The sequence below is a fragment of the Patella vulgata genome, chromosome 7, assembly GCF_932274485.2.
Source record: "Patella vulgata chromosome 7, xgPatVulg1.2, whole genome shotgun sequence".
Taxonomy (NCBI): domain Eukaryota; kingdom Metazoa; phylum Mollusca; class Gastropoda; family Patellidae; genus Patella; species Patella vulgata.
The window spans coordinates 24309624-24381712 of record NC_065885.2 but is presented as its reverse complement, the minus strand read 5'-3'; the positions used below and the strand labels follow the sequence as shown (position 1 = coordinate 24381712).

Genomic DNA, 72089 nt, shown 5'->3' with positions numbered 1-72089 from the left:
GGAATGGTTCCTTACATAGTAGAGAATTGTCAGATTATCAGATTATTTCACCAGTCTGTATATTAGTTCAATAGACTTGTAGGAAACTAATTTAGTAGGTAATAATGTTTGATTATACATTTAGGTAGTTATATTATTGATGTATATTAACAAGGATGTATTGCTTCACTAAGCAATCACATTTCATAAAAAATACTAAGTACAAAGAGAGGTATATCAGGTTTTCGCCAAGGGGTAAGCATATAGTACACCATACATAACATCCATTACGTATCGTTACGTTTATAACTTGGATTTTGTTACAAATGGTGACGTGATAATGGCCACCCGCGGGAGAACCAGTCAAGTTATTTTTATACGAATATAATATTCAAAAATAAACAATTTTAATATAAAAGTAATTTCAAACCCGGAAAAAAGTCTGATCTAATTGCAGATTGTATACGAAGGGACCAATTGAATAAGATCAACGCGGACACTATGACTCTACGCTTTCAGCTTTATATTTAATACCATGTGAAATGCTTCCGTATTTAAATCAATGATAAAACCTTTTATGATACTGAATTTGATAACAAAAAACAAAACAAAATATGTTGTTTAAATATTTTCCTTTGGTCGTTTATGCGTGGGACACAATATGGACGTATTAGACCTGTTTCCGAATAGAATTGCACATATATTCATTTTGTTTTTATTCAGGCCTGCATACCGCACATAATTATTTCGGCTGATAGTAAAATTTCTCGTCGACGGTGGTCTATGTTTATTTGCAAAACGGGAGTCGCGGCGGCTCAGTGAATAAGACGTTGGCTCGCTAACCTGGAGGTCCCGTGTCGATCCCGATGTTGGCCGAGAAAGTTTATTTAGGTTATCCGGCGTGGCTCCCCCTTGTCGGTGGTGCAGGACAGGGGTTCTGGTAAGAGAAAACGTATAGTTGTTCAGATGGGACGAAAAACCAAGGTCCCGTGTACACACTGGCGTACATGTACACGTAAAATAACGCTTAGCAGTCGTAATTCGATATAAGATGTGGCCAAAGCGCCGCTGTCTGGGTAATTGTTCTCATAGCACACTGTGTGGCGTATGCCCGTCTTCATTAGCGCAGTCGGAGGAGAACAGTAGGACATTAAACCCCATTACATTTATTTGCAAACCATTCAGCCGATATGAACTGATTTCACGACGTTTGTCGGCGATGGTATATCTCGGACAATGTCTAATAAAATAAAAATTGATTATTTAACGTTAAATTAAGAAACAAAAAATAAATATCAAGGGTAGATAATCCTCTGCGTTCGATTCAATCAAATTAAAAAGATGACAATCAAATGTTTTTACCTAACTCTTATAAGTAATGCCGGATTGTTTAGCAAAGAATGACGAATGCTGCGAAATTTTAAATTCACCATACTGAACTTCAGTATTCACAAAGATATGGTGAATTGAACGGAATCGAACCATTTTTGGACTGGGGTCCACCTTTCATGATACTTCACTTTGTTAGGGGTTCCTAAAATGACGATCAGTAGTTTCAATTCACCCATATTGTAGCAATATAGTCGTGGCGACATTGTTTTTAAATTTATAGACAAAGAATAGAGAAATAAGATGACTTTATATTTCATTAATTAATATATTTGGCAAATTAATAGTTTCACACATAGTCACATATATATTATATATAGTGTGTACTTAAATCAACTTAGGGTATAAATGACATATTTTTATATAAAAAAGAGTTATTTAGCCAAAACATGTGTCTATAAAATACCACAGAGAGCACATGTGCAAGGAAAAGTACTATTGCGTCATTGGGTTTAATTTCACCACTCATTTTGTTAATTACACAAGTTCGGGGCCATGAACACGCTCTGTTATGCGTGATATACGTGAGTGCTATATAAGATATTTATTTGAAACTTTCAAGCAGACTTCCATTAGATTCCAGAGAGGTTCCATCTGATTCCCTAGACAGCCCGCGAGGCCGGCTAGGGTGGGGAAATGGTTTTAGCTAGTATTGTTATCTATTATGCTTGTATCCATTTAAGCAGCTATATATATAAAATGTAGAATCGAACTGTTGCATTGTTATTCCTGGTAAGACAAACGTCTTAAGAAAATTGTAAGAAGTAAATACACAACGTGAAGCAGAAGTAAGGACAGCTAGAGACAAATTCTAGACGATCACAAGGCTACAGAAATATGTAGTAAGAAAAGATGCATGGGTCGTAGGTAAGATGTGGCGACCGGTTTTCCCACGTCCACTCTCCACGTCAGACAGAAGGCCCATGGTGCTACAATATAACGATTGCTTGACACAAAAAATAAATACATAGTCGCGTCCGTAAATTTGAAAATAGATTTTACCAGGCCCGGTAGTTTTTCTGTGACAATAATATTGTCGGGCTGTATAACTTATTTTTCGTCGGTGATTGAAAATGAAACATGTTGTGTGTTGACTTTAAAACAAAATTCATTTATTTCAAAAATCTAAAGATCAGGGTTAAGCCTGTCGTCCGTTAACTATAGAATTCCAATTAATTTCCTAATCCGATTGGATGATTTGAACAAATTTAATGTACGCATCTTTCATGGGTAGAATAATTCGGATTATAGCTCCACCAATACATGTAGTTTGAAAACAACCCTGAATATTGAACCATACACAGAAACGAATTGGACGCGATGCACGACTCATTCCCAACTGTCCAAATAAATCTAAGATGAGAATACAAATATACTTGAAGTAAACTTCCTCCCTATGTTAGGTACCATGGCCCAAACAACTAAGAAATGAAGTGTAGTATAAAAGTTAGGATTAAGTTGTGACCATCAGTTAATTGGTTTATTCTTGTGTATGAATACAAATGTAATAGTAATATGAACTTTTCACCCTTGATTCAGTCCTTTACGTTTATTAAAGGAATAACTCGGTTAGTTTATAAACAAGTTATGTTGGGCCAAGCTAGAAAGTCCATTATCTCGTTATTCATGTACGTATAGTAAAGAATATTCCGTGCTTTGATTCAGTAAGATATTGGTAGTGATCTTTAACTAACTATAAATGGACACATTTAATGAGGTGTTGATTTCCCAAGTTTCATTTTTGAATGAATTGTTTTTGGTGGTCATATCATCGGTTTACGCTTAGGACGCCGACATTGGTTTTATAGTTCATCACAGATTAAAGGCCCCGTCAGACCAAAGCACGATGGGATTCAGATCTAAAAGGTTTGGCGATCCGACGAAGTAGACCTTAATACGACCAATAACTATGCAGCACAGTTTGAGCTCCCATCACACCAAAAGCACGACCTAACGCGACTCATTATTTTGCGTCGCGTTGTAAAGCTGGATAAGGTCTTTTTGGATCGCGAAGGTCGCCGTCAGATCTTGGTGAATCGGTCACAGGTCTTGTTGAAAGGGTATCAACCCGACCTCTTCCCGACGAGTGACCGTTACGGTCCAGGTCGAGCTTGGGTCGCGTTGGGAGCCTGGGAAAGCCAGATCTGTTCCAAGTCTAACGAGAAGCGTGTTAAGGTTGAGCTGATCGTGTTGGGGTCGTGCACACCGTGTTCAGATCGTGTTCAGGTCGAGATGGATCGTGAGAGAAGTGTATCATCCCCGGGTACATGTCAACTCGATTTACATTCAAACTCAACACGACTTGAACACGATCCCAATACGGTTAACGTGACCTGGATACGACCAACTCGCTCCAGTCAGAAATAATTTCATAACATGCATATGAACCTTATCAATCATTTTCTTTAGTCTTCCATGACATCTTCTGTATTGTTTAATGGTCGAGAGTGAGACATTAAGTAATATATTGTAACAACAAGAGGGACGTAGGCCACTACACGACTTAAAATAGAGGCACTCCGCACGTGCTTTTACAGTGAAATATGTAACGCGAGTCCAATATTTCACTGGTATAAATAATGTACGATTGACAAGTTGCCCGTATGATTATTTGAAATAATGGTACGCCAACATCAAAGTGTGACGTCACATCTGCATTTTAAAAATAGCTATTGGTGCTTGGGCCGGATGTTGTTTTTCAAAATTCATGTTATAATCAAGATCCATTTTGGGGAATTTTGTTCAGGTTTCAAATGATAGGAACTCTTCTAATGATAAGAACGTATTTTTGTTCAGGTGACAGTAAAGTGACACGATGAACACAGATCAGGAAAAATGCCAGTTTGTCAATGAGGTGTTCTACACTATCCATTCGTGTATATTAACATTATATATCTAAACTGTAACCTATTTTACCTATTAGGGAGCCACTGTGGCGCATTAAGTAGGACGCTGATCCGCTAACCAGGAGGTCTCGGGTATCGTTGGTCGACAAGTTCCCCGGGATATTCCGGCGTCTGTGGTGCAGGACGGAGGGCATGGCAAGGACAGTGTCTTGTCGTTTAGATGATACAAAAACCCGCGGTTTCGTGTACACCTTGGCGTGCACGTAAAAAAAAGTATTTAATGTAATTAGGCAGTTGCGCTGCTGAAAAGTAGGACGTTAAACTCCAATCCAAGTCCTAGTTCCACCAGACACATAGAAGCTTTAAATCCAGGGACAGTTGAGATAACTTATCGAAAATTAAAAAAAATATATTTCAAGATATTATGGATAAACCGAACCTAAAACATATGCACCCTCTTCTAGGCTGTATTAATATTCAATCGTTGGGTTATGTTTAAAGTGAGTTAAAGGGACAATTCCGATTTTAACAGAGTCTCAAAAAGAAAATTCCGTGTACATATGAAATTTAAGCGCGAAAATATAGAGGACTGGCGTATTTACCTTATCTGAAATTTTCAGCTGAAAATATTGAGTTGTTTTGACGTGAACGACAAAACCGCTTACCCTGACACGTAACCCTTTTAAGATTTCGGGTCAGTTTTTTCGTTGGGCGGCCTGATAATCTATTACCGTTCTGCATGTACTGTACTTGATAACGAACATTAACCAGAAACCGTATAATACAGCTTGGGACATTGGGCTCCATTTTCAGATGAAAACTGACGGGTTTAAGTTGTTTGAAAACGTATCTTGTATATTGAGTTTGTTGCTCGGCTCTAAGGCAGGGGTTTGTTTAATTCCGTTATCTCGAATCACAATAGGTCGACATAAAATATTCGAAATAAATAATGTTTGGAAAGATCCATATATCATAATTTAGTTTTGCATTCATAGCGCATAAATAAAGTATCCATTAATCAAAGTCTCAAATTCTGATTAAAATCAAACTTATTTCCCTGTTTCATATAGATCAAATATCCCTTGATTTTACATTAAGCGCACGTAAAAGAAAAATTGAAATGCAAACGGGTACCTAAAAAACTGGTTAATCGATTAAAGAAGAACGTGGTAATTAACGTTAATGGTCTGGGGCTTTTTTCTCATATTTACTAAATCATTTAAGAGACGGTATTTATCCCGAATGAAATAAACACCAATTAAAGTTGTTAGTTTAAATGAAGGTGCTCTATTTCTGTTCCATATTGACAAGCAGGTATACTTTCAAACTGTAATTTCCATCTAAATCTGAAATGAACAACACAACTACTAAATATCTATATAATCAGGAGACTGTGTTAGACGAAGATTACAAAAATATCGAGTGTGCTTTTGCATAACCCATTGGTGTGTACCGAATTGAAAACTGTATTTGCGTGCAGATGTGATAATAACGGTAACTGTACCTATAACGCCTTAAAGCCCCGTAAATTAAGACGAAATAGCCTTCATTTTAAATACGGAATAGCCAATCTATAACTATCTACTTAAATTGATATTCGCTACTGCACTTTATGTATTTTGTGTTTATAATTCATCTTTTAAAGGGCGCGTGGCCCTATTCTTTGGGGCCTTACAATAAACGAAATTGGTCTAAAAGCACAATGACATATTAAAGTAATATTGTTAAAGGGGGGTCAAGTGCTGGGGTTAAAATGACCACACAGTGGTTCTTTCTTTTGAAAATAGTTGAAGGGAGTCATAATACGAGTAAATAAATCACACAAGCAAGGGTTCAGGTTTATTACAGTTTATTAGAACATCCAACAAAACCCTGAAATTATACAATTTTGATATAAATAACATGTATAACCAGTAAGACATGTAAAATCAATGCATTTATATTCATTAAAATAATATATACATGTTAATAATAAAACCTCTAAATACTATCTTAAATCATCTATATGTATACGTAAATACGTTAAAGGGAAACTACCAGTATGAAATATACGGGTATAATATAATTAACCTTAATACTACTAACAATAATATTATGACTTCTTACTCTATAAGGATTTTATAATGAATTAGCCAGAGACGGTTGATTAAGGTGAAGTACCCTATGTTCTGTAGTAAAATATAAGGTATTATATAGAAAATGTTGTCTAGTAATTCGGATGATACAAAAAACCGAGGTCCCGTGTACACATTGGTGTGTACGTAAAAGATCCCTTGACAGTTGGAAATTGATATAAGAGTAGGCCGTAGTGCCACTGTCAGGACAAAAAATACCCTCATAGCTCACTGTATGGCGTATGCCCGTTTTCATTAGCCCAGTTCGGAGCAAAACAGTGGGACGTTAAACCCCATTTCATTTCATTTCCTTCATAGAACAACTCACTAGACATAAAATGTAGTGAAGATGTTGTGAGTGGACTCACTACAGGTATAGAGTGGACAGTATAGGATAGGTTTAAAGGGATAGTACAACAATTATTAGTTTATATTAAGCGCAGATTAAAATGACTAAAACCAACTGACTATTACATATATTAAATATATCACTCTGTCACAATATGAATCATTTTTATTCAATTTTTAACAAATTTATTGTAATACTAATGAATTATGTTCGGTGAAATACGTGAACAGTTCATTCTACACAATTTTAAAAATTATTATTGTGTCGTTTGTGAGTCATTACAGATTACTTCCGACTTATCTTGTAGGGTATGTCTTTCTTTGTTTATTACAAATGGCGCACGAAACCATACGATACACGACTTGTGTAGCTACACTGTTAAAAATATCATTTTTTGGTTATAGGCTTGTTTTTTTTTTGTAAGGGGGTATGTACATACCCCAAGAAAAAAATCCACCACAATCTACCGTGGGCAATTTTTTATGGATGATTTAGTTTTGGCATCCGAGCTCAAAATGGATGATCCTTGTAAAACCGCCTTATTTAATAAGTTATCCTCAACTTTACGCTCTCTAAATGAATAATCAAATTGTAAGTAACCGACCGCATGCACATTCAACATTATTATTTTTTAAAAAATAATATTATTAGCGCAACTATTAATATCCACCATACTCGCCTGATGAACTGCCACTGAATTGTATACTGACGAGGATGGGTGATGGCTCGGATTTTGTTGTCTTTGTTGTGTTGAGTGGCAGGTCTTTGGTTAAGTGTTGAATAAAATTGTTTGAGATTGCATTATGGAGTAGTTCATGGTCATAAATAATGAGGGACGCCTTGTGAGGGTCGTGATGGTGGCTTTCTTGGTCTGATATATGCTGTTGGGTTTGTAATGGAGATACTGATTGTTGTGGGCTGGTTTCCTATAAACTGAAGTTTGGAGCTATTTGTTGTTTCTTCTAATAATGACATCTAGTAAAGGAAGACTGTTGTCTCGCCCTGTGCCCACGATGAACTTAACTTCATTATGGCGTGTGTTGAGGTGGTCTAGTAAGCAGAGTGTGTCTGTGTGTGTGTGGGGGGGGGGGCATGACCAAGTCCACAACATCGTAGGAGACGAACCTACAATGCTGTTATTACCAACGTTTTTCGAGTAAAGTGAAAATAAAAATTTCGATAGGTATTGGGCCGTTTTGTAGAAGACAGAGTCTCGTGAGCAAACATGTAACCTGGCGTGTTTCGGGTCTTTGGTTTGATGGGCAGAAATGGGGGTCTTTCGGTAACCGTGTGATTGTTCTTGAAGAGTGTTGACAATGCTGACGTTGTCAGGCGTGTCCATTATTACAGCTACCGTTTCTATGTCCGCAGGTACTGTGGTGATGGCCCTGTCTTTCTGATAGCTTTGTTTGCTCTTTAGGTGTGGTTGTTGGGTTGCCACCTGTGAGGAGGCTTTAATAACATTAATAACAGTTTTGGTAATATATTAATCTGAGATGTTTTAGTAGGTGCTTGGGTTGAATTTTAGTTGGTGGATATTATTGGTATGGTGGCTTCAGTCTGTTGCGAAGAATGTTATGTGTATAAGGAGTAATGTGGAGCCGAGCTGGTGACGCTGAACTTCAGATAATTTGAACTGTTTTTCAAAATGTTCTGTATGAGGTAATTCAATAGTCAGTGAACAGCTAAAAAGACAAGTACACGCCCTCGTCTGGATCAGAATTGGATTCGCCTGTCAAGGTCATCAAGAGATGCGTTCGCTCTCGCGATAAAGAGTTACAGTGAGCGCTGGGAGTCAATTATTGTTGGGAATGGTGCGATTTACGGTTTGTACGTGGCAGGGATACTTAATCACTGAAAATGCTTCGGAGTGGCCATTTAAGATTCGCTGGAATATGTTGATGGTTTTCATATACATTTTATACGTTAGCCATGTAGAAATGTCGATGAGCTTTTGGGGTGGAGGAATTAGATTTCTGGGTAGGATACCCCATTATTGAAAAAATCTGGTCATTCTTGTGCGGAGCATTTTTAACAAGTTCCATGCGATAAGAAATGGGCTCATCTGGCTTAGCCTTTGGTGCGGGGAAATAGGAACGTCTGGTAGGGACGGTTGGACGTTTACCAAATACTACCCAATATAATTGAAGTATTCTGTTAGTTTTCCACAATAACGCTGTAGTATTTGGCAGTATTTAGTTAGTATTGGGTAGTAGTATTAAATCGCCCAACCCGGCATTGATACCCCACCACCGCAAATGTCTGGAGGTGGTCTTGTTTAATACATGTGAATTTGCTGAACATTTTGCAACATGTTTCGTGTGGTTAGTAAATGAGCTAGTGGCGTGGCGAGTTTACCCGACCACTGAAAATATCTGACAGTTGACACTTTTGATGCTGAACATTATGCAACAAATTTCATGCAGTTGGTAAATGCGCTTATATGGCTTAGCTTTGGGGTGGGTCAGGGATAGTTATGGACGTCTTTCAATTAGAATTTCCCAACATGGGAATTTACTGATTTTGCCGATGGTTTAACAACAGAAAAGCATTTGTGATGCACAAAAATATTCTCAGCATGCCGAAAAAAGTGACGAAAAATTGTAGATTTTGTAAGCCGAATGGGTACGAAAACCAGAATGACTGTAACTTTTTTGCCCAAGGCCGATTTGGGTGGATTTTTTTCCTGAAGTTGTGCTCATATACACCTTTCATAAAAGCTAGAATAATTTTTTCCCTAGCTCACGTAAATCCGAAGTTCTCCTACCAGCCTATTAAATGAATTATAGTAATTGACGCAAAGAAAACGTGATTTGAAGGTATAAACCCAGTTAAATTACGAAACGGTGGTGTTGATGTACGCAATATCCATTTTTTCACGTATTTCTACGCGATATCTGTGATAATTATGCGTACATGATCGTATTTCATTAAATAAACGCGTATGTCCCTTTATTGATAAATTAGTATATTGATCGAATGACTTGAAACTTTTCACTTCTGTGTATTGACAGATAATAAGGGTTGAAATCTGTAAAAATGTGAATTGATTCCAGAAAATGCAAGAAAATCCCTTTAATTAACCCAATGCGCATGCGTGTGAGATCTTGGCACCGTGCGATAGGAAAGGGAGTTCAAGTCAGAGGGATGAAGAGACTCGAGTTAAAATAGTATTGAAAATGTATGTTTATCCCAATCCAAGGTAGCAATCTATTAATTTTGTTGTAAAAGACTGTATAAGGCATTATGTATGTTTGCTCTTATAATGCTTTACGAACAAACATAACCTGATCTCATAAAGAAGATAGAAGTGAAAAGTCAAAGTTATCAGCTGCACCTGACGATAAGATTTTATTCTGAATGACAGGGTGTGACAAAAACTTTCATGCTCAAAATCTGTTGATTAAACATTTAAATGGCATATTTCTAAAGGGGACAAAATATTATTGTCCTGTACATGGATGTTTACGGAGTTTTAAATAGTCTTCGTTTACTGCTCATTGAAGTCACAAACATAGTGAATTTTTATACGCCCACATTTTCATGTGGACGTATATTGTCTTCGCCCCTGTCCATTCGTCCGTCCACAATTGTTTGTGAACACTCTACAGGTCACAATTTTTATCCGATTTCAACGAAACTTTAAATATAGGTTTATATCCCTACGATCTCGGTTCCTTTCGATATTGGCATGTATCGGACTGTAACCTTATGGATTATGACCTCGTTCGCAAATAGTGTCACAATATTTTGTATCAGGGTTGTGGACCCTCTGGAGGTCACAATTTTCATCTGATTTTGATGAAACTTGAAATGCATGTTTATAACCCACAGATCTCGGTCCCGTTTAATATTCGCGCATATCGGATCGTAACTTCCTGAATTATGGCCTCTGATTGTACGCAAAATCGCGTTTTTAGCTTGTGGTCCCTCTAGAGATCACAATTATTATCCGATTTAAAAAAAACGTTCGAATATATCACCGTTACACCCTAAGGATGGTTGAGTTTAATTTCATGAAAATAAGACCAAAACTGCCGGACAAAATGGCCGCCCCTCGTACGCAAATAGTTTAAACATCTGGTAAATCAATGTTGTGGACCCTTTAAAGGTAACAATTTTGATCCGATTTCGATGAAACTTAAAATACATGTTTATAACCCAAAGATATTGGTTCCTTTCGATATTTGCGCATATCCGATCGTAACTTCCTGAATTATGGTCCTTGATTGAACAAAAAATCACGTTTTTATCTTGTAGTCCCTGTAGAGGTCACAATTTTTATTCCATTTAAAAAAAAAACCGTCTGAATATATCACCATTACACACTTAGATCTTGGTTCCTTTTGATAATCGCGGATACCCGAACTTAACTTCCTGGATTATGGCCCTTGATTGATAAAAAAAAAGTCGCATTTTTAGCTTGCGGATTCTCTAGAGGTCACAATTTTTTTCCGATTTTAAAAACCGTTTTAAATACATCACCATTCCACCATAATGAAGGTTGAATTCGTATTTCGGGAAAATCGAAATGAAACTGCCCGACAAAATGGCCGCTCTTTGTATGCAAATTGTGTAGAAGTTTGAATTCGTATTTCGGGAAAATCGAAATGAAACTGCCCGATAAAATGGCCGCTCTTTGTACGCACATTGTGTAGAAGTGTGTGTTACGATGGTTGTGGACCCTCTAGAGATCACAATTTTTATCCGATTTTGATGAAATTTAAAACATATCTTTATATCCCAAACATCTCTGTCCTTTTTGATATTTCCAAATTTCAGGCCATAACTTTCTGGATTATTGCCCCTGATTATACAAAAAATCACGTTTGTTTTTAGCTTGTTCCCTATCCATCTCTTACAAAACGTGGGCGTATCCTGCCTGGCAGCCGCTGGTTTAATAAGACTTCTTGTCAGTCAAAACAATACAAGCCTAGTGTTGGACCTACAATACGAATTTTGTAATCATTTACACAGAAAATCTTCAGTGAAGAAACAGATTCATTTACAGAAATCCTGTAACAAAATGTAAAAATTCCGGCAGCAGATTTACACAGAAAAAAAATCAGTGAAAAAACAGATTTTGATTGATGAGATTTTTTTCTGTGTAAATCTGCTGCCGGAAAATTTTATGTTTATATACAGATTTATTTTATGCCGTGTACCATAAATATGAAATATTCATTGTGTTTTAAATATTGGATATCAGGATCCAGTATTTTCACGGCAAGATAACAACATTTAAATTGATTGAAATGGACCATTATTGAATTCTAATTCGATTTTTTTAGTTTCAAATGTTATGGAGATTATTGAGTTAGAGATTATTCCAGGACCGTAACTACCCCCACATCCCAAACCCACACCACCACCCCCATCCCCTGTGAAAAAAATGGCGACCATAATAACAATAGATATACATTGTCCGTCAATTTAACCCCCGAGAACACCCCCCCACCTTCCTTGCTCTAAGCTAGTTACGGCCCTGATTCAGCCCCTTTAAAATCATTTATCTTATTTTAAATAATTTTATCATTCAGATATATTTACAGGGGGGGGGGGGGGGCTGGTGATGTCCACATTTATGCTTTTGTTCGATTACTTCCGCTGATTTTACCTCTTGGCCCCTTCTTTCTTCTCTATAAATATTTTATGGAACAACTGGACATGCCACTCTCTACAGAGGGTTTTTTGAAAGGCATAAAATGAAAACATGGTGTCCAAGTCAAATCAAATGCCCCAAATACACCATAGGAATGTTATGGGAGTGTGCACCAGCTTAATTAATGTTCTCACTAGAAACTTGCAATATTTTTTAAAAAAAACTCTTCCGAACTGAAGAAATGGGTGTTTAAACTGGAAATTTCCATTTACTCAAAAGTCAGAAAACGTGAAATCGCTAGTTTTTCCCCTGGAGTCTTCAGAAGACCACAGGGGAAAAACTGGTGATGTCCACATTTATGCTTTTGTTCGATTACTTCCCCATGATTTTACCCCTTGGTCCCTTCTTTCTTTTCCATATTGTATGGAACAACTGGACATGTCACTCTCTACAGGTTTTTTTTTTGAAAGGCATAAAAGGGAAAAACTGGTGATGTCCAAACCATGATCAGTCAAATCAAATGCCCAAAATACACCATAGGAATGCTATGGGAGTGTGCACCAGCTTAAATGTTCTCACTAAATGCATGATTCTTCATAGAAACTTGCAATATTTAAAAAAAAACTCTTCCAAACTGAAGAAATGAGTGTTTAAACTGGAAATTTCCATTTACTCAAAAGTCAGAAAACGTGACATCACCACTTTTTCCCCTGGAGTCTTCAAATGAAATAGGGTTTAACGTACTTGATTTGTAATCGGTGGCGTTAAACCGCACTACCCACGTTTTTTCCGACTGACTGGCAGCCTTGGATTATAGAAAAATTATAGACAGCTCGAAAAAATCTGGATACAGAAGATCGTTAGTGCTGCAAGATGGATTTAAGAACTTTGGAGATTTATATTTTACTAAACCAAAAGATGCCACTACAATGGCATGTTTAATAAAATATTAGCTGAATGGAAATTAACGTGCTGACAAAGTACGTTCAGTGAAACGCTTACAGTATCGTCATTTAAGGTCGGTTTTTATTAGAGACCATTTCTGGCTGTGTTGGTCAACCAAACTATATGTTCCGTTTTGTCTTTTTTTGTCAGTGTTTATTGGACTTTATTCCGGGGAGTTGTCGTTCGTTACGCCTGGGTAATATCATAGGATTTAACGCCATAAATTACTTACCTGCACCAACCGGACAGTACAGACGTTACCACAAAAAACCAATGTTACTCCTCAAAATGACCGACATGTTGTGTTGACAGACTTTAACCCTTTAGCCTGTCCTTTGTTATGTGACACCAGTAGGAGGTTGGCTCCGTAACCACGCGGTTCCGGGTTCGAGCAATTTCCTCGAGATTTTTCATTCTGGGAGTAGGGCCTTGCAAGGAAAATTGACGTGTACTCGTTGGTGTGCACCTAACAAGAAACCTAGCCGGTTAGAATTCGACGGAGATTAGGCGGACACCCTACATACATGATATATGCCCATCTTCATTAGACGGGTTGGTGTAGAACGGTAGGTTGTTAATCATATTTCATTTCATTTTAGAAAAAATACAAATCAGATGACTCAGTCCAGTCATGCTCGAAGGAAAGGGAACACGTCTTTGGTGCAGTTAATAACGTTAAAGAAACAGACTGGATTTCAAAATTTGTTTAAGGCTTTCTTGAGTAGCCAACTATGGCTGCAATTTGCAAGATGGCCACGACTTGTTGGAATTCATTACAACCGTCTGCAAAACATTAGCAATCAGTTGGAAATATTTAACTCTGTTTCACTTCCTAGGTTATTTATTGATTTTTTTTATAGTTTTCGCAGCATTATTTTTAAAATTAATTTTCTCCCTATATTTTCCATTCGCACGTTTGTTTTTTTTCAAAAACAAAAATGGAAAAGGAAAAATCGATATAAAGTTAAAATTAATTGAATTTCAGGTTGAAAAAGTAAATAAAGCTACAATTTATCAAGTACCTCTTTTACCAGTCAATATGGAATCTTTAAAATTCTAATCTCGTATCTAGTAAATCAGATTACTGTGGGATTAGCTTTTTATAATTAGACAATTCAAACTTATTTAACGTAGTTTACTAGTTTCGCATGCAAATAAAATAGTTTGAATTTACATGTTTGGTCCAATTCCAATAAATTGAGAAATATTTGCATATTTTCAATCTTATTTTAAAAGGTTACCTACAATGAGGAGTCAACTGTTCTTCGATAGTTATATTAGACGTACATAAAATACGAGTCGGAAATTTTAATTCTAAGCCGTCGACTGTCTTTTACACCATGTTATCAACAGCTTCCCTTCTCTGGGGGTAGAGTATTATCAATATATCTTCATAAATATTTTTAAACAATATGTTAATAGCCATAGACAGCAGCTCAGCCTATCCAAAGACATTGATGTTGACATTTGTACCCTGAAGAAACTTGATCTTTATTGTATTCACAAACTTTTTCGTACACGTAATATAATTATATTTGGAACAAAAAGTCTTCGATCCCAATGCACCTAATAAACCAAATTTGAAAATAAATATATAGGATTAATCCTAATTCTGCAAATCAAATTTGAAAAAGAAAATGTATTACAAACTGTAGCCTCTATCAGTATAACGTTCACAATATTTTCGAAAATGGTGTCATAACTTCGGAACGGAAGGTCGCAAATTTGAAAAATGGGTTAAAAAATGTAGCCTCACAAGCCAACTGCTAACCATCTTCAATAGAAGGCTTGATCTCGCTTTAACTACGTACATCTTATCAATTGTGAAACTCGCAGTCGTTGCTTCAGGAACATGACTGCTAACTGACGTAATACTGGACCGACGGAAGAAGAGGAGCGACGATTTTATAACATTGAAATGTGAGTGTATAAAATTCTCCATTTTCCTTTTAAGAGTAATGAGAGGTTTTTTATATTTCCTGCTTTGAAATTCGCTTTTTCCAATAGACATTACTTTTATAATCGAAATGTGCGAAGCAATTCATTACCAGCGTCAGTCGTGTTTTGAAAGTCGCGAGTCGCATCAAGACAGTACAACGACAAAGTCCCGGATCGTTGCGTCATTTTGTTGTGCTGGCTTAACTGCGACTTTCACGTTACCATTGGAAACATAAAGATCTAAACGCACGCTTTTGGCCACCATGTTAAAGTGAGTACATTTGCAAAATATCACCTTGTTTAGTGATAAATGAATGAACTTTGGAGTATAGGAGAGACGACCTCAAATATTGCCAGGCAGTTCGACAGACCGCAGTCAGCGACGAACAGTGTAAGCACTGATGGACCCATCCAGACCCCACATAGCTACGGATGGGGTACTCATACCCTCTTGAATTAAGGAAATGCCGCATTCAGGTGTCAAAGTGCTGCGTTCTCATTGCGTCTCAGTATACTTTATTATTATCAATCACGCTGTATACATCTAATGTTATTGGATGAGAAAAGTGGCGTAAATTTTGCTTCAAGAAAACACAAATATTAACGTCAATTAGTGTCCAGACCGGACCCTTTTCCCCGAATAGCCATTACAAGATCAATTAAGAGCCAATCCTTGGAAATTAAATATTTCCTCTCACGTTGTCGACCGTGTATGAATAAAAAGTCCGACAAATAAGAAGAGATAATGGCCATTTAATACCCTTCCGGTCTTGTAATAAATTTCAACCCACCTTGTCCTTAACATCAGAGCTCTGTATGTATGAGTAAAGCCTGTCAATGAATGATAATAGTTTTTCCATTCTGAAAAACAACCGTTAGATATCAATACTACTCTACTCCCACGCAAAAGTATATTCGTAAACCCAAGTTAAATAACAATCTGCGATAAAAAAAATGTTGTAAAACACATTATCAATGATACATTTAAAAAGGTTTTTGTATTCTTTCTTCATTTGTTTTGAGGAGGCTTATCTTGATGTGAACGTATTCTAATAATATTACTTGAAATAAAACTTCAACCAAATTTATATCGTAAGCAGCGCTTGTAAAACTCGTCTACAAGAATTCTACTTCAAGAGTTAAACCTGCCTATTGCAGGTCTTTATTTAGGCCTGAAATGTTATATAAATTATTAATTAGACTTAAATTAACTTACCGAGACCATAATCGGATGCCTGCGATATTTAGTAGATTCAAATACGTTTCATTGGGACTTTGTTTATTATCGTAACAGCAGTAGTAATGATAACCGAGGCTAGCCTAAACTTCTATCGCTAATATTTAGGCTCAGAAAAAAGTAACTGGACTGAAATCCTTAGCAGTTTCTCGTCTCATTATCTATTTTTTAACTATTATAGCGAGAACTGTCAGCTCTTTATCGGATCTTCGAAGTTCATATAAGTTGCATATATACTCTATTAATACATTATGCAAGAGTTAAATCTGCCTATTGCAAGTTTTTATTTAGGCTTCAGATGTTATAGAAATTATTAATTAGATCATTATTTACACAAGCTCAAAATCAATTTTGTAGACACACGGATGGCTTGGATACAGCTTGGATTTAAACAGTCGTCCATTTAAAATTAAATCAATAAATGGCGGACCAAGCTGACGTTTACCATTAGTCGTCGATGTCACTACCGGAAACTGGTGATGAAATTCCTGCCAAGCGAGTCTACCATAGCCAATGAGCATGTTACTTGAAAATCGAGAATATGTGGGTGGGGTTATCGTCTGTCAATCAAACAATCGCCAATTCACATAGACGGTGCAGACACAATCGATGTCTATTTCTAGTCCAACAGTGACAATTCCGTTCAGAACAAAGTAATTTGTCTGAAATTTTCACCATTTTCTTTTTCTATCATCTATTTTTGAATTATTATAACAAGAATGGCCAACTCTTCATAAAACTCTTAACTAATGTATCTTTAATTATCTTACAGTGGTTGAACTGTTTCGAGTGCTTTCCGTCCTGTGAAGATATACGTTTTTAGTTGAAATTTTACAAGTATTTTCTATCTTATAGTTTACTTAATAAAATCTTCTAAGTCAATATAAGTTGCATATAAATAATTCTGTGTTAATTATTTTACAGTGGTTGAACTTTTTCGAGTGCTTTTCATCTTGTGAAGACATACTTTTTCACTGGGGAAACCTTATCATCTTATGTTGAATATAATTGAATACCTATTTTAGAATCACATGTAGATGGGTTAATGTGCAAATGTCTTACAGAAATTATATCAAATCTTAAAATGGAATTGAATTATAAAATAAAGAGGTGGTTTGCATGCATATGCTAGTAATACAATAATAAAAAAATAGACCGCAAAATTCCAGAATTGTTGCAGAAGCGTCTGTATTTCAGATCAGTGACCCTATTTGATTTAGGAAATGAATTAAAATGAATAAGCGCTTAACGTCCAACTTTTCTGCATGTATCGGGCTAATAAAGATGGGCAAATGCCATACAGAATGCTATGGAGAAATCCTTGCTGGGCGGCGGCTTTCTGTCCTTTCTTCATCGAATTCCAAGGGTTTTTTTACTTTCGTTCACGCCAACGGTTTCAAAGAGGACTCGTTTTTTTTTATTCCATACGAATAATATAAATGAACTCCTGTACCGGTGTCAGAAGGAATAAAAAGATAAAATAAAACCAAGTACAAAACTCAAAGCCCTAAAAAACATGTGGGGGTGGCCGCATGGTTAGCGCGTGCGCGCTGTATAATAAGGTCTGTCATTGAGTCAACTGGCGTGGTTTTTCTCGGTGGTACGTGACAAGGAATAGGGTTGCCTGTCAGACCTCGTGGGTTTTCTCCGGGTCCCCCGCCCCCCCCCCCACTGCTAAAGACCCCTACGCGCAAGCGAATTTTTGAAATAAAATTGAACCATAGTCCCGAAATGACCTAGTTTGTGTCGAGTGAACACCACTTATGGGAAGTGCAGACACCGCAAACAGATTTTTGCGATTAAATACTTTCCGAACAGCATTATTTGGATTTAGTCAGTACAATTGGTTGTGCTCCTGGCCACTCCACTGTATAGGTAGTTCGACACATTTCCTCGTCATACTATATCCCATCTGTTAGTGTACCAACCTGATTGGATGATATTGTAACTTACATATTACTGCGTCGCATTTGGGATAATTTTATTGTGCCAGGGCGCATACCATTGTCGTTGGGAAATTGTTTTTCTGTGTCCCACTCACAAGGTAGACTGGGGTCTAGTAATACCCCACATGGCAAAGGAAATTTCATACTGCTCACAGCAACAAAGGGGGGGGGGGGAGTGGTCAAGGGGTCTAACACATATTATCTATATGCATAACCAGGGTTTTATCCCGTTTTATTTTTACGTGACAGTGAGTATTTGCGTCTGCCCATAAGCTATGACTACTGGCTTCTTTCAAGTTCTAAAATTAAAATAGTCCTGCAATGCTCTGGTTAATGTTGATTGTGAGTAATACGTCACTTGAGCAAACAACAAGCTGACAACCTATCGGTTTGTAATATCCTTAAAATTTTGTCCTGTTTTTCCCCCAGAGGAATCCAGCATGTTTCAAGTTTCATCAAATTCGGTCAATGCCCCTTCCTTTTAAAGCGACTGGGCACATATATTAAGAAAGACGAGCATTTGTTACCCATAAATATACATCTTGAAGTTGCATCCAATTTGGTCAAAAACGTATGCCTGTTTGTACACAGAAATTGTTAACTAACGGATTGTTTGAATCAATGACAAAAATATTAATATTTATCGACATAACTCTTATAGTTAGTATATAAGACAGGCTTCATAAGACAACCCATTACCGGAAAACAGACAGAATGTGTGCGTAGCAAGAGCAAATTGAAAAAGACAAAAGCAAGAAAGACACTACATAAAACCTAAAAGGCCACGAAATCCTACACTCGTATATAATTCAATAACCGAGTGATATTTCTTCTGTTATTTTCAGTGTAAAATGTGATGAAGACAAGACGATAAAATGACAGTAAATTATTGAAACATAATGGAAACCGTAACGTGATATCGTCGGTGTTCTCTGTGGACAGAAAAATATCAACTATATAGACAGTTATAAAGTAGATTTTGAGATCCACGATATTTTGATGTCTGTATAAATTCATTTAAACCATAAGAAAAATTTAATGAATATAGAATCAACCCGAAAGGCATTCGCCAGTAATTCAATTTTTGTTATCCGCCGTTTCCGCTGATTAAATTCATGAAGGACAATGCGCAATGTAACATTGGCGGGATCATATTAGCTCTATTAGCAATTGACTATCAGACCCCAAAAAAAAGATTCCCAAGTGAAGTTCACCGGATCCTCCGATTCAAAAATAATGTAAATGAAAAACATGAAACAAAGTCGACTATTGGAAATCGTTAAAAGAGTTGGAGCCATTGGCAAATTTACTTCAGTTGGTTTAAATCTTAGGAAATTACACAGTTGTATCGGTTGTCAAATTGGATGCGTTATTTAACTACATTATTGTGAACGGCGAATCTCTAATAGGAATATCAGTCCAAAATGGTTGAATTACATTCAGTATTTATAGAATTATGATAAATTGAAATTTCAGCGATATTTTATAATGCTTCCTGAGCGTAACAAGATGCCACTATCTTTTATCGGTCGCGGAGAAACCAGATGAGTCTGGTTTAAATTCGATGGCATCCGAGTCGGGAGATTATCAAGGATTGGTATTTTGATTTTGTTTTCTTAATTAAATGTTAAATAATCCCTCTGAGTACATATTTAGCTTGAATTAAGCTATGAGATATTTGATAATTTAGCGAAAATGCAAAAATGGCGCATCGGGAATTTAATACAACGTTCATGGAAATCCATGGAAATAAAGCAAACGGAACCTTTTAAAAGCTCAATACTGATAATCCATGTCCCATCTTATTTTATTTTGTATCTATCATTGCCTGGCCTAGTCGAAACGCAGTAATTGTATATTCCACGCAGAATTGTGTGCTGGGTAGATAATCCGAAAGGGGCTGGTCTCAACCGGTTGTTAACGGTCACAAACGTATCAGGAAATGAGGACAAGCAAGGACTAAAACGCTGTATATCAGTTAGAATAAACATATAATTTGAATGTACTGACGTCGATGTAAGCTGGTATCAGTTCTGCCGGAGACATGCGCAGACATATTATTTCATATCACTATCTTTTTCCCGTCTCTACCAACTGATTTTAGATAGATGACATACCTAAATAGTTGAATTCAATTCTGCTTTTTGTGCCTGGTATCGTGATAAAATTGTCCGGAACTAACGATGCCCCGAAGACTATGGGTACAAGAAATGGTGATATGGTATTACTGATTAGTTGCCCGTGTCCAGTTCTTAATCCTAAAACAAACATTTATTAGAAGTAGTTGAGAGGGAGAGAGAGAGAGAGATAGAGAGAGAGAGGGAGAGAGATAGAGAGAGGATGGGGTTTAACGTCCACTCAGCACCAACTAGGTCATTTTAAGATTAGCGTATGGTACAATTTTAATTTCACAATTATATTGCGCGTATGGGTCTTTAGCAGTGGGTAGGAGGAAACCGGAGTAACCGAAAAAAAAACACCAAAAACACGAAGTTAAGCAGGCAACCCTGCACGTACATGTGTGGGATCAAAACCACGCCTTCACTTGACTTAATGACAGACCGTATGATCTAAAGTGCACGCGTTAGACCATTCGAGCCCCTCACACATACATTCATAAACTGACTTGTAGTAGACTTGTGAAAACAATCGCCAACAACTTTTCTCTGATATCGTAATGGTTAATAAACTGATAATTCTAGTTGCCATTGCTTCAAGAACATAGAGAATCACTTGATTGACTTCCAGTTCAAGCACGCCGAGCCGGTCTCTATCAAAAGCTGCTATCAACATTGACCATATTGTAAACATCAAAATACGATCAATAAAGTGGTGAAGGCATTAGATGGATGACTGGTCAAATGTCCAAGTCAATTTGAAACATAATGACAATGTAATTGAACGCCAGAAGAAAGAGATAAAACAAAATCCTTAATTACCAGTTCCCACTTGATATTAAGTCACTTTTATTATGAACTTTAGGTCGTTTTTACCATCTTTGTTGTCACCATTTTTGTTATCAATGTAAATCCACATCATTCAGAAAAGGCTTGCTTGAGAAAGTACTGGAGTAGGATACAGTTTTGATAAGATAGTTTTACTTCACGTACTATGTTTAAACATGTATCATGCCTGTCCAGATTACAGCACTGCTAACCTTTCTTAATCTTACGGCTAATACTACAACTATTTACTGTTATATTTTCGTTTATAATTTCAGACTTACAGCTGTCGACATAATTTTGATTTTTACGTATAACAATTCTGAAGTCCTTCAAAGAACTGTCGTATGCGCATCAATAACACAGCCACGTCTTTTGAAAACACTTCTCGGTTAGGGATTGTAATCTCACAATATTTCTATAATGTACATGCATAAATTAACACAATTTATGAAGCGTACATAAAATTTTACTTATATAACTAAACATTATACATTAATCCACCACAAACAACACGATCTGAAGATACTTCTCATGAATTATTCAAATCTATCCTAACCCTTGAGCATTATTTAACTTAAGGAATTAGCCGCTAAACGAACTCCCATTATAACAAATTACCGATACGTTATTTATACACAACTGCCATAGAACTAGTATCAAGCAGCTCTTTAGTAGATTTAAGTTGATTGCCTTGTTTTTTCGGAACCTTGAGCGAACATGTGTAAAGCCATGTAATTAAGTTAAGTGGAACTTGACTTTACAGTCAGTTTACAGAATGTATTAAAACGCTGGTAGATAAGTAAATATTTTTGTTTACCCAACAGTAAATAAAGAAGCCATTTGATCGGTTCAACCGGTGCGATTTCTAAACAAGCAATAGAAGCATATTAGGAGGGTTGCCAGGCAATGAAATATAAGCTCAATAGTAGCGCGAATTGTTTGTAGAACTTGTCAATATTTTGATATTTATATGTTTAATTTGATAATGTGTTTACGGCCTACCGTGTCAGTGTTGTTTGTCTTGTTCGCGCTTTTGTCTTCTGAGATTCCGACTATGGGGTCCCCCTGTCCCCTGCACTCTTTGTATATTTGATTAAGGGTTTCAGTTACAGAACAATTGCTCATCTGTATATCCAAACATTCCAAAGAAGTTCACAATACAATTTCAAAATAGGTTGCCAGTCAACACAACATACGTTCACTAACAGCTAAATGATCTGAAGAGCTATCTGCCTTTGAGACGTATATACTTGATGTAAGATTCTGAATATCAAACTATTCCAGCAAATCAAAACTCCAATTACGAGCGCTCGCTGTCAGTGGCAATAGATCTGTCAATAATTGTCGTGATACCCTTACTTTCAATATTAAAAACATCCTGGGTCCAACTATATGACTATAGTTTAAGAATGCCGGAACGTTTGAAAAAGAAATCTTTGTTTACAAGATTGGTGGCCATGGTAATTGAATTCCGATGGTTTTAATCTGTCTGAATAGTTGAACACAAGAAGTTAACTATGTGTTTCATCCTTCAAAGGGTATACGCCGATTTTCACATTTTATACCGCACAGGATCATTCGTTTGATGTTAATTGGATATAAAGAAATATAAACTTTTTAAAACTTTATTAGAACTACACATTACATGCATTACCAGTGTAACCTAATTGACATTTAGAAATAAAATGAGTTTAAGAAAGATATATGACCTTAACAAGACCAATTGTTCTCCGGCGGTGTAAAGAAGGAACTCGGATCCGTTTTATTTATTACGTATCACTAGTAACGATATACTGTATCAAAATACTGAGTAAAATGGAGACGTTCAATATAGATCATAGCTTATCTATAATCTTTTAATACCCGTTTTCTTAAAAAATAAATATCTAAAACAAATATTGACACTACGACTCCAATGGTATTTGGACTTAGATAATGATGAATATTTTGTTCTATTTCGGTTGTGTTGACTTTTAATTATGTGGTGGCGGTGCTTAGTGATGTTAATCAGCGGATAACAGAAAATAAAATACGAAAATCAAATTTAAACTACGAACTAGATGAAAAATATTTTTTTCTACCTGATTTGCCTTTAGGGGGTATGCTAAGAAATTCAATTTTGTTCTTGTTAGAATGGACTAGACTTGACTTAATCGTCTTTATTATTATATTTACATATTCTACAATGGTAACGATGTCTTGTCTACGTTAACACAATAGAATCCAATGACTACAGTAGTCAAGTTGTTCGCACTGTCCAGAAGGTCGCTTATCGTTATTCTGTATTTTATGTCAATCCATGCTAAAATATACTCAAATTGATCATTTTACATTTATTCAAAGCTACAATTTCATATTTTTAAGTTATATTTTTATAATGTATTAAAATAAAGTCTTAAAACCGATGCTATGTATAAACAGTCCTACCTTGATAAAGAATAATCCTATTAATCCTATAATTCACTATTGCCAGTTGAGAAATTGGCAAAAATATCATTTTCAACTTCATATTCAAACGTTGTTTGAAGATAGCTATTCCACAGTAGGGAATAGAAAAACAAGGGAGGTAATTAGGAGGTAATTGTGTTATTATTTCCGGTGTGAAACAGTTTTGAGTGTGAGAATGATAACTATGATCTCTATAATAGTGAAGTGACAACCTATTGAGCAAAAGACATAGATATAATTATCTTTTGACTTTCTTAGAATATATGAAATCCTCGCTTTAAGAAAAGAAAATCGAAAAATCAACAGTAGGTATTCTCCTGGGTCGTGTTCAATCGGACTTAAAAGAGGCCCATCAAAAGATTTCCGACAAAATTGTAAGTGGCGCTGACTTTTTTGACCATATTGTCTTTAGTGAATGCCGATGCCGACACAATCTTCGATTCATCACCTCTTTGTCAATTCTGAACAGAATTCAACCATTTTCTGACAGATATTCCTTTTAGAGCTTCAATATTGACAATATTGTCAAATGGCGACCATGACTTTAACTGAAAGCTAATGCTATAGATAATTTCTAAAACTAGATACCAGCATCTGACCAACAATGGTATTGCCTGTAATCTAGGTATATGAGTTAGAATTTAGTTCAGGTAATTCGTTGACATATTCTGAATACCCTTCTATACATATTAAAGGATCTCCTTTTCTGTTATTCCGGAGCATCTACTTGTAATACCTAAAGGTGGTTGGTGCAGGTGTCAAAGGATGGCACTTTCTGGTTTGCTGCACTGAAAAATAAAAGTTGCTTTTCATCCGGGACAGAAGGGGGTTATAATATCTGACACAATTTTATTTTTGTTTTTTCGCCATCTGAATTCGGGTGTATATCATTAGAGGGCGCCGAGAAATTTTGAGCTGTTTGAAACGTGCTTGAGCATATCTGAGCCACAGTATGTATTTGACACTGGTTGAGCATTATGATTATGGGGTGATTAAGCTCATAATCTAAACATGGCAGTTCTTATATTGAAGCCACGTGATAGTTTCCATTTGACAGGGGATGCAAAAGCTCAAAACCCTTGACACAAAGTGCGACATTGCGTCTCCCTGTTACCAGGGTTAGTGCATATAGTGGCAGACTTTAATTTAAATCTTCCTTTGAGAATAAAGACTTAATTACGCTACTCTTGTATGCAGCCCAATTAACAAGAAAATAATTTTATCGTAAGAAATTCCACACCATGATTTGAAATTTCGAATTAACTGTTTCAAAACATTCGCCAGTTTTGGAATGCATGCGCTTGACCACCTCTGATCTCGCATCTGTATTTACCGGTTGATATAAGGAAATGCTATTATTTCATTTCTTGCATGTTTCATGAATTAGTACGAGAATTCGCGCGAAATTCCTTAAAAAAACAACAAAAACGAACATTTCTCCCCCTTTCATCCATGTTAGATGTGGAATAACTCGGAAATGATCTCAATTGATACCAGTCCATACAGCATACAATAATAACATTTAATAAAGCGGAACTCCTTATTAACTTACGTCGTCTGGGGGAAATATCTAATTAAATTTTTCAGTACAATATAATATATATTGTCAAAGTCAACCATATATTCCCCTAAACAAATCTTTGTATAATAATCAATATAATTATGTAAAGGGCAATTAATAATTATTTATAGAGTTATGTCATTTGTGGCTAGATCAAATACGATAAATTATAAAATAACGGTGGTTTAGGTAATAGATCACCATGTCTCGATAACTGTAAATAATGCAGGTATGTAGCTATATGATTTACATATAGATACATATTTAACTGTTTAATGTTCACAAATAAATATATAGACGAGAATTGCCAGGAAATGAAAAAGGGGTTTATGTTTGATATTTTCTGATTAATATTAATACATAATTGTTATGCTTCTTATCTTAGATGGTAGTCATGGTGGTTCACTTCCAGAATGTAGCATCGCCGGTCGAATATGGAAGCTAAGCCACAAGCTTACCAAACCCGACATGCCACGCTATCCCTGCTACACATTCTTTGTTTTTGCCACTGATCGTCTAGATAGGACTGGCGTGTATACTATTGCAGCTCTCCAATTCTGGACTTTACGTTTCTGCAATCATTGACTAAGAAATAATACATTATGTTTCTCCTAAGAATTGAAATGACTATCTGATTCGCAGAGACTAGCTATAGTCTAGCTATAGACCACCTGTGTACTCATTGGTGTGTACGTAAAAGAACCAATTGAAGAATACCCCCCCCCCCCACCAATTACACACTGCATAGAGAATGTCCATCTTAAATTGCTTGGTTGGGGAAGAAAAGTATTTCATTTCAGTGATATGAGGGAATTTTGCCCGGACAGCAGGCATACGACTGCACTGTAAATCTGTACACGGAACCACGGTTTTCAAACGACCAGACTTTTGTATTTAATACACAAACTGCCGTGAATCACAGTCGAGTCCCATATTCGCCGAGACACCGTGACTCCCCGATTGCAAAACAAAAGCTTTTAGATGATACATAATACCCTATTTATCATATCTACTACATGTGAGACGATACAAATATAACCGGTGACACTATAATATTCAATATAACATGTATTGGATCTTAAAACTGTCTACATCCACCGATATATTCGTAAATTTACATATAATCTAATTGAAGCACTGCTGATGTATCTGTATAGCCCAATCCCAGCAAATTGAACACGGTTTATATTAACCGGGGCAGCTCCGCTAACATGACAGCTGTAAAGATACGAATTGACATGTATACTGTGTTGACAAAAAAATAAGGTTAATTACATAGTTTGTATAATAACTATTTACAAACTCAACCATTACACATTACATTGTACATGATAATTACACAGTTCCTTACTTTAATAACGACCCTGCTTTAAAGGGTCAATGCCGATAATATTTTGGAGAATAAAACTGCTTAATTTTGTGTTAAAATCCCTTAAAATTCTCTACCTAAGAGCCGAGCAACTAACTCAATATTTGTAATACGTTTTCAAACAACTTAAACCCGCCAGTCGTAATCTGGAAATGGAGACCGATGTCAAAACTGTATTATACGGTGTCTGGATAAAACCAGACTTTTATTTTATAAAAATAATGTGTAGGTGAAATTTACCCTTCGTTATGAAGTACAGCACACGGGCCATTCACTGTATAGTCCTCTAAATAAACAGGAATCGATTATCAGGTCGCCCAACGAAAAAACTGACCCGAAATCTTAAAAGGGTTACGTGTCCGGATAAGCATTTTTGACTTTCATGTCCAAACGGCTTAATATTTTGAGCTGATAATTTGAGACAAGGTAAATTCACAATTTCTCTATATTTGGGCGTTTAAATTTCATACGTACTCGGACTTTTATTTTTGAGACTCAATTCAAATCGGGATAGTCCCTTTAACCCTCCTGGAGTGTAAAAACATCTTTCTCTTACCAAGTTATTCTTGTAGCAATTTGAAAACACATACTACCTTTAAATGCATCTTATCCGTATTCAGTGAGCAGCCACAATGCAACCAGAAAACATATAGTGTGATTACATTAAGACAAAATCGGGAAATAATTCAAAACCTGGATCACAACACATGAGTCTTGTTAATATCCACGTAACGGACGGCAATCTACAAATAAATATTATAATAGGCTACAATTTTGTTCATAATTGTTTGTTTTTTTTAGCTACATATTAATCTGAACTTTTTATTTTCTATCACCCCAGATGAACAAGAACACTTTTTATATTAACGATTCTAACGCTAATGGTTACAACCGCAGATATATATTCATGTACTTTGATTGCTCTATAAGACTGATGATACTACATTTTATTTTACTTGTTAAACACAATGCAAAACAGTCTTCATATGGAGAAAACATATTTCAAAATCGACTCTTTATTTTTAGCTTTAAATAAATCTCTTTCAAAATATGTTTTCAGATTTGATCTATACTGAGCGCCATGGAAAACGCATCACTTAGTTTTTCGTATAACAAAATGATCCTGTAAACATATCTTATTTATTTTGCTTCTTATTGTGAACAATATTCCAATGGGAACACATCAATAACAACACATTTGTACACTTATGGATGTTTAATCTGTAATCAACGGTACAAAGTCAGAGGGGTCAAAACCAAAAGCACGACACAGATGTCAGTAGCGCGTGTGTCCTCCACGGGCTCTTACACACGCTGTGCAGCGACGTCACATGGAATTTACCAATGTTTGAAAGATAGCCTGGGGCAAATTGTTCCATTCTTGGACAAGAGCAGCTTCTAAAGCAGCAATGGTGTGCATCTGTGGTCTCCGATACAGACGGCGTCCAATCTCATCCCAGGCATGTTCTATCGGTGCCATGTCCGGAGACATGGCTGGCCAGTCCAAGACATTGATGTTGTTAGCAGCCAGGTAGTCCATACTAAACCGGGCGGTATGCGGACGTGCATTATCCTGTTGGAAGTGCTGAAGTTGTGGGTGCGCTCGAAACATCGGAACAACAATTGGTTGCAAGACATCATCACGGTAGGCTACAGCATTAACGCGACCCCTGCAAATGTGTAGGGCGGTCCGGTGATGAAATGTGAAGCCTCCCCACACCATTACACTTTCCCCACCCCATCGATTCGTTTCGAAGACGCAGCAGTCTGCAAGACGTTCCCCAAGACGTCTCCACACACGTTGACGGCCATCAGCGTGATAAAGATGAACGCGACTCTCATCACTGAAGAGCACACTTTGCCAGTCTACTCTTCTCCATGTCTGGTGTCCTTGAGCCCATATCAAACGCCGCTGACGGTGATGATCCCTGAGGATAGCTCCAACATAAGGTCGTCGTGCACGGAGTCCTACTTCTCTTAGACGACGTCTTACGGTGTTGGCACTTACTGGTCCTTGTCTTCCGACGACTGATGCACCTCTTCGAGTCGCTGGTCGGAATCTGTCACGCAGATGAGTGACCCGGATTTAGCGGTCTTGAGCCTGGGTTGTAACGCGTTGTGGACCAGGACGTTGACGGTCACGTGTTGATCCAGTAACTCGAACAGGTTCCACCAACCTTACAATAGTGGACTGATGACAATTGAAGTGTCTGGCAATAGCACGTGTAGACATGCCAGCCCTGGACATTCCCATGGCTTCATTCCGTTGATTTTCAGTAAGTCTCGGCATCTCTAGCTCGATTCCTTCACACGTCCAACAACAAATTACGACAGATTGACGTTTCACACTTCATGTACTGCACATTAAATGAAAACATGCTTTTAAAGGGCTCACACACAATGCTGCACGTGAATATTGGGTTTTTCATGTGCATCTCGTGCAATTTTTTTTGTGCACACGGGCCGATATTTTTTTGCGTTTGGGAGCATTGTGTGAAACAATAGTTCATAGTATTGCATAATATTATACATGTACATACAAAACCACCTAGTAATAAAATATTTGGGAAAAATATATATATAATATGTCCATTTATGCATATATGTTTTTCATTTTTTATCTTTTAAATACAACAAACCCCTCGCGGTCACTGCGAAAGTTGTACTGTATCAATTCACCTTAAAGTTTGTGTGCGTCATATGCATTCTTTGGTAAATATCCAATTATTCCCGGCATAATCCATAGAAGATGCCGAATGCTGTCAAGATTTTTGATGTCTGTGAAATAAAAGAAAGCATTTGAACCACATTGGGACTGGTATTCCTTTTAGAGATCCAAAGTTCTAAATATTGTAATTGGCAAGAGATTCCTCAATCCCTCAAATAACGATGAGAGATTTGGAAAATAATAACAATTTCCCCATAGTTGTTAACCCAGCGACTCGTTGACTCGTTATACGGTTTGGTTCGGTTCCTTATATTCTTTAGTCAAACCATGAGTAACATGGGGTAAGATGTTGGCCCGATAACCAGGCGGTCCCGTTTCGATCCCGTTGTTGACAGAGAAGGTTCTTCGAGATTTTCCTGCGTGGCTTCCCCCATGTCCGTGGTGCAGGACAGAGGGACTGGCAAGGGACAACGTATAATCATTCGGATGGGACGGAAAAACCTAGGTTCCCTGTAGACATTGGTGTGCATGTAAAAGAACCATTAAGTGTTACAAATAATCTACAAAAAGAAAATGTTGTGAATAAAAGAAAATTATAATACAAAATCAAAGGTTTACATAAATAATAAAATGTGCAATTGAATTATTTCAAGACAATTTAAAACAAATGAAGAAACGGTATAAATTCATTTTCGTACCAAGTGCCAGTTGAAAACCGGTAACCGAATCTAAAGCGCAAGGAACCGAATCAAACCGGTTACCAATACTGTCATTCTGTTGATGAACCAATTCACATTACCTGAACATTGTCATATTTCAATGGCGTACATTGCAGCATCAACAATAAAATTGTTAACATGGAAGAAAAAGAATTTCACTACATTGCAGTTTATTTATATTTCTAGAGTATGTGAAATATGTGATCTTGCCATTTACCATATGTTACATAATCTGGAAAACATAGCCCTGTGTGCAAACAGTTGTGCAAACGTTAATGTTTTTAAAGTTTTCGGTGATTCAGAATTTTTCCATTGTTTCAGATGTTTATCAAAACTACCAATGATTATTCGTGTTTTGTCTGCCAATAATGTTTTATTAAGAAAAAAGAAATGGCTTATAAGCTATAACTTGATATCATTTAATAGAAACATGCGGAACTTGTAATAAAAAATACCTCTGAAAGGAAATAGATGATTTTTATTGTTTAATAAGTTCATTGTGCAGTGAACCTTCTCTTGACTCGATGTATAATATTTATGATGATCACAGGGTAGATGTAACTTTCTAATACACTAGAAATCTTGGATAATGTCTTGTGGAAGACACGGCATTAACACGCCATTATCCAACTTAACGTTATAGCGGGGCGAACAATAATATGTTTAATTCTCTCCAGATATCTAATGCATACTAAACCTTATTGACATCGGGTCGCTCGAAGAAAAATAATCATTGATGCTTGATGTTGGAGCAAATAACATCATCTCAGGCGATATTCCGATCACGGTTAAACTTATTTAATATACTAGAGATAGAATTCCAGTGGTTTCTCAACAAAAGCGGTATCATCCATTTTGTCAATGTCTTGGACTGATATTCGTATTGATTGGTTGATTCCAAGCCTCCAGTTTCGGCTTTTGTCATGAATTCGCTACAAGATCCGGGCTTCATTCGATCGTTGTTATAGAAGCGTGGAAAGAGGTATTTAAACCTCGCCGCTGACTTTCTGAAGATCTCTGTATTAACTACTAAGTGTTGGTTTCATCACCACGTTTATGATTGACTGTTGATGACTTTAACACTCAACAAACAAATCTGACGGCTGATAATTTTTACAGACTATACAGAGAAACTTTCAGAGACTTTACAATCATCCGCTGCTGATTCCGTAACTTTAAAATTTATACTTCAAAATCATTGTTAGTGCTTTAAAAGTAAATAATAGAGCATTAACTCCCAGAAGGGTTCCTCATTGAAGATTGGAAATAACAGCTGTAAAGGGACGTATTATAAGGTTAGTATTTTTTTTTATTGAAAATTTTAATATGTAACTCTCAATGTATCTAAGATAGGGACTGTTCAGAGAAAGATTATGAAAAGAGTTTGGGATTTATATTTTGGGATCTCACAAGCTGTAACCGTTCTATATATTTTATGGCATAAGATTAGTTCCTTAAAATTAAACTCTTTCCGAGTAACATAGAGCAACATACATAATTTAAATTGACTGTTTGTTCAAGTTACATATGCGAGATTTAAATCTCCGAAAACATTAAGATTGCATTAAATGACGTGTTATGAGACGTCAGACAACGCTTGAAGGAAGCCATGGATCTGTCCTTATCAGGATACAATTACTCTTACTTGAATAAATGTCCCGTGGACAAATGTCTTATACAATATATTAAACCTTTTTTAAAGATTAATTATTCTAATCTCTGTAGAAAAACTCGGAAAAGCCAGACATCAAATTACCGATCGAAAAATCACTTAAATGGTAACTTTTCAAGTTTAATTTGCTTCTGAAAGTACGATGGAATTAATTTCTCTTCGGGGTGACAATGTCTTCCGTTTTTTTCTCTGTGAAAATGTGCGCTGTGTTACTTATGATTAATTGTCAATTGTTCATATAAGTAATATCTAGATAAATACTAAATCTTCGCCCACTTTACGAGCCATTTGGAGATAAAACAGAATACAATTTACAGTTTTAAAGAAATAATTTGTCTCCTTCCTAACATTTATAAAGTATGAAACTCGAATTTGTGAAATAAAGAATTAAGATGAACTATTTTTAAAAGTTGAGAGGAGAGGGGCGTGTGGCGGGGATGGTGTAGATTGAGGGGTGTGGCGGGGTTGGCGTAGATTAAGGGGTGGAGCAGGGATGGGAGAGATTGTGTCTGCAACGTAATATTTTCACTTTCGTCGAAACCGTTTTTTTTTGTAGATTCAACGAATTCTAATAATTTGTTTATTGTATTAAAATGCTGGTTTTGTTATTATCGACACAGTACGCGCTTTAAGTGTTTTTCAATGTCTTTTCTTTTTAACAGCGTTTTGGTTTAGTTGGCGTAAACATAATAAAGAAACCCATTTATACTGGAAATATGGCAAAGTAATTTGGCTTAACATCAGAGAGTTTCATTGTCCTTCGGCAGATCGAGGGACTTTTTGCTGTACCGAGTTGATCGGTGAACTGAACAATGCCTGAATTCAACTGTCAGAGATGGAAAGTCAGGGATTCGTTGGTTAATCGGTTATAGGGAAAAGACCGGAGTTAACAATGATTCAAACAGACTGACAAGAATACCCAACAGACCAAAATATAATCTAAAGGAAAACGAGAGTGTTTCCATGAGGGAATTCTGTGTTTTAACTGCTTGGTTTGACTCATGTAAGATTAGTCTGTTTTTTTTAAATACTAGTCCTAATCTGTGTTTAAAGCCTATATTCCTGATTTTCTTTTATGATTCTATTAATCAAATAGAGAATGCTTTTAGAGAAGCCGTTCGATTCGAGATTTTTTTTCAGGAAAAAGAAAATGTCCTTTCTAATTCTCAATGATTTCGCTCAACATCCTGAAAAAGTATTATACCCGATGAAACGCCATTTAAAGTACACTGGGTTTTTTTTTTAACTTTAAAAAAAAAATCCATCAAAATTCAGTTTTGTATCTTAACTTATATTTTAAAGAAGATTTTTTTTATATCTGTTGTTCTTATCTGTTTGTGACGTTGTCCAGACGCTAACGTATTTCACGTTTGACAGACTAATCGCCCAATTGACATTTAGTAGTTGGTCCAAGAAACATAAAGACATATTTACTTTTTGTTTAAGAACCAAAGTCATCCTACCCTGAAAAAATAGGAAACCAACACATATAAATTGTTCCCTAAAAAAACTACGAGGGGGTAATTTTATTCCTTCTAGGTAATCTCTGTAATTTGATTTATTTAGTAATTATATATTTATAATAAAAAAAAAATACCAGAAGTTCGTGTAATAATCAGCATTTTTTTATTCAGGATAAGGGAGGTCAAAAATAATTAATTGTTTTAACATAAAGTGATCACGAGGAAAGATCCTCGCTCGCGATGCATGTATGACAACGGCTTACCTAGTTCCTTTAGGATCGGGCTCTGATCTGACACTGTCCGCTGACGTTCTTATCCGTCGCTATATAGCTGCTAAATGAAAATACGACTCTTCCCCACCACTGTTCCAAGGCTATTCGGAATACTTACCTTCTTTTTTTCACCGTGATTCTTTATTGTTCGCCAAATTAATCATTTCGCGCCACAACTGACGCAAATAAATAATAAGTAAATTTTTGCTATTAAAAAAAACCCCTGCGGTTTGCACATGCCCGAGTCCCGTAATGGCTGATCAGTTCAAACGTATTTTGTGTATGTTTTTAATCGCAAAATGATGCTTGAAAATAGTGTTGAATTAATATGAATTTGCGTCAAATGTAGCGAGAAATGATTACGCCAAATTGACGCTAGAAACTAGTAGAAACCATGTATTTTTACTAGCGCGTGCGCATTAGATAATATTAAATGGTATAACGTCTTACTGTTCTGCTCTGACTGGGCTAATAAAGACGCGTAGACGCCATACACAGTGTGCGTTGAGGGGATTTTTGACCGGACAACGGCCTACTCTAATATCGAATTCCAAATGTCATGGGATCTTTTACGTGCACGCTCATGTGTACACGGGATCTTGTGTTTTTTGTCACTTCCGAAGGACTATACATACACTGTCCCTTGCCAGCCCCTCTGTCCTCCACCACTGACAAGGAGGAACAACGCCGGAAAATACCGATGAACTTTCTCGGCCAGCGCAGGGACCAAACACGGGACCTCCCGGTTAGCGAGTCAACGTCTTACTCACTGAACTATTGTCATTGAGTCAAATGATGTGGTTTCGATCCCAAGCTTCTCGGTGACAAGGGGTAGGGCCGCCATGCACTATAGATATAAATCGTATTTGATCCGTATACGAACTAATATAAATTATACTTGAGCATTATTTATTCCCTTCTTGCTGATCGACGTCAAGATGAGGGTCTAGCGCGTGCGCTTTAGGTCATAAGGTCTGTCGTTGAGTCAAATGGTGTGGTTTCCTTCCAAAGCTTGTACGTGACAAGGAGTAGGGTCGGCTGCCCATCCGCGTATGTTTTCTCCTGGTCCACTGGTTTCTCTCGAACTGTTAAAGATCCATACACGCAGGCAATTTATTGAGATGATATTGTACCATATGTTTGTGTGTGTATGTCTTAGGATCCAGTAATATCGTGAATATACAAAAAACAATTCAATAAATCAGAAGAAGCTTCACATTTAAAATTGAAAATATGCATTGCAAAAATCTGTTTACCACGGACTTGAAATCTTATCAATAGGGTGGACGTTTATTTTATGATAAACAAATGGAGACAATTTATAACTGGTTACATAGTCTCCCCTTGGGAGTATAAAATAACTTCAAAATTAACATAAATGCTTCTATTGATTTACCGTGAAAGACGCATAAAGAGTCATAATTATGTATTAGGTTCGGAGCCCTGGTTCGTCTCGAAAATACATCTAGATTAAGATTAAAAGCAATATGGGATTAACGGTCAGGTGCTTTTTTAACAGTCCTCGAAATTAAGAGTTTCTAATATGGCAACAACTACATCACGCATTTCTTCTTTTCATTATTAATTAATTCATTGATATGATAGAAAGTCGAAACTTCCAATGATTTTCAGTACCAATCCGTTATTAATATATGTATGTACAGCTATCCAAATTTGTTTTACTTGTTTCTTAGAATCATTTATAGTTTGTTCGCGATCCCAAATGCGCGCGAGTTCCGGTGATGGCCATATTGAAATCATACGTTCCTTTAGGAAGTTTAGGTCATTACTTCGTCTGCAATGTACGTGAGTTTTTGTGACAGACATAATAAAAAAATTTTCATGAATAAAACTCACTTATAAGGAAACACTTTTTAAAAATTGAACCCTTAATTGTTAGCATGTGCATGGCATTGTATTCATAATGGTAGATCCTGAATCACTATCTCGTTGGCCGAATTCCAATAGTACCCTAACGGCTACACAGAAGACATACATGTAAGGTGTAATTTTGTATAGCGGTTTGTGCTGGTAAAAATATTATCATTACTTATGGGAACATTCGGTGTTTTGTCAGAGATTTTTTTCAATGACTACGTTTAATTTTATTATAAATATCTACCTAGAATTCTAAGCATTTAAGGCCGCGAGATTCATTATTTCATGACGTTGACATGAAGTTTTGTTGCGTTAAATTTTACTGCAACATTTTCAGCATTTGTTTGTCTAGATAACCATTTGGTATGGCAGTTCTATTATAGGAAACGTGGGTACATATACGGCAAATAAAATTTAATTTAGTAATAACATTTCAGTACTAGCCTATATAATGGCTTCAACTTCTTGTGGTGAATTAGATATGGTATTTGTTCGCCTTTCCACTCTTTCATTTCCGACCATTTGCCGCCACCAATTTTAAACATGCATAATGCAAGAGCTAAATTCTTTCTTTAGGCCTGAAATGTTATATAAATGGCTATTTAAACGTTAATTAACTTACCAAAACCATAATCAACTCTCGATACCATCGGATATCTGCGATATTTAGCAGATTCAAATATGTCTTGTGCTGGATGCGGTTACCGTAAAAATGGATAATCGAGACTTTGTTTATTTTCTTAAAAACGGTATTAATGACAATCGAGGCTATCCTATAATTAAATCCCCGAACCTTGGCTCAGAGTGAAGTAATTTGACTATTATAGCGAGAACTGTCAGCTCTTTATCTAATCTTACATAATGCCGCGTTAATATATATTTCTGTCTTGATAGTAGCTGAACCCCTCACCTTGTCTTTCAAGTCTCATTTCTTACCTGTTCGTTTTACATAATGACCTAATTATTTGATTAGTTCACCAAGTATTCGACTGGATCTTTTCTGAAAAAAATATTTGAAAACTTCTTAAACTGACGTACAATCCTATCAGGCGTTGCGCCGCAATATAAGGGCCGTAGAAAGGGCCATTCTCATTTCCTCTGTAATATTTCAAGAGATGACACGGGACGAGTATCACTCGCCCAGCAGCAACGATTACCACATTATAGTTAGATGCTTTCATGTCGCCAACCATTACGAAGACCAGAATCCATGCATACTTGCATTCTCACATGACATTCTCCCGGGGCCATTCCTGTAATTGCTGCATGTCTTAGTTTAATCAGTCTATGCAGATATTGACAGAGGAGATTTGTGGAATAAAGCCTCTTTTTCCGCTGTTTGATAAAAAGATAATCTCTATTCTCGATGGGATTGGGTTATTAGTCGGTATAAAGGGACGCAATAAGCCATTAGATCAAAGGGCAGACGAGGAGATTTATTTTATTATATATGTTGCTGATTTTTGTTACGTTTTCAAGATGCTCATCTGTACGTATATCGGAACAGTATATTTTATGCTTTCTTCCACATATATATTACGGTTATCAGGAAGAATATGTGTTCAATTCCAATACAGTCTCTGATCTGGGCAGATTTCAGATTAAAAGAGTATCTTTTGCTCAATTTATTTTGAATAAATCGCACTCGGAAATTCTGTACGTCAAACGTCCGGCTTATCTCGAAATAAATGTTGCTAATATATGGGGCAATAATGACCAAGATGCACAAAGTGATTATCCATTGTGACACTTTATTTAGATAAATTTCGTTATTATCTCCACCTCAGAGATTAAGACACGGTGGAAGATTCAAACTGTATATTGTCCTGTCCATAATAATGGGGAAACGGTTATTTTACGGATAAACTCAACTAGAAAAAGGCAAATTGAACCAAAGCGATATGTTTATAGGATTTCATTAAGCACCGTATGTTGGGCCCTTTAGCTGAGAGACAAAATATTAGCGGAAGGGGTTCCATAGTAATGGTAAAGTGACACCATCTTGTAACAACCCCTGAAATGGGGGTTGGTGGGGTCCTCAAATTAACATTTAAAACAGATTTAATACCTGCCTGTGTGTTGGTAGCTTAATGTGCTTGATAAGACAATGAACAATAAAAATGGTTGTGGAAATTTGTAACACCGGAAAATATGAAGCAAATGCATAATTCTACACTGCAATGGTACTAGATAAACAACGCATCATCCGAATTATCAAAACTGTTACCATCAAAATTTTTTTATGAAGTATCACACAAACAGTGGATTAAATTGGTGGGGTATATATACTGAAAATAGTAAATACAATACCAAAATGTCCTGATTGTGTTGAGCTATTTTTTGTATTCAAGACACATTGCTAAAGAAGTATTATATAGGAGTTAAATATGCCTACTGCAGGTATTTCTTCGGGTTCAAATGCTATATAACTTATTATTTAACATTTACTAACATGACAAGTCCATAATGAACTCCCAGGGTCATCGGATTGCACCGATTTAAGTAGATTAGAACACCATGGCAATTTAAGAATTTAACGATAAAATAGATAATCGAGATTTAGTCTCGACTATCAAGTACCAATGCTCCGATAATAAAAATTATACGCTACATTTTGACAAGTCCATAATCAATTCTCAGGCCATCGGATGACACCGATTTGAAGTAGATTAGAACACCGCGGCTTTTAAGAGTTTAACGATAAAATAGATAATCGAGATTTAGTCTCGATTGTCCAGTACCAATGCTACGATAATAAAAAAAATCTACGCTATATTTTGTCAAAACTTCAAACACTCATTATTTCGTACAGAATCATGTAATTTGATTGAAATATTCAATATATTTATTTTGCATTATCTAGTTTTAAACGACCAATTCTTTATCTAATTCTAACATAATGTATCTTTAAAGTTTGCATGACTTCTCAATTCACTGTTTAAAACGTTGGTGTCTAAAAGCAGAAAATTGACAGAAAAATAATTTGCAATATATATATAGAACTCATTGTTTAATTGTTAAATGTGTTATGTAATACAGATTATGTTTTATAATAAATAATAATAATATTAATAATATCGTCATTTATAAAGTGCGTTAATACTGAAAAAACAGTTTCTAAGCCGCTGTTGGTTGTTATATTCACTTATTATTTACAGATCAGGGTTTTGAAACAAGAATGTTTTGAGTAGAGATTTAAAATGGCCCACAGACGGTAATTGTTTCACTGAGTGTCGTAGTCTATTCCATAGAATAGGACCCGTATAAGAAAAGGTGCGTTGTAAGTAAATTGCTGGAGATTTCAGAAGATTTTTTTTTATTTCTGATAACGCAGATTTCTGCTGGAAGTATAGGGTTCTACAAGACTTTTTATATGAGACGGGACTTGGCCGTTTAACACTTTGAATGTAAAGATTACAATGTAAAGTCTAGCTGCTGAATTTTGAACATGTTGCAGTTTGTTAATCTTATAGTTTGGTAAGCCATATAGTTAACCATTGTGGTAATCTAGTTTATTTGAGATGAATGTGTGAATGAGTTTTTGTTTACTTTCATAATTGAGATAGCTTTGAATCTTTCCAATTCGATGTATATGATAGAAGGCAGTGGAGCAAATACTTTGTAAGTGATCTTTAAACGATAGGTTCGAGTTTAATACAGCACCAATATTTCGAGCTTATGGGTTTCTGAAATTATTTCTTTATCAAAATTAACTAGCGTTTGATCAATTTTTCGGAGTTGTTGTTTGGTCCCAATTAAGGGCAATAGCAGTTCTGTTTTATTTGGAATTAATTTCAAGAAATGTTCTGTCATCCACGCATGAATTTCTATATTTTATGTCGTGGAGTGTTGAGGGTCTGCGTCAAATTCAAAATAAAGTTGGTGTCGTCTGCAAACAAAATATGAACATTTGGCCCATAGCCTTCAGCAATCTTAGTGATAGGCTTTGTGAAGATAATAAAAAGTACAAGTCCGAGTACAGAACCTTGCGGTACCCCACACAGCATTACATTATCGTTGGATGTTGAGTCTCTAATTCTGACAGCTTGGGTGTAATTGGTTAGATAGGACTTAAACCAGATAAAGACAGAACCGCACAAGCCAATTTCACACCATAATGCATCAAGGAGATCCTCGATATCGAGCGTATCAAATGCGGCCGAGATATCTAAGAGTATCAAGATAACTCATATCGTTGGTGATTTTGAGTAAAGCAGTTTCTGTGCTGTGGTATTGTTTGTGGGCAGATTGTAATGGATTTTCAAGGTTATTGGAATAAATAACACTTCTCTAGTAGTTTTGAAATGTAAGATAGATTACTGACTGGACGGTAATTCGACAAAATATCTGGATCCATGTTTGATTTCTTTAATAATGGTTTAACAATCGTTTTTTTCTAGTTCCGTGGGAAAGTGACCAGATGAAAGAGATCGGTTAATAATTTCAGATATAATGGGTACAAATAGATCGACGTGTTTCTTTAATAGATGTGTAGGTATAAGGTCTAGATCACGTGTTTCAGAAGAGCTTTCTGATATAACCAGCCTAATTTGTGTTTGAGTCAGATTGCTGTATGATGACCACAATGCTGCTGATTTGCTTCTATATGACGCGTACAGATTAAGCATTTGATTCTCTTTGTAATATATCAGATCGTATTGTATCTATTTTATCATGAAAATAAGAAACACATTCATTTGCAAGTTCCTGTGTAGATCTGTACTCTGGAAGTGAGCCCGAGAACTTATTTCTATCTATTAAATATGACTTGGAACATTTTCTTTTGATCAGTTCCAGATATATCTTTGTTGACTCTTTGTCACAGGTTAGCTATAACCACTGATCGGGGATAGCAGAATACACATTATGTTGTATCACTGGTTAGCTAACCACTCCTCAGACCTAGCAGAATACAGGTTATGTTTTATCACCGCGGGTGATTCATCGGTTAGCTAACCACCGATTATGCATAATCAGTATTACTATACCAAAGGTTGTATATATTTTATGAAAAAGAATTTATCAAACAGTCAAAATGCTAACTAACTATTTAATCTCTTTCTGAAGTTACGAGACAGTCAGTATTTAAAACACTGATGTTATAATAAATACATTTGGTTTGTCTCTTTACAGATTCTTAATTGGATTGTTTTCCATAAAAGTTACATAATTATCCAACATAGATGCATTCATGGTGCTTTTTTTTTAAAACAGTTAGTTGTTTGAAATTAATGCCAATTTATGTGGCCGCATTTTCTCAAATTTAAGAGCCAGACTGTAGGGGTAAATCTACCAATTTGTGATCTAGCTTTTAACTTGTCAATGAAATTGTAACCAAATATGTTCGGAAGTAATATTATCTTTAGACTTGATGAGAGTCAAATTCAACCATTATCAACTCACAACTCGATTGCGATTGATTTCAACTGTGTAAAATTAAGTTTATATGGGTACCCTTGTACAGTGTTTGGTAGTATAGACACTTTCACCTAATCCATGTGAAATTGTTCTATTATTGTTAGAACAAAACGTTGATGCACGATCAGCATCCTCTCATGTATTCAAATTTTAACACCACTAGTCCAACAATTGCCATTGTTTTGCGAACAATTCAATTGCGTTGCTAAGCAAAAAACAACATGCATATTTGTAATATCTAATGTGCGCCACTTACACTTTTTAATGGAGCAAAAATATCACAGATTTCTGCAAAACAACGATGAATTTTATTTTCAGAACACCTCGATTGAAGTAAAATAAACGACACGCCAAATATTAGGTTGATTTTATGAATAATTTAGATTAGGTCTGTGGGGTTCAATATTCGATGCAAAAGATTTGGGCAGAAGTTGCTTTGATTGTTAATTTTAGTTCAAGTTTTAACCATCGATTATATCTGAGCCGTTGCTTGGTATACGTTACTATACATTTAATTGAAGACCGATTTTCATCTAAAAAAAACAAATTAAATGCAAAGACATCAACTATTTTAACCCAAATCAAAGAGGTGTTCCATATTAAGCACGTAAACCCCACCTCACATGAGCACCAGTGATGTCATATTATTCGAAACCGCGAAGTTGCTTTATAATTTTATATGTAGCCACTGTTGGATTTAGTTCAAAGCCGACGAGGTGCTACTCACATGTTTTGAAAACGGTGCCACATTATCTGTTAAGTCAGCAAATCAAATTACGTGATTTTGAAAGTATCAATTAATGATTAGCAAGTCTAGTAGGCTCAGTTTTTTTTTAAAAAGTTACTTTTAATTATATATTCGACAAACACAACATAATTTTGACGTATTCCACATTTCAACGAAAATAACAGATCTTGAATGTATTACCTCTGCCAAGTGTTGTGGTTTCGATCCAATGCTTGTATGTGACTAGAAGAAGGATTGTCACTCGGCAAACCTCGGCAGATTCCGGTACTCTTCACCTAGCCTCGGCTGTATGATAGTAAGTGATATGTACCTACATCTATACAATTGCGATGCGTCACCCGTTTACTTATTAGGAAAACTTGCCGCTTTTAGAAAGAAGTTCTCAAAATTGCGTCGTTCGAAGAGTGTTTAGAATTTTCAGTGCAAAGTGGTCCTTGTTTAAAGAAAATCGGATAAACTTGAAAGAAAAACGGCCCCAGACTTTGAAAGCTCTGTATGATAAAACATTCTTCAACGGTGTCGTCATGGGCAACGCCGTTGGTAATCCGGGAACTTGAAAGTAGTTCCAATGGCGGACTTCGTCACAGCCGAGGCTAGATGTTAGTCTACTGGATCCTGCTGAGGTTTTCTGAGTGGAAGGATTGCCTTGCTCGACATTGACAGATTTTTCAGTTTCTAATTTCTTCTAACTGCTAAAGTGAAGAAACGAATTATCGAAACAAAGATATACCATATGTTAGCCCTACAATGGACATTCTCTATAAGAACACCAAAAGTGTGGAAATTGTCTTGTGCTCTAACGATCTGATTCTTCTCGTTTCGTTTTTTATAGTTCAAAATTTAGTTTTTTACTTGTCTTCACTATACCAGGACCTGGAAGAGTTAAGTAATCCGCGTCAGATCTTCATGTGGTGGCGGTGATGAATAGTATTTAGAAAATGAAACTGGTGATTTAAATACTTATTGGTACAGATTGAACTTAGCTATATAAAGTAATCTTTTAGTTCTGAATATTAAAAACCGAAATACAATGAATTAGTGAATCTCGTGACAAAACATTGAACATATTGAACTGCTAGGGAAAAAAAGCTGATGGGTTTTGTAGAGGAGGCGTTTTGTGAAATTAAATGTCATTTTATTGAAGAGACTTGTAATTTAAGATGTCATGTACAAGTAGTATTTTTTCTGGGTTTCTGGTTCTCTGTATCGTTGAACAATGTCATTAATTAGGGGATTGAGCTGAAACACAGTGACAGAAAATGACAAGTCACTTAGTGAGTGCAATATGGCGAATTCGGGCCGCAAAATAAAATACTTGTGAATATAAGCCTGTTGTTACGTTATGTGCAGTTACAATACAAGAGGGTTTGAATTAAAGATGCATTCCTCTAATCAAGTCTGTAGATCATCAGATGGACGAGAGTTAGATGCTTCAGAACACCCGCGAGGTTTAAAAATTTAACGATAAAATGGATAATCGATACGATAAAGAACAAGCTACGCTAGATTTTATCAAACCTTCCAACACTCTTAACTTCGCTTAGAAAAAAGTAATTTGAATGAAATTTTCATTATTTTTATTTTTCGTTGTCTATTTTTAAACTATTATAGCAAGAACGTCAAACTTTATATCTAAATCTTACATATAATGCATCTTTACTCGAAACGTCACAAAGATCAATGACATATATGCTCATATCTGAGGTGGGTTATAATATGAGAATAGATATTGCTATCACACTAAAAGAAATAAATGTGTGTACGTATAGTAAAAAATAAATAAATCCCCAGACATGATTTAGAAAGTAACAAACTATAACATTTAAATTTTTAAAAATATACACACGATTGTCATGTTTCGAATGAACAACGCAGTAATAATCCATAGCGAATTGATAGTAGGACAGCTAAATATAAACTGGAAAATGTATTAATCTTCAGAAATTGCCGAAGCCATTCCAGTGTTTTAGTTTCTTGAACAATACCCTATGTTCTGTTAAGGTCATCCCCAGATGGCATGACAGGTCGTCACCATTCTTCTATGGGATTGGTTAATTGTAGTAACCTTATATTATAAACATCTATATTACTTGAAATTACATGCTCAGTCTTATCTCCAAGCAAAGTATAGCGTCTAGGCCCAGTTTTTATTTTGGCGTACACATGTAAAATAACCCTTGAAAGGGTGTTAGTTAGGATTAGATATAGAGCTGACAGTTCTCACTATAATAGTTAAAAATACATAATGAAAACAAAATATGCTGAAAATTTCAGACATATTGCTTTAATCTAAACCGAGATATTAGCCACTGAATATTAAGCTAGTCTCGGTCGTCATTACTGAAGTTGGTACGCTAACAAACAAAGTCTCGATTATCCATTTTTACTTTAAATAATCCAACACAAAATATATTCAAATCCAATAAATATCACAGCCTCACAATAGCATCGAGGGTTAATTGTGGTCTAGGTAAGTTAATTAATGCCCAATTAAAGGGACAATAACACTCTTGCTGGCTTGAAAGCTCCAGAAAATAAAAAAATAGCCTTATTCTAAGTACTAGATGTCTTAGTGTCCTACCTGTTGTGTAAATTATCCATTAAATCCTATTTTACTTGTCCAGAGGGTTCAAAAATATTTTAAAATCCAAGTCACATTTGAAAAGCTTTACGTCAGGCTTTTCAAATCATTTAGTTGAATTTTTCCAATTTTTTAAATTAGGTGTGTTAAGATGAAATTTGTATCATCAATTAATTGAAATATTGTAAAATAGTACAATTTGTTGACCAGAATAAAGATTGGGACATATTATTCAGTTACAACAAGAGTGGCATTGAGCCTTTAATAATTTAGATAACATTTCTCACCCAAAGAAAGGCTTGCAATAGGTAGATTTAGCTCTAGCATAATGTATGTTTAATATTTGGAAGTAATAAGTGAAAGGCAGTAGCATAATTTCCCTAATAACAACTGCATAGTGTGTGTCCATCTTCAGTAGTTCGGATGGAGCAGAAACATAGGACATTCATTTCATTGCTCAGTTTATGGCATTAGACATGTTGTGTTTTAGTGTTTTTCTCCTGCGTAAAGTTTAGTCAATATATGTATAAAGTTATAATCAAACCATTCCATGGCTATTGCTCACAATTACATTTGATACAGGTTAATGGCTATGTCGCCACCCAAGAGAATTACACAGGTTATTTGGTACCACAGAGACTTTGGTAATTGCTTTCCAGCAAATGTATGGCGTTTGTACGCAGATGTGGTCGTACTTTGCTAGACTTACATGAACATTTTTGTTTATTTTCCAAGTGTTTTTTTTTAGGAATTAATTCGAATAATATTCTGAACTGCATAAAAAGAAATGCCAGAGTGAACTCGGGGGACAACAAATATGAAGAGACTGGTGTGCACGGTACATGTTTGATAAGGCTGTATGAAGCCATTTTCACCTATTTACAAACGACTTGATGGCGTCAAAAATCTTTTAAAGGGAGAGTCAAGGGATTTTTAAGAAATAAATCAACAGACCGTAGGAATCTCCTTCGTGGTCTTCCACTATAATGCTATTGATCCCAAGTATCTCCTTAAGAAATATTGTGGCGCCGTTGCCCATTCGTGGAGCAGTTCTATCAGCAGTTTTTGTTAACTCTTTGATACTCTGCCATCATGAATTGCAGTGGTAACCATAATAAATTTGTGTACGGTTTCTACGTGGTCAGTGTCTCTAAAGGTAACTCGGTCAGTAGGTAAGGCACTTGAAATAACATGTCATTTTGAAAAAAAAAACAATAGAAAACAACATATATTATAACTATTATTCAGGCCCAGACATCGATTTTCGATTGCCAAACCTTATTGTTCAGACAGTACGCAAGTTTTATCAAAGAAAAATATAATATTATCTGTTGTTTAATCAAATGTAATACATCCTTTAACAACTTCGTATAATAGGATTAGTAAAGGGTCATATGGTAAATTTCATTTAATATTCAAGTAGATTTCTTCTTTTAGCTCGTGTAAATGGCCCAGTTGAGAGAAGGGAACCATAATCAAAGATGTCGAACAAGAGATATTTTTTCATCATTTATCGGTAAATTTTCTAGACGGGCATTAAAGAAAAGCAAAGAAAGAATATTTTAGAGATGAAATAAAAGTGTTTAAGACGGCCTTCCACTCCAGAGTAAACACAATCTTCCTCAGTGGCAAAGTAGGGGTTCAATCGGCTTTATGTACACGATTGATGTGAAAATCACCCAGATAGAAAGAAGAAACCAATATGGAATTTAAGAAGAGGATTTAAAAGATTTAATTCTTCGGATGAAGAAGACTGCTAGAAGCTTCGTTGAACCCTTAAAGCGATTTGAATATCTTGGAGTTTCTCTTTGAAGGTCTGCCTGGGTGGCTGAGAATAGGTACGCAAACACGACAGAGGGTCAGATTTGTTATGTAGAAACTGTGCCGCGTGTACTTGGGAAACTAAACTAAACAAATCAATTTTTTAGAATGGCAAAGCGGCCTGAGAAAATTGAAGACCTTTCGATTCGCTTTTTCTCAATTATTTTTCTCAAAAACAATTTTTAAGCATAGCACCCATGGTTAAAAATAGTGCCAAAAGATCTGACAAGGAAAATTGGTGATTAAAAGTGGGAATTCATTATTACCTAGTTTCTTTTCTATTGCCCAACAAATTAAATAGTCGCAAGTGCGAAAATGGTACTGCCATATCTTATTTATGGTTGTTTTTCTTTTTGACAGAAGGCTTAAAATTAGCTGTGTCTACAGGGACAGAGTAGTTTGTAAGAGACATCTGAACGTAGTCCTGTCATATTTATTTTCCATAGGGTTCACCGTAGCGCGCGTGTGTGTTGTGTGTGTGTGGGGGGGGGGAAGGGTAGGGACCTTGCCGCAGCGCTAAGCTGTCCTTAATTCGAATCATGGCGGGGGAGCGAGAGCATATCGCAGTACTTACACGCAACCATTTTAACCGCACTATACTGACTTCTGTTAAAAAGGAAAGAATAAAAAAAGGAAATGTCACGCAGGTTTGAGCTTATCCCTATGTATATTTTAGACCCACCAACACTGATTTAGACTGATTTAGTTTGACTGGAATCTGTAAAATATATACCGTTTTTATTCTTAACATTGACGAAGTAATGTTTATGACTCTCTGGCACTGTTAGCTTTATATTAGATTAATTCTGTATAGTAAATAGAACAAGGGGGTTGTCATGCAAGAGATAGGCAGAGAACAAGCTAAAAAGGCGATTTTTCGTACATAAGGGGCCGTTATCCAGTATGTTACTGTCCCAGGTGCGTCAATATCGAAAGGAGCCAAGATCGTTGGGATATAAACATATATTTTAAGTTTCACCAAATTCGAACTCAACCGCAATTATGGTGAAACGGTGATCTATTTAAATCAAATAATATCAAAATCAAAATCAAATAAAATTTTGACGTCTAAAGGGTCCCCAAGCTTAAATACGATTTGTCCTAAAATCAAGGGCCATAATCTAGGAAGTTACGGTCCGTTATGCACCAATATCGAAGGCAACCGATATCTTTGGGATATCAATATACGTTTTAAGTTTCGTCAAAATCGGATGAAAATTGTTACCTCTAAGGGTGTTCACAAACAAATGTGAACGGGCGAACGGGCACACGGACCCACGGACGGACGGGGGGATAGGGGCGAGAACATAATACGTCCACATGGAAATGTGGGCGTATAAAATACACCATTAGATGTAGCAAATAATAATATACACCAAAGCTACTGGGTAGAAAAGCCGTGGCGATAGATTCCAGTCAGTTGGTTTAAATACAAATGAACTACCACCTTCTGCACCAACATGGCAAATCAAAACGTGAATACGCCATGACCAGACCGCGGCGCTACAACCAACTTTTGTTTCGAATGCCAACTGTTAGGGGTTCTTTTACAAGCACGTCGACGTGTGCACTGAACCTTGGGTTTTCGTCCCACGCGAACGACTAGACGCTGCTCCTTGCCAGACCCTACATCTGCGCCTCTGATAAGGGTTTCTACACTGGAAAATCTCGAGGTGCTCTCTCGGCCTTGCCAGATCCCCCATCTGCGCCACTAGACGCTATTCCTTGCCAGAACCCCCCCCCCCCCATCTGCGCCACGGATAAGGGAAACCACACTGGAGAATCTCAATACACCTCCTCGGCCAACATCGAAGTTGAACACAGGACCTACTGGTTTGTGACCCAGGGCCTTATTCACTGAGTCATAACCTAGCGGCGAAAGATTCTAAGTAGAATAAACAGCACTTGACTTAAATACTGGAGTACATTTTATAGACTATGGAATACCAAAACATATTTCGTTTGTTCTCACTGTTTAAATAGATTTTATTGGCTGATAGGTTGCATGTACGCAGAATCTTATTCGAAGAAATTGAATGCCGTGGTGCATATCAAACAGCTGGCACGAGTAAGTACGAGTCGACATTTTTAATCTCTAATATTTTCTAATAGACGAACACTTGCCCGAAAACGAAGCGATGATTAGAAAGCAATCAATATTATTGATTTGACATCTAACAATGTTACTGGTGTAGCTTCTAACAATGTTACTGATTTGACATCTAACAATGTCATTTAAACTCGAAAAAAACCCAAATAAAACAATCCTACAAATCAATTTGTTAGCTTTTAATCTTCAAGTCTTCAGCTACCCCATTTTAACTTCAATCATATAATGCAATTGCACGTCAATTAACTTAGGACAGACAAAAATAATTTTAAAAAACAATCCCCTGCCTTCTGAAAACATGACATTTATAGTAACATATGCCTCATAAGTATTATTGTGCGTCAGTTGTCTTTTATTGGTAAAAATGAATCTATAAGAAAACAAGGACCGGAATTTAGTTTAATACAAATAAAAATAATTAGGTTATAAACGCTTCAATAAAACCCAAACCGGGATAATAACGATGGGCACACGCTGTGCAATGTGCTGTGAGTGAAATTACTGTCATGGATTGTTTTACGTGAACGTAATTGAGTATACGGGTGGACTTCAGTATTTCGTCCCACCAGATCGACTAGACGCCTTTTCCTTGTCATGATTTCCGTCCTATATACCTATATCAAGAAGGAAACTCAGCTGGAAAATTCCGGAAATATCGGCCAACACATAGTCACTAGGTAACCGTGGCTACAATCTAAAATGGAAGTAACATACAGATTATGTACAGGAATTCCGACTTTGGTCAAGCGAAACCTTCAAAATCTTCGACCTCAAATAACAGTCATCGTTTAAGAGGAAATTATTGATGTAAATGGGTGCCAGATTTGAGGTTCATATACCAATCCATAACCGAGATATATAAATTTTAGCAGACAAGGTGACTGACAATGAATGCATTTACAACGATATTCAAGACGTTAATCATTTAGTCTTCGAAACACAAATCATTTGTAGCTGAAAAGCTGTTTCCATTTCCTGTAAATTCAATCAGTCGATGTCGGGTACGTATATTCTTGTAAATCAAATAATTTTGATGGCTAATATTTGCAGCCTTTGACGAACGTAACGCTTTTTATTACCATTTCCGGTAAATTCAATCAGTCGATGTCGGGTACGTATATTCTTGTAAATCAAATAATTTTGATGGCTAATATTTGCAGCCTTTGACGAACGTGACGCTTTTTATCATCATTATTTGAAAGACATAAACTTGTGAAACTTTTTAGGTCTGGTCTCAGTTCAAGTATCGTCCGTGGGCTTTTCCTTGTCGTAAAAGAAATAATGATAGAATAAAATATCATCTTACGGAAGTAAGGACAGACTTAATACCGGTAATAGGTTCAGAGATGATTTATTGAATTGAACGTGAAGTTATTAGACGATGTCTGATCTATTGACTATGGCTGGGAGATAATTCTCATTATGTCCGGGGTATTAATAACGAACGAATTGTTTCTGGCGATATGTGCTAATACATTATTTGTTTTAATTTACCTTACATCATTTCTACTCGTTATTTCCGTCCATTTTGTTAGTTTATTAATAATTGACGATGATAACATATGAGGGAGGCGTGCCCAAAGTCTAGATTACTTGTTGTTGTGGTACTCAATACCTTTTTACAATACAAAGGTAAGGGCGATATTAGGATTTGTACAATTTGTTGTAACAGTTTACGATACCTGAGGTAAACAGGGTTTGTGCTGTACAATGAAGAAAATGAGGTGTAACGTCCTACTTTTCAATTTCAGCATCAATTGAGCTAATGAAGACGAATATCTTGTACACGCAATAGACTAACATGACGATTCTGAAGCTTAGTCAGAAGAAAAAACCAAACAAAAAATGTTAAATTTCAGAAGGGTTACCACAATTTGCCCAAATCCACCAATATTACAAATTCGATGATGGTCATCCAAAATGTTAAATTTCAAAAGGGATAGCACAAATTGACAATATCCACCAATATTACAAAATCATTGATATTTGGATATTCCAGCTTCCAAATGAGAACTTTGGATAGGTAAAATAATGTGCCCACTAGTCAGTTGGTAGGAGAATAAGTGTGGTCTGATTCATCAAAAAATCTACTCACGACGTACGCCCGTGCATGAGTGTTGTGTTTTTAGTTTCAATTTAATCACAAATGACCTTCAAGAAACCAATCTATAAAATAGAGAAATTGGATAACAGTCAATGAAATTAGAGTCAAATTATTGCTGGATGTTTGCGTATTTAGATTAATCATGCTACTGATGAGCAGTGGCGGACTTCGAATTTGGGGATCTTGAAGCTTGAACTGTTATGGCCGGAGGGGGGAGGGGGTCTGGGTAACCACTGTTATCTTCCTCATTTGGGGCTGGTCCGTGACAGCAGAAGCAATACTTAACCTATACCCTTTCAATTCAGCAGAAACTTAATTACCAGGACGCCCAGCTGCAGCACTTCCCTATTCTATGCAGTAACGATCCCGTCACTTCCTGGGACCCTTCCCGGGTAAATTTTCATACTAGATCCGCCTCTGCTGATGGGAATTTCTAGATAACGAAGAAGTACTAGATAAACGCAAGCACATGCAAAGATGCTGAATAAATGTGAGAGTGTCTTATCTTATTAGTAGCCCGTGTGTTTGTGTTGTTTACTAATTGGTAAATAAATAAAATGATTTCAGGGAAAATTTTCTATAGCCTCAAATGCCTCTTTGGTATCAAAACATGTAGGAAATGTCGTCGAATATCTCTAGAGTCTATGGTCAGATAAAATTGTTTAAAGCAGAAACAGACTTAAGGTTGGTAAGCAAGCCTTATACCTTGCTTGGGACTTGTGCTTAGATTGGCAATGTTTAAGAACAAAGTTGTGCTTAAGTTTTTTCTTGGAACACATAAGTACGTGATTGTGCTTACCATGAAGTCTACTTAAAATCTAAGCACAAGAATGTTCTTAAGAATTTTCTGGGAACACAAAATACGATAAGTTTAATTAAATGCAAAGTCTACTTAAAATCTAAGCACAAGAACGTGCTTAAGAATTTTCTTGGAATCGGGCCCAGCTGTCTGAACTTATGTTGACATTGTATGGCATATCACTTTTTGAAGGTAAAGGTTGGGCATCAAAGAATGCCATACAGCCAGAGCAGTGTACAGAGCGTGTAATTTTCATCCTTTAACTGATTCTGATCATTCAGCTGTAAAGACGAATACATCTTTGTAAGAAATCATGCCTTCTTTTAAATTTGTCGACTCCGTATTGGCTGTCAGATCTTTTGAAACCCTGAACGCCTATTCCCCTGAGACAAATATTACCTTTAGAAGATGTAATGGTTTCTGTCTTTCATTTGCCGTTGAACTCATTTGATTAATTTTCTAGATTAAATAGAATGAAATGATTTCAGGCGGAACTACTTGCTAAATTGCTTGTAAAACCGTGATTATATTTTATCCGTTGAATATTTTCAATAGAAGGAAAACAAACGGAGTATAAACCAATTCTTATTTGTGTCGAGAGTAACGAGGGATTTAAGTGTATAATCCAATAACACAACAAACAGTTCACAAAGGTATTATAAGATTAATCATGTTATTAGCAAGTGTTGATATTTTCAGTATCTTTGGAATTTAATATTTTCTCACTCTGCATATTTATTCAAAAGATGGAAACTGCGTATGGACATAACTGTAAATTTGACGAGTAGTTCCTGGAGTGGACTAAATTGACCCGGTGATTGGTATAACTAAGGCCAAATCATATTATAGAGGAATATTGAGATTGTCCATAGTTTGGGACATACGTCATTGATTGTCGGGTTGTCGATTTAACCTTTCATCAATTTAGGCTTAAGATGGTTTCCACAATTTAACCCTGCTCTTAATTATACCATGGAGCTCAGAATAATTCTTAGCCATAACTTGTTAAAATTAAGTATGATTTAAATAAGTAGCTAAGTCTCTAATTCAATAGCATCCAAAGTCTTCGACATTGAAAATAAGAATTATTTCTCAATTTCAATCAACATTGATGTTGCGATTTACCGGGAAAAGATGGGAATCTGATATCCAATATTTAAGACAAAATAAACATTTTACCATTGGTACACCCATTTGTGTCAATTTTTATGTCGCAAATATTAGCGAATTAGCTCCTTTAAGTACACGGCTAACTACAGTATATCATACAATAGCAAAATTAATCACTTTGGATATGATATTTGAACATAATTGATTGTAGTCTAGGGTGGGTTTTGAATTCTTATTTTAAGTAATGATGGTAATTCTTATTCCTATAACGGGGGTTTGAGTGTTCTAGTGGTTTAACGCGTGCGTGTGAAACCATGAGGTATGTCATTGTGTTAAGTGGCGTGGTTTCGATTCCCCGCTTGTACCTGGGAATGTGGGTTTTCTCCGGGTCTTCCGGTTTCCTCCCACTGCTAAAGACCCCTACGCATTCCTATAGCCCATGTTATAAACTCACAAAATCAAGATCCAATCGGCGGAAGAGAATTCCTCAGCTTATTAATAATTTGAAGTGGCCGTGTAGCAATGTTATTAAAAGTTCATACCATGATTGCAAACCCTTAATTGTGACCTTTCGAGTTTGTGGCCGGATAACAGATGGACATTGTTAATCTTCTTTCTCTGTTATGTGTGTTTGGTCATTGTGGTCCGGAATTCAAATAGCAAATTGCTTGGGGTTGGTACGTGACAAGTTTACGAATAACTGGACTTTAACTGACCATTATGTTTGTAGGTGGATATAGCTCATGTATTTTATTGACATTTATTGACGTTTCCTCTTGGTTCCGATATCAATAATTGAGCAAATCTGATTTGTGGTGCTGTGCCAAGTCAGTAATTAGATAGTCCGATACCAGGCATTAGAAATGAGTGAATTCTATCCACATGTTTTCAGAAACTCAGATGCATAAATGTATGTATTTGAATATAGGTGGGTCCCTTGGTGTATATAAATTAACGTGATGACAGTCTATAATGTTATTGATTTGTGTCATTATGACAAGTCTTTGTTTTGTATATAACCTGAAGCACACTAGTGGTTTATTCCATTGCAGTACTCAGACACAATGCTCTTCTGTATATCGATATAATGCCAAGAACAAAATACCTGTGGTTACCACCACCTATAGGACCGAAAGCGTCCATTTAGATTGTTGGGTTGCTAGAGTCGCCATTAAGCCTTTTCGGCGTATTGGCTTGACGGCGAAGAGTGACTTTCAATGCACGAGAGTCTCCGGTAAGCCAGTTCGACGAAAAGGTCGCCGATATCGTCGAGTGCAGATGGCTTTAATATTTAGACCTAACCATACAATTGAGTGTAATGAATTGGTCTGTTTCTAACATGTACAAGTTTTACTGTAGGCCAATAGTAAAATGTCTAGGATACAAATACAATACAATCAAGACTTTTAAGACTTAATCGCATTCATGGAATCGAAATCATTTTCTTTGTTTCTGAAGATTTTGCGTGATTAATGTTGACAAAATTTTATCTTTTTTGTGTTCATGTAGCTAGATAATCATTCTGTGTTGCCTCTAAATGTTAACCCCTGTAAAGTCGTCATATATTGTTGAATTAGGACAGTATTCTTCGCTGTATAAAACCTGAACCAATTTCAAGAATTGCGTGATTAGAGAATATTTATTTTGACGGCTTTTGAAAACAAAATTGAGCGGTTTCGCACATTTCAGAATCTGTTATATGACATAACATTGTGTACACAGAATGATGAATTAGAATTAACCATCAAACTATATTGATCCAAATATTTGCCATGGACCTAGAAGAACATTTCTCTTTAAATGTAATCTCTATTTCAAGTATAGGCAGTTAGTTATGATTTATATCAGGTCTTTATTAGATATTGATTGACAGAAAAAGACATCGTGTCTGCGACCTTCACCGGGACGACTTCTTGTTTACTTTACTGCTTAAAAATGAATCCAAGCGCAGGTCCAAGAATATTTGTACGGTTGTGGGAGATGGGTTTTAGATTCCGAACATTTTGTCCATCAGGACATGTAGGACATGTTTTATTTCCCTTAGAAAACATGGCGGCTATGGTGATTTAAAATGAAAATCATGTGTCGAGTATAATGGTACTTTAAAACTCCTTCAATCATCGATGCAAAGAATTAGAAATACTTTGGGCTAGATCTATCTCTCACTTCATTCCCCGTGTTACACACTGCAGCCAAGAAGTTTTAGGGGGTGGATTAGTTTTCAGCAATGGCACCATATTCTGTGCAAGTGTTCCAATTTGCAACAATTTATCGCATTCATCAATACGCTTTTAGAAAAATATATTTCAATACTAAATTATATATATTATCCTGACACCGTGATGTCTCGGCTCATTTATTACAGAATCAGAATGCGTCGATCATCGAAGAGCGCTAAATGTCAAACGCCACAATACGACCAACACTATCATGAATCTGAATTTAGAGACAACAGAAACACCTATATCGACCGTCGATTTCTGTCAACGAGGTTAACATGTATTGAAGTTCTGGACCTTTTCATTATCAATAAGCCGTTAGTCTCATTTGAATTTTTAGAACAATATCTAACATTTTACGGCTTAATCCAGACTTATATGTACTCAAATTATATAATATTTAACTAAAAAAATCAAAATATCAGCGCTAGATAATCTGCTTGGATTTAAAAGATTTTTGTGATGATTATATGGTGCTTGCTTGGTTTGTTTATATAGTCTCTACAGAGGATGTCGCAGTGTTGATGAATTTTAAATTCGTTATTTAATACTGAACGAAGTTGAACCATTTATGACTTACACTGCTTTTAGATATGCAACTGTCACAATAGTGTAGCTTATAAGGGGTTAGGTGGGATGAGGGGGGGGGGGCTAACGCGTCTGTCATTGGGTCAAGTGGCGTGGTTTCGATTCTCGCTTGTACGTGACCAGAAGTAAGGTCGCTTGTCCAACCTCGTGGGTTTTCTCCGGGTCGACCGGTTTCCTCCTACTGCTAAAAGACCCTTACGGGCAAGCGAATTATTGAAATAAAATTGAAATTGAACCATATTTTAGTCCCGAAATGACCTAGTTTGTGTCGAGTGGACGTTATAATCCCCATCTCCCCCTCTCTCTCTCACTCTCTTTCTCTCTCTCTCTCTCTCTCTCTAAGGGCTTAGATCATGACAAATGAACACGTGGTAAGTAGGTGTTTTATATCCAAGCCAGAACTCAGTGAGTGAAACACGGACTCGCTAACCAGGAATTCGAAATAAGAGTAGACTGTAATGCCGCTGTCCGGGCAAAAATATCCACAATGCACAGTGTATGACGCATGTCCCCAGTCAGTGCAAACAAGTACAACGTTAATTTCATTTTATTTATCGGATATATGACTGACAGATCAACTATCGTGCAATTCCTTTACTTTTTTCATTCAGTTAAAATCTTCAAATATCAACGTATAAAACTTTATTATCTACCGACAGCGATTAGAGTTAGTTTCCTTGTGGGAGGTCATAATTGGAAAATGTAGCTGAAATCCTTTTATAGCTTGACTGTTGCGGAACATAAATTCCAGATATTTTGTTAATGTTTATAAAGAACATAAAAAGTAGCATACATAGACAAACAGTTGAAACAAAATAAATCATCATGCACGAGATCTTCTTTGGATGACTCTATTAGTGTTGATGTATTTCATTGCAGCGTCAGAAAACCATAGTACGGATTTAATAAGGTTATGATCATAATTCAAACACTAATGGTCTATATTAGAACATTTGTCTATTGTTGACAAGTAATTTGTCCGCCATCAATAAGAAGTAATGACTCGGCACGACTTCAATTTCCTGTCTAGCTTGTATCAGAATTATAAAACTAGAAAAATAAGCACAGAGGGCTGCCTAAAGCAGGATCTATCCAGTCAGGGTGATTTATGGTCTTCTTACTTTAGTTTTCGATAAAATCTCGCTTTGCCAGGAAACCCATAAATTTGAAAGTCTTGAGGGGAAAAGTCTTAGTCTGCTTTGTATTTCATGGGATCATTGCAAAGTGCAAGATAATATAAGTTATAGCCTTCACCTAACCTTTCGTACCTATTAACATTTATACTAATAATCTACTTCCATGAAAACAACTATGATTCCTTAAAGGCGATTAACATGTTTACGAAAACAACCGATATGCTTGTTTACAGAATCTGTAAGAGAGACACACTTTCTGAAGATAATATTTATAGGACAACAATTCGTAAAGACTAAACCATTGGGGTATGCTGGATTCCGAATGGATGGGGACAACATTTTTAAATTAATTAAACCGAGGGGTTGTTGGGGATCCAGTCCCTTAAACACAGACTTGTTTGTGTTAAATATCCCCCATAAAAATAATTACTTTGATTGTGTCAGTTATGGGCGTTTTTTTGACAGACAACCCAATTAAAACAAACGCCGCCGCGACAGTTTAATTTTTATTTTCAGTTACAAAAAAAAAAGAAAGAAAAAAAAGAGATAAAATCATTCAAAATTACATAACATGTACAACAACAGGCTAAAAAATTAAAATTTATTAGCTATGTAACACCCAAAATGAGAATAAGTCTCGAGTGTAAGCAAGGTGATATTAAAAAATGCACCAAGCAAATAAACGAGACGCGGAATCAGAAATGGCTACACGAAATTTAAATTGGGCGGCTTGGATATTGGAAATCAGTTCTTTAGAAGTCATTGGGCCGCTGGTTCGGTTGTTAAAATACAGAAATCGTTAGTTAAATCAAATTCAAGAAATATACTCGATATCGATAGAATCCCTCGTTCTGCTTCAAGCATAATTTTACAACCACAAAATACGTTAAGGTCTTTGTGCGTCATTTGCCGCTTTCGGAAAATATCAATTTTTCCAAATGAATCCACTCTAAAAGTGTATCCAAATTGATTATTTAACATTTAATTAAGAAAAATGAACAGTAAATAATCTCCAGGCTTTTATTTAAAAGGGGTCGATCAAAAGATTTCAGTAAAGATTACGGTTGGTGCTGGCTTTTGACAATATCTCGTTTGTATCTGTCTTTCGAGGTTGCTAAATGTTGACGAAATGTTGTCCATTCATCTTTGTAAATTCTGAGCAGAATTAAACCATTTTTGAATTGATGGCTTTTTTAGAAATCCAACGATCTCTCCCAATACTGTAGTTTGCAAAGGAATCTTTAATAATGTTCAGAGACTTTAAATATTCCCGAATTGCACTCGTTTAATTAATATATCTGATGCTCTTTTAACATCGATTGAATTATTAAATACTCTTTCCCAGTATGCCTCAAGGACACACTTGGTTTATATCGAATGTAGTTCTTTGTTTGTATCTATCCAATGATCTGTAATTATATCTAAATTTTTCCTCTTAATGGTAATGTCACCTGTCATCTCAAGTAACGACTGGTTTGTTCACAAACTATATAATAAAGGGAACCGCGCTATTCATCAGACAGTAGGCTGACATTAACCATCAATACAGTCAGTAGTCGGTCAATAAACGTAGATGAAAGATTAGTGTGGTAAAATGATATGTAATATCGGAAGCGTAAATGCATGCATATAGTGAATATGTCAAAGCACAACGGAGCGCAACCAGACAAACGTCTCAATGATCGGAAATGATAAACTCTTTAAATAGATTTATATGTTTCTGGTTTTATTAACAACCTTTTGTTTTTGCATCTTCACCGTGACATTTAAAGGATATAGAGGCAAGGCACGATATCCTCTGGTATTTCTGCTATTGATCTTGTTTAAATGCGGCGGATAGAACACAGCCTTTCTTCATATAACGTGACAAAATGGGTCCGCTGGACATTACTTGTAATAGATGCAGCTTCTACAGAGAAAATAATGCTTATGTTCCTTCTAATTCAAAATGTGGACAATTTGTCGCCAACAGTGTAGGAACAGTCGATAAGGATAACAACACTACACTGTAAGATTCATCGTAGGCACCGACCGGTGACGGATCAAGAGGTCGCCGGGTCCTGAGGCGGCGTAGCTGCCCGGCCCCAGTGACAAGATGACACCACTATTGACTTGTTTAAAATGGACTTCACAACATAATTCTCAAGAGGTTCATACTTCTAACATTATTTTTTAAATTTGCACCTAAATTTTATAGTCTACTGGGCTGGTAACCAGGAATTTAAAGTGGTGAGCCCTGACTGAAAAGTTGACCTGTTGTGGGGAGGAGGGGAGTGGGCACATCTTCCGGATCAAAAAGCCACCCTATCTTCAAGACGAGCGCCAACTCAGTAAAAATGGTTTTCTGTGCGGAAGGGTTAAGTTCCAGTGTATAGAAAGTCCCCAAGGGCTTGGCCTACAAGTGTTGGATGATTTGTTAAAAAAATATGTCATGCTTGCTTTTCTCTCAAATCCAGTTGACATAGCTAAAGGTTCATATTGTACTTCCATTTATTATCATCTGTACAGATGTAGTCTAAAAACATTCTGAATCAGAGCTATGTTCTTTTCTAAAGCGGTTGGAAATAAAGAAATATTCACCAACGATAATTTCCACGTCATGGTGGCAAAGACTTGCCAATAGATAAGAGACTTTATTAATGTCATTGCCAGTGGGTTGATATATCTTCTTGTGGTATTTAAGTTCTATCAGACGATGATAATTTCATAGACATAGGTTACATAACTAGATATACAACTCCCTGGTGATCGCACGTTTCTACAAATTGATTTGATTAGTAGATGTAGAATAAGTAGTTAAAGAGAGTCGACTTTCGAGAAAAACGACAACTGATATCTAACATAAATGACACTTTTATAAGCATGTCCTTTCTCATATTCCCGAAGCATTGGCCCGCGAAAACCCTCTCTAGCCATTGCTGTACTGAGAGTGTGACGGATTGTGTCGGATTGTGTCTATTTTCATCGTCCATATCAAATCTCTCCTTGAGTGCCATTGTTGGAAGTCGAATTTCTACCCAGTTTGTTGAAAATCAATACGTAACATGGCAGTCCATGTCTTTGATCTGGGGCCTTCCTAAATGTATTAAAAGATGGTGAAAATATTGTTCGTTTTCTGCATAGTGGTACAACAAATGATAAAAAGATTCCACATGTGGCGATTACCCAATGTTTACGTTTGTGGCTATTTTGGATAGCCTTGTTTGTCACACAGTTAGTTTTTCAGCTATATTCTGCTATATATGCATTGGTTAATTGGGCGTAATGAATTTCGCGTGTTATGGCCTAATGTAGGCGCGATTGTCATTATATACTTTTGCGTTTACCTATTTAGAGCTCTGGTTAATCCTGATTGATTTTGTTACGTTGTAATGTATGGGTTGTTGATCTGACTGTTGACCAGTCACAATTTAGGACAGAAATTTGCAGTGAGTCCGGCAGTGTTTGGTTGGGATTCGTACTAATCGAACGAAACACTGCATCTAACACCAAGCTTTAGTAGATCCGGTCTCGGTTCCACAAAGCACTGTTTATGAGAAATATCTTTGATCCAGAAACACAAAAAGTGTGCACATAATTTCTATTGATGTATTTGGTGAATTAAAACAACGAAGGTTTTATAAAGGGCTATATTATTATTTAAGTTAAAATAAGGCGAACATTTTTGAGTAAATTCTTAAACATGCATTATGCGAAGCTAAATCTGCAGGTATTTCGTTGGGCCTGAAATGTTATCTATATTATTAATTGAGCATTAATTAACTTATCCAGACCATAATCAACTCTCGATGCCATCGTTAACCTGCAATATTTACGGGATTAGAACACATTTTTTGATGGATAATTTAACGTAAAAATGTGTAATAGAGAATTTGTTTTTTATCATACCAACGTCAGTAATGACGACCTAGACAAGCCTAAAATTCAATGGCTAATATTTCGGTTCAGAGTGAAACAATTTGACTGAAATTTTCAGCATATTTCGTTTCATGATCTATTTTTTAACTGTTATAGCGCGAGCTGTCAGCTCTTTACCTAATCTTACCTAATGCCCTTTTAACTTAAGTCTGAGAATGTTTTGTGAAACCGGGGCCATATTCTATGGGCTATTGTTTGAGTTTTTTAAAGCCCACATTTTCATATGGACGTATTATGCCGTCACCCTGCCCGTCCTTCCGTGCGTCCGTTCTCATTTGTTTATAGACACTCTACAGGTCACAATTTTTATTTGTCTGAAGAGTTCCTTATTGGTGCCACTTCGAAAAGTGTGATTCGATTTTCATGTTTCACAGTAGTCATTTTCTTGCGCATAAGGTTAGTACGAAACCTCGTCGGTTATGTATCTGTTTGTTTGCGTGTTTTCATATGATAATATTATAATGTCTACTTTTATAACAACCGCGCGAATTTATCAATCCTTGGCATTTCATGATTATCGTTCACTTTATACAATCCTCTGCTTCATAACAACCCCAACTGCTTATTACCAGATACACATTTGATTTCTTATTGTTCTATATGATTCTTTTTTACTTATTTGAAAATGTTAAAAGTAAACAATATTGCATATTCAATTTGGTGGTTCCAGTATATGTAACTAAAGTTGGAGGGTGATCTCGTTGATAAGTCATGTCTGATGTCGTGGTTGTGGTATAGCTTACAAATTATTGATTTAATATTTAAGCTTTTAAGGCCAGGGATATATTACATTAAATACTTGAAGTTCAAGTACAACCTTTTAAGGTAAGAGCTGCATTTATTTCAAGTCCTCGATAAATAAACAGATTAAACAATACCAAGTGTCAAATATATCGTTGATTCAATTATTAAGACGTCTGCCATTAAGACAAATTGTCAAGGATGGGTGTGAAGTAACGACAAATTAGAAACATTACATTTTGATTAGTCATGCCAATTGCCAAGGGAAACAAAAATTAAATGGAATTAAAAAGTAAAATAACCGATAATTGCTCTTTTGGCTCAGCTACGGTGTTGATTTTCAAGATAAATAGGTTTAATGTTTATAAGCCACTTAAAAGTATTCTACCACTGCAGTAATAAGACTAATTATTTCCATTAAATAATCAGGCAGTCGTGTTCAATGCCAAACCTAATATTCACAGCTAAAACACATTCTGTTAGCAATAGAATATTAATGGCTTTCATAGCAGCAGTTACATCTTTGCGTATTTAATCTGATTAAAACACAGATTCTATTTCGTTTCGTTTTTTTTTTTTATAGTTCAAAATTTCGTTTTACTTGTCTTTACTACACTAGGATCTAGAAGAGTTGTTATATAACCCGGGTTCTGGATGCTGATTGGTTAATCAAATGTCTGACGGCATAGGGTCAAAGCCGGTCGTATGAACTCTGACGCAACCTTCCACTATAACCGGCCAGATCTTCATGTGGTAGAGGTCATCGAAAGTATATAAAAAAACGAAATATAGATATCTGCATTTTAATCAGATTGGCGTATTATTTGACATCATCGGTTTTCATTTCTGAAAAAATAAAACGAAAGCAATTTCCACGTCTGCGCTGAATACATCGACTGGTGTCACTCACTACCTATAACCTACATATAATTCTAGAATTATTAAAGAATAATAAAAAGACAACTGATATTACATTTACTTTGCAAGTTTTTAATTCAATGATATGTTTCAAGGAGCCAAGAACAAGATTTATACTTAAAAGTATAAATCTTGTACTTGTTGTTACCAAAAATACTCACGAAACATTCAAATATAAAATATAGTGCAAATATATTTACAAATACGCATTGTTTCAATAATTGCTTAATTGACTTGGTATTTAAGGTGTAAAATTGTGTGAAATGAATTGAATCTGTAATATCGCAAGATCTGCGTATCTTTCTTTTCGTTTATCGTCTGATTCTTTTTCTTAAACTAGTATTCACCAGCCCTATCAAATATAGTTACGATATGTGTTCACATAAAAGAGGTTAACGATTTTAATCCTTTAATTTGTCTTTACTAACCGTAATGCAAACGATTTTAATCCCCAAATGGCCTTTACTAACCGTATTGTAAACGATTTTAATCCATTGGCCTTTATACCCCCGTCAGACCAGAGTGGCGTCCTTACTTCGCTGCTACGGCGACGGAAAATGGTTTTAGAGCGCGTTAGGATCGCCATAAGCGTGGTGGAAACGCCAGCTATCGTGCTGTGGTCACCATTGAGGCCAATGATCGCCGAGTCACGACGTTTGATATGAGCATGTTCAAAACAAACGCCAAGGTTCTGCGATCTGAACTGGAAAGCTATGAGAACACGACTTTTTTCAAGTTTTTGTTTTTTTGGGACATTTTCGCGTGTTGTGTTCACCTTTGCCGGCGACCTTGTGCATTTTCTGGTCGCCGTACGGTCGCAGCAGCGCAGTCAGGGCGCCATCCCGGTCTGACGGGGGCATGACTAACCGTATTGCAAACGCTAATATAACATATCAGACATGGAGGGGTTTTGAAAGTCGTCCTCGTGGACACCCCTAATTTCTAGAGGTCGACCTATTATACAGACTCCTTTTGATTTTGGAATAACTTTACGAATTTCTGCTGTGTTATCAAAATAATATTTCGATTTATACATTAATCTAATCTACCGTGACACGCACAAAGCATCATAGGTTAATTGTTTCTGACATCGCTTGCTTTGTTATATAATTGACTGAAATTACAATAATATATTTGATATTATGTAATGAATTTAATAAACGATATTAAATCCAGTAACATGAAATAGCTGACTTAGGGTTTGACCCTAATATCAATTTAATACCATCTCAATAAGTGTCGGGGCATTATGGGATGGAATGGGATTTAATATCTAGTCAAAATGAAATGAAATGGAGTTTAACGTCTTACTGTTCTGCTCCGACTGGGCTAATGAAGACAGGCATACGCGATACAGTGTGTTATGGGAGAAATTTTGCCTGGGCAGCAACGCTATGGCCTACTCTTATATCGAATTCCAAATGCTAATGGGTACACGGGAACTTTTACGTGCATGCCAATGTATACATGTGACCTCGGCTTTTCGTACCATCCGAACGACTAGTCAGACCCTCCATCCTGCACCACATTTTTTCGGCCAATGCAGGGATCGAACACGCGAGACAGCGTCTTACACACTTAGCCACCGTGGCTCCCAATATCTAATCAAGACAATAATTCGGTAATTTCGAGACGAACATGTAGCTGTTAATTCCATCGTTACGTGTGCAATGTGAGATATGAGAATTTTGCCACGAGAGCGAAGTGTTGATCTCCAACTGTCAAGGGTTCTTTTACTTGCACACCAATAGTAGTACGGGTCGACCGCGATTTTTCGGACCATCCAAGACTTCCATCTCAGGTTTAAAAACCCCGAAGGTTATTCCCGACTCAGTCGGGATTCGAATCCAGCACATTCTATTCGAAAATCCAATGCACGGACTACTCAAATACCACGACCCCAGGGTTCATTGCAATATTCATACAGATTTGTCGTAAATTCTGTATGCGACTTTAAAATCCTTATAAGACTTCTTGAACTATATTTACAGATCTACTTATCTCATTCTTTTGATTGAAAAGTGTTTATGACGTGTATTCCTGTCTATTAAAATTCGGATTTATAGTCCAAATACATATGTACTGATGTATACTGACCACTAAAAAATATCATGGGACTAAAAGACAAACATATTTTAAATTGGAAAGATACCATGAATATTCAAACTAGAACCTGTAGTACAACATTGGTTATGTTTAGTGAAAATATAAATTAATATCGTAGTTAGGGGATTTAAGCAATGTGTCCGGGTCTAATTTGTAATAGCAAAGTTTCTGGTATATTAAAGGTGCAATATATAAGATTTAGATGAAGAGCTGACAATTCTGGCTATAAAAGTTATTAAAAACGGGCCATGTTGAAAATGTCAGTCAAATTAATTCATTCTGAGCATAATTAATTGTCGTCATTTGTACTGTTTTTACGACAATACACAAATTCTCCGTTTTCCATTTTAAAATTAAATAATTAGCTGCCAATCGTTTCTTAATCTGTTGAAAATCTAAACCCTCCGAAGTTCTTGAGAGTTGATTATGGGCCTGACATGTAAATAAATGTTTAATTAATGGGTTGCGCCTAACGAAAAATCTGCATTAGACAGATTTAGCTCATGAATAATGCATCTTTAACGATAGAGACCAGCATTCGAGAGATTTTCATTTTAACCAAGGATTCTGTGATGAAGTAACTAATTAGTCTTCTATTGGGGAGACACTGCCGTCTTTATGCACCGTCAGATAATTGACCGAGCTTTCAAGGTCTCGTTATTCTGTTTCCTGTCCCTTCCGCCAATATGTGAATAATTGACAACAAGATGTTTCGGCAGATAGATGCTAGACAATCAGTTACCGATCTTATTAATGCGAGACTTTATTATTTCCATTTCTTTTGGCTTTTGGTGTAGCCAACTATAATTGACTAGACACGGCCTAGCTAATCAAAAGATTGTTTCGACAAGAAGGGGTTAACAAATTACAATGACAGACTATAGAGAAAATGGGAAACTGATTAATGAATGTAATAATAAAACCATAAAAAAAAAAAAAAAAAAATTTAAAAAAAAAATGAAATTAGGTTAAACGCTGTTCTGCTCCAACGGGGCTAATGAAAACGGGCATACGCCACACAGTGTGCTATAAGGGAATTTTGCCGGACAGCGGCACTACGGCCTACTCTTATTTCCAATTCTGTACTGAACCACGCCGGAAATTCCCGATGAACTTTTTCGGCCAACAACGGCATCGAACATGGGACTTCAGGTGTAATAATAGAACAGCACTTTCGTTTATTTATTTTTTAAATATATAGAACGAAATATATGTATATAATATGATTTTATTCATTTACTTGATCAGTTATACATCTAACTGCTGAGTAGGACAAAACATTAAAGCACCGTATAATGCAATATAAAATGTATTGTTAGATGAAATCTTAACAGGTTTTAATCTGATCTAGAATGGCTAGAATTACAATCATTTAATGATACTTAGCATGTTGCGTTTAATTTGTTTTCTTATCCGATATCTCATATTACCAAATACTCATTTGTCTAGGAACAGGAGAGCCGCGGTACCTTAGTGAATAAGACCTTGGCTCGTTTACCTGGAGGTCCCATGTTCGATCCCGGTGTTGGCCAAGACAGTTCATCGGGATCAGCGGTGCAGGACAGTAGGGCCTGGCAAGGGGCAATGTATATGCACGTAAAGAATCGATAAAAGAGTAAACTGTAGGTCCGCTGTCCGGGCAAAATCCCCCTCATAGCCCACTGTATGCCCGTCTTCATTAGCCCTGTCGGAGCAGAACATATTACTCAAAAGGAAGTTGGATCCCTCTTGTTTGTTTTTTTTCTAGGTCATTTCTGGGGCTTAACTTTTCATGTATCAGTTCGGTTTAAATCAATCAGACACATACATACATAAATACATGAATATTCATACAGGAAATATACATAACCGTCATCATTAACGTCTGAAAAGTGATAGACCGTTTCAAATACCAAATGGCATACATTAGGCGAAATCGTTATGGATAATAAACGTATAGTTATATACATACGACTTTAGACAACTGATTTATTTATTATAAAATTCATGTCTAGATTCCATTTTGAGTTTGTGAACATGGCCCCCTATGGAAGTTGCTACTAGTAGGTCTGAATGACTATATAAACTGTTCAAAGTACACAACGCATTAAACTTTTACTAGCTTATTATTTTAACTGAAAGTCACAACTAACCTTGTCGCTTAAATATGTTTCAAACGCCAAGAATATTAATGTAGGCCTATAAGAAAAGATTTTTATGAACTGTTACTTGCTTTATCTTGGACACATAAATATACAGCAGTGTCAAATGTATAATATGTAATTTTCAGTATATAGGTTCACTCCATTATGTTGAGGCTTTGTCAGACCTTAACGTAAACGTGTAACGTTAAACGGGCTACATAATAGTAAAAATAGATATATAGTTGCAAATAAATGATAATAACATTATTAATAAGACTAACTGCGAGACTGAAAGGACCGTAAAATCTCTCGGTGTGATTAACTGACCATATAAGCGACCTCTACTTTAGCATGGTTAGAAAAACAAATAGCAGGTTAAATCATTGATATTCTTTTATTTGAAATTTACTCAATTGTGCCGAATTCGTCTGCTTAGAATCAACTGTGTTCAACTTTTTATATATACCAAGTTCCATATAAATCGTATGAAAAGGTTGCCAATGCGTTTCAAGTTATATTTGTCGTGTTTCACTTATGTCAAGGACGATAGCTTAGCGAATATTTGACAATTCTTGTTCGATTACAAGCTAATTTTAACTGTGTCAAAGAGGATAATTCTGATCATAACTGACGAATCTGGTTTAAATTTGAATTAGTCCAAGATCTCATGGATATAAAATCCGATGCCAATTTTAACCATGATCGCAAGCTTTTGTTTGACGCATAGTTTGGTAGATTGGATGCATCTTGTCGCCCCTATAGCCATCCCGCGTTCGCCCATATTTGCCTGTCACCCTACATCTATTAGATCCCGGAAGTGTTCGAATTTGACCTAGATTCGTGAATTATTTACTACACTGATATTAAATACTAAGTTTTCGTAATTTCATCTGTTATTTATACTGAATATGAAATTTAAGTAAAACTGTTACTGATGAAAGATAATTATTACTTTCTGATTTATGGGCCGATTATGTGCAATGATTTATCAATTTACGCTAGAGAATGAAAGTGATATCACCCAAAGGACTGTCTATTTCGGCATAATATGACTCTTTCATAATTATCTTTGAGAGTATATTAAATTTAATATGTACATTTACAATATTAATACATCTGTCTGTCGTATACGTAGAACAAGACTGAAACGAAAGTCGTCTTGTGGCCAGATAAAGGAACATAGGAGATAATAATGAAATTTATTGTCTGACCAGTATGACTTTACCCAGCCAATTTCTTACCCTGTAACACACAAACAAGAATCAAGGTTGAATCAGCAGAAAATATACTCTTTCCACGTTTACATTAAGGCTTGACCAACACAATGCTCTTTAAGCTACGTTGCATGTAAATGCCACATTTAATTAAACCCATGAGTGATTGTCTAGAATTGTAATCAAATAGCCTGTGAAATTAATTATTTAATGTACTCAAAATTTAAACCCGTTATAACAATATGCATAATTTGCTTTCTCGTTTTAGATACATCCTATTATTTACTTGAATCCAGTGTAATGGTGGATCCAACCAATAAATCTCACGTGACGAGACCCAATAAATGACAAGAGAAACAAGTAACTGATGTTGATGTAAACTCTGTTGTGTTTCAAGTTAATGGGCTGAAGAGTAGAGGATTATTACTATTGAACAGACTCTGGTTTTCTAGACATGTTAGTCGTGAATATCAATCTACCCAATGACATTTAGAATCCTTTTAGTTGCGTATTGAAAACGGTGACCATCGCAAGTAGCTGATAGCCTTAGGGAGTTCTCAGTTCTATAGAAGGCAATTGTTAGCAAGCCTTCATAATTAGTTCCTTGTCACGGAAGACGGTTATGAGCACGGACTGTTCTTTTTACAACCCACTGGATACCAAACTTTATATGGTGTCAAATGTTAGTTTAGAATACCGACTTGACACTGGTTGCCAAGGCGACGTTATCATGTGATTAAGAGACAATTCCTAATAACCTTATTTGTGACGCCAATTCAATTACTGAACAACAGTCAAAATGTGCACTTGGAACACATCGACGCCGTTACAAAGCTTCGGAGAATGCTATTGGTCTATACATGGCTACTATAGTCTCATCGTGTGTTTGTTTGGTGTCATTACAAACTTAATTAACATAGCTGTCCTGACGAAAAAGTCAATGAGGACGCCAATTAACTGTATTCTGACTGGCATAGCTATTGCTGATCTAATTACTATGTTGTCCTACATTCCATTTGCTATTCATTTTTATCTGGTACATGGACTAGAAGCAACTCCAGCCAAATATTCTTATGGTTGGACAATTTTCATGGCAGTTCACGTTAATTTGACATTGACAACTCATACTGTGTCCATTTGGCTTGGGGTCATTATGGCAATAATGAGATACGTGTTCGTTCGAGCAGCAACTCCAAATAGCAAGAAAAACATGGAAAATAGTTCTACCATTATAATTATTGTTTTTGCATATATAGGCTCGGCCGTTTTGATTATTCCCAACTGCATTGTGACAGGAATACACGAAGCATTTTCAGATAAATATAATGCGTCTACCTTTCGATTGGATTCCCTTAGTTTATCTCAGAACGAAACCAACACGATGGCACTATTAAATTTCTGGGTCTATCCGGTATTCGGTAAAATTATTCCATGCGTACTAATCTCTATATTTGGTGGTTTCTTGTTGCACACGCTTCGAGAAAGTGACAGACGTGGAAGTCGTTTAAAGGGAGAGAACCACAAGAGTCACTCGCATCGAAGAACCACGTTGATGTTGCTGGCTGTCATTGTAATGTATATCATATCGGAAGTACCACAAAGTATTCTCGTGGTCCTTTGCGCTTGTGTTGACGGATTTTTTGTGGATGTTTACCTTCCATTAAGTGACTTGATAGATGCTGTGGCTTTGATTAACAGTGCCGTCAACTTCGTCATGTATTGTACCATGAGTCAACAATTTCGGGACAGTCTAATGGAATCGTTGATGCTGGTGATTCGAGTTGTGGGGGAAAAATCGAAAGTACCTTGGAGTGAAAATGGCATAACAACCCCGACGTTCGTTTGAAAGAAAAAGAAAACAACAGCAACTTTTATTTGGTGGAGATGCATTTGCTGGAACCCAACTCTGGTACCACAGGGTAAGATTCAAGACTAGCGAGAGACCGGATGTCTAAATTATTTGTCTGGGATAGTGGTGATCAAACAAACTTTAAGATGTAAACGTTTTCCTTCGGTGATTTAAACCAATCGGGTGATGCATGGTGGTCATTATTATCTGGTATTTCGAGTACATTAGGTTAAAAACGTTTCCATTGGATGATTTGAACGGTTCGAAAGATGGAAGATTTTATGGTATTTCGAGAACATTAGTATATAAACGTTTTGATGGATGATCTGATCTCAGGTGAAAGATGGTAGTCTATTTCGTGCAACTCGGGTTGGTAGGCTACCTGCAAAATGACATTTAAAGAACCTCGTGTACCTGCCAAAGAGTGTGTATATATATAAACCCCGACAAGCGCCATGTATCTGCAAATTGTGATTAGGTTACAGATACGAATGTACTTAAACATTGGACTTTTTAACAAAAAAGAACAACCGGACTAAAAATGAATGGAACAAAGGACTCTGTGGCAGATCACAGGATGTATTTTCTTAACATTTTCTACTGCTGATTTTTTAAAATGTCTCAGTGGAAATCATGAAGTTTACTACACGAGAATGATATGGAGAAGATTCGTGCACCAAATTGCAATGCCTCCTTTTGGCGGTAACTAATTTTTATAGCTGTAAAAAAGACCCTTTAATAACTTGACCCATTTAGTGACTGATATATATTTGGTATGTCGGTAGTCATCTGTTCCGGTGGCCATCGGGATTAATTCTCGACAGAAAATTAAACGGTATACTATCTACAGAAATGTTTCAAAATAATACAGTGGTGTTTAGCTGTTCAGTATTCACGTCTATAAACGCCGGGAATCTCAGTAGCCATTTTTATTCAATACACAAATTGAACGATTTAAGCTGAAATGTATTTAAAGGGTGTGTTTTTCGTACCTGCATGGCAACGCATACTTTGTGTTTTCTAATTACTAACTTTTTTAATATCAAATTAATCTTTGTTCTTTAGACCATATAGCCATAACATTAATACAGCGCCTTTATAAACTAGTAGAATTTAAATGATTGCTACAGGTTACCTCCTCCCCCTATTATGGACTTTCCACATTACTCTTTGATGTATATAACCACAGGTAGATATATATAATTTTGGTGTATATAATAAATAATACTGCTTTAATGCGCAAATTATACCATCATGTTGTACATTGAAAAGATTTTATAATAGTTGCAATTTGTACATTAAAGAGTAATTATTGTTACTAGGAACGGTTTAACTCAAAAATTGAGATGAATGTAATAGATATTATCCAATTGATTGAAAAATCTAAAATCAGAGTGTGATATTTCACTCCATCGGCACATCACTTCGATGGATCAGTATAAAGCAATGTGGGGCACTGGCCTTAGTTTTCAGTGATAGCGCCATCAGTGGGACATGACGTGAAATCAGCAGGATTTTCTCAGCCACTTTTTTATTCGTCAGGTCCCCAGAATTTAAACGGTTTAACTTCATAGAGGCATCAGTTCTTTTGGGCATCGTGATCTTGCAATGTCGTATTACTCTGATTAGACTCCGTGTTGCTTATTAACCCTTTCAGGCCCTATGAGACTCATGTCCCATCATATAGTGAATAAAATGTTGCAATGTATATGTGCATTATGGCCAGTATTACATATAGGTCAGTTTTAGATCGGTCTATGGTCGGGTTGAAGAAGTGCAGTCTTAGTGCAAAGAAATTTGTAGAGTGTCATTTCATTGTCAAACACAAAATTACGTGTTTTGTAAGAAAATCTTTGTGCATGTTTGAAGACACATGGAAAGTTCAAAGTATGTTAAATGATTGTGATTTTTTTTTTCATGAAACTTTATCCTATTCTAAACCCTTTCATAAAGTTTATATAAAAATTGGGTAATATTTTGGAATTACTGTTATAATTTCTTTCGGTGGGACTTACTAGTCCCGTCAGGCAGATTGTACACCTTTTTGGGACCGGGGAATCTTAAGTACCAATGCGTTTTTTCCCGATTTATGTGACTTTTCCATTGTGAATTGGTTGGGGTTTTTTCTAAACTTATTCTTTGTATAGATGACACAGAGAGGTTTTATTTTACAAAAGGTCTGTGAAATGATATGTTTTCAGAAAATCGTGGTCGATGCAAGGTTTCTTCTAAGACAAACGTCGAATCTCGCCCTCACAGTAAATTTGTGACGTATTGTATTCTTATGCTGTAATAAATCCAAAAATTCGTTTTCTAGATTTCCATGGTGGGTTTGGAAATTTACTATACATTTGGATTATTGTTTCAAATTATTGAGAAAATATAGTTTTCTTTCTTTCTATTGTCTTTTTAGTGTTGCTGATTAAAGTTATGATAAAAATACAGATTTTAAGAATAACAAACTTTTTTTGTCTTTTTCGTATTGAAAATAATTTACCTCTTTACAGCCCGTCTGGACGTTCCAATCCCACCCACCCCACCCCTTCAGTAAAATTTGTAAAACTTAAAAATAACTTTGTGTATACCAAATTATTTATAAAATATCATAAAACAAGAAGTTATTTTAAAACTTAACTACTTGGGCCTGAAAGGGTTAACAACTTACGCTTTTCATTCCAACACAGTACTAACTGTAGTTGAACATATAGTAATCGTTATAACCCACATTTGGTAGTTAATCCATTGGTAGAATAATATGTTGTATATAATATAGTTTGATATTTTAATGGAAAGCTTGCTGCTGTGTAATAAAATATGTTGTATTTGAATAGTCGGATAAACAAATGTTATTGTAAAATATAGTTGAATAAAATATTAAATGATGTGGCTTAGTTGGAATAACATTACCTGGAATGTCTGTTAAAGACGTTGCATGGCTCCAGAAATCTCTGCAAACCAGAATATTGTGAAAATTAAATCTCCGAAAGAAATGAAATGAAATGGGGTTTGATGTTCTACTGTTCTGCGCCGACTGGGCTAATCAAGATGGGCATATACCATGCAGGTTGCTATGATGGAAAATTTGCCTACTCTTATTTCACATTCGAGCTATCATGTGTTTCTTTAACGTGCACGCCAATATGTACACGTGCCCGCGATGTTTCGTTCCTCCGAACGACTATACGTTGTTCCCTGCCAGGCCCTTCGTCCTACATCGCTGACAAAGGGAAAACATTTTATAATAGC

General features: G+C 36.1%; 1 protein-coding gene across 1 annotated transcript; it reads left to right on the top strand.

Moving 5' to 3' along the window:
- Positions 1-31223: 31223 nt before the first annotated feature.
- Positions 31224-71727, top strand: LOC126827969 (G-protein coupled receptor dmsr-1). Its single transcript, XM_050557551.2, has 2 exons — positions 31224-31350; positions 67263-71727. Exon 2 carries the CDS (start codon positions 67794-67796, stop codon positions 68838-68840), a length of 1047 nt encoding a protein of 348 aa, XP_050413508.1. The 5' UTR covers positions 31224-31350; positions 67263-67793; the 3' UTR covers positions 68841-71727.
- The last annotated feature ends 362 nt before the right edge of the window (positions 71728-72089 follow it).

Bases quoted from the DNA above. Each gene is read 5' to 3' on its own strand.
- LOC126827969 (XM_050557551.2), top strand. From the start codon at position 67,794: ATGTGCACTTGGAACACATCGACGCCGTTACAAAGCTTCGGAGAATGC.